At 42.9% G+C, this 68,585-nt stretch overlaps 8 protein-coding genes across 20 annotated transcripts; 6 read left to right on the top strand and 2 right to left on the bottom strand.

Annotated features, from left to right (window-relative positions):
* Nucleotides 1-9,523: 9,523 nt before the first annotated feature.
* On the bottom strand, nucleotides 9,524-15,542 carry LOC120450558 (protein starmaker). Its single transcript, XM_039633666.2, has 8 exons — nucleotides 15,373-15,542; nucleotides 14,798-15,116; nucleotides 13,684-13,731; nucleotides 12,394-12,827; nucleotides 11,217-11,892; nucleotides 10,830-11,153; nucleotides 10,109-10,761; nucleotides 9,524-10,048 (listed from the first exon to the last, which is right to left on the bottom strand). The coding sequence occupies exons 2-8, from the start codon at nucleotides 15,095-15,097 to the stop codon at nucleotides 9,733-9,735; spliced, it is 2,751 nt and encodes a 916-aa protein (XP_039489600.1). The 5' UTR covers nucleotides 15,098-15,116; nucleotides 15,373-15,542; the 3' UTR covers nucleotides 9,524-9,732.
* Nucleotides 15,543-15,886: 344 nt separating this feature from the next.
* On the top strand, nucleotides 15,887-20,117 carry LOC120450559 (85/88 kDa calcium-independent phospholipase A2). 2 transcript variants are annotated; one of them, XM_039633667.2, is made up of 8 exons: nucleotides 15,887-16,043; nucleotides 16,383-16,520; nucleotides 16,677-16,969; nucleotides 17,025-17,324; nucleotides 17,379-18,199; nucleotides 18,259-18,899; nucleotides 18,956-19,291; nucleotides 19,354-20,117. In XM_039633667.2, exons 2-8 carry the CDS (start codon nucleotides 16,481-16,483, stop codon nucleotides 19,584-19,586), a joined length of 2,664 nt encoding a protein of 887 aa, XP_039489601.1. In that variant the 5' UTR covers nucleotides 15,887-16,043; nucleotides 16,383-16,480; the 3' UTR covers nucleotides 19,587-20,117. The 2 variants fall into 2 exon arrangements, with proteins under 2 accessions (XP_039489601.1, XP_039489602.1); XM_039633668.2 differs by lacking the exon at nucleotides 16,383-16,520 and having other exon boundaries at nucleotides 15,892-16,043.
* Nucleotides 20,118-20,387: 270 nt separating this feature from the next.
* Nucleotides 20,388-22,754, top strand: LOC120449374 (BRCA1-associated RING domain protein 1). The gene is made up of 3 exons (XM_039631806.1): nucleotides 20,388-20,488; nucleotides 20,551-21,942; nucleotides 22,288-22,754. Exon 2 carries the CDS (start codon nucleotides 20,777-20,779, stop codon nucleotides 21,863-21,865), a length of 1,089 nt encoding a protein of 362 aa, XP_039487740.1. The 5' UTR covers nucleotides 20,388-20,488; nucleotides 20,551-20,776; the 3' UTR covers nucleotides 21,866-21,942; nucleotides 22,288-22,754.
* A 2,362-nt stretch (nucleotides 22,755-25,116) lies between these two features.
* Nucleotides 25,117-41,402, top strand: LOC120448034 (GTPase-activating protein). Of its 2 annotated transcripts, XM_039629777.2 has the most exons (6): nucleotides 25,117-25,747; nucleotides 35,046-36,931; nucleotides 37,047-37,306; nucleotides 37,695-37,700; nucleotides 37,851-38,046; nucleotides 38,929-41,402. In XM_039629777.2, the coding sequence occupies exons 1-6, from the start codon at nucleotides 25,600-25,602 to the stop codon at nucleotides 39,931-39,933; spliced, it is 3,501 nt and encodes a 1,166-aa protein (XP_039485711.1). In that variant the 5' UTR covers nucleotides 25,117-25,599; the 3' UTR covers nucleotides 39,934-41,402. The 2 variants fall into 2 exon arrangements, with proteins under 2 accessions (XP_039485711.1, XP_039485712.1); XM_039629778.2 differs by lacking the exon at nucleotides 37,695-37,700.
* Nucleotides 41,403-41,710: 308 nt separating this feature from the next.
* LOC120449752 (cyclin-dependent kinase 8) lies at nucleotides 41,711-43,328 on the top strand. Its single transcript, XM_039632386.2, has 2 exons — nucleotides 41,711-41,917; nucleotides 41,988-43,328. Exons 1-2 carry the CDS (start codon nucleotides 41,787-41,789, stop codon nucleotides 43,207-43,209), a joined length of 1,353 nt encoding a protein of 450 aa, XP_039488320.1. The 5' UTR covers nucleotides 41,711-41,786; the 3' UTR covers nucleotides 43,210-43,328.
* Nucleotides 43,329-43,534: 206 nt separating this feature from the next.
* On the top strand, nucleotides 43,535-45,995 carry LOC120450269 (protein phosphatase inhibitor 2). 2 transcript variants are annotated; one of them, XM_039633175.2, is made up of 5 exons: nucleotides 43,535-43,822; nucleotides 44,219-44,316; nucleotides 44,387-44,554; nucleotides 44,937-45,031; nucleotides 45,088-45,995. In XM_039633175.2, the coding sequence occupies exons 2-5, from the start codon at nucleotides 44,237-44,239 to the stop codon at nucleotides 45,360-45,362; spliced, it is 618 nt and encodes a 205-aa protein (XP_039489109.1). In that variant the 5' UTR covers nucleotides 43,535-43,822; nucleotides 44,219-44,236; the 3' UTR covers nucleotides 45,363-45,995. The 2 variants fall into 2 exon arrangements, with proteins under 2 accessions (XP_039489109.1, XP_039489108.1); XM_039633174.2 differs by lacking the exon at nucleotides 43,535-43,822 and adding an exon at nucleotides 43,829-44,156.
* Nucleotides 45,996-46,009: 14 nt separating this feature from the next.
* LOC120450266 (glutenin, high molecular weight subunit DY10) lies at nucleotides 46,010-67,589 on the bottom strand. 10 transcript variants are annotated; one of them, XM_039633162.1, is made up of 9 exons: nucleotides 67,449-67,589; nucleotides 60,820-61,095; nucleotides 56,286-56,380; nucleotides 52,972-56,106; nucleotides 49,918-50,084; nucleotides 49,231-49,671; nucleotides 47,680-48,157; nucleotides 47,493-47,620; nucleotides 46,010-47,431 (listed from the first exon to the last, which is right to left on the bottom strand). In XM_039633162.1, the coding sequence occupies exons 2-9, from the start codon at nucleotides 60,936-60,938 to the stop codon at nucleotides 47,342-47,344; spliced, it is 4,653 nt and encodes a 1,550-aa protein (XP_039489096.1). In that variant the 5' UTR covers nucleotides 60,939-61,095; nucleotides 67,449-67,589; the 3' UTR covers nucleotides 46,010-47,341. The 10 variants fall into 10 exon arrangements, with proteins under 10 accessions (XP_039489096.1, XP_039489095.1, XP_039489100.1 ...); XM_039633161.2 differs by lacking the exon at nucleotides 67,449-67,589 and adding an exon at nucleotides 65,021-65,304 and having other exon boundaries at nucleotides 60,820-61,295; XM_039633166.2 differs by lacking the exons at nucleotides 49,231-49,671; nucleotides 67,449-67,589 and adding an exon at nucleotides 65,021-65,304 and having other exon boundaries at nucleotides 47,680-47,875; nucleotides 60,820-61,295.
* LOC120450267 (probable insulin-like peptide 5) lies at nucleotides 57,007-57,589 on the top strand. Its single transcript, XM_039633172.2, has 2 exons — nucleotides 57,007-57,209; nucleotides 57,284-57,589. Exons 1-2 carry the CDS (start codon nucleotides 57,050-57,052, stop codon nucleotides 57,445-57,447), a joined length of 324 nt encoding a protein of 107 aa, XP_039489106.1. The 5' UTR covers nucleotides 57,007-57,049; the 3' UTR covers nucleotides 57,448-57,589.
* Nucleotides 67,590-68,585: the final 996 nt, after the last annotated feature.

The raw sequence follows: 68,585 nt of genomic DNA, 5'->3' as shown, positions 1-68,585 counted from the left end.
ACCAGCAGACTAGTAATTGAATATCTGAATCTCTGCCTGGCCGCTCGCTACTTTCACAGTCACTTGGGTTATATATATTATTATTCGTTTCCCAGTCGTTTTCGTTTTCGTTTATGTTTTCCTTGTCAGGCGTTTGGGACTACGATGGTCGCATCTGCTGCATCTGCATCAAGCATTGCCGGCTGCAACAAACTGAACCAAAAGAAGCACACAACACGATGCGATTATTACTGCTAGTTATGCAACTGAAGATTCGACACAATCTGAAACCGAATTCGCAAACAGCAAACTGTAAACTGCGAATTGCGAATTGCAAAACCGAAACTAAAACTGAATCAAAGTCTGAGTGGCAATTCGTATTCCGTAATCCTTGGATTGTTTTTGGCGCGAAATTCGTAACGCTACAAATTGGATATGAAAGATGTACTGATTGCTTTACCGTCGTCTGCTTTCCTGTCTTGTGTTTTTAACTTTTTATATTTTTTGTTTTCTTATTTGGTTTTTTTTAAGCCAGGAGCAAGAGCTCCGTTTTGGATGGGTTTTGGGGATCGGATTTAGTAGATCGCGCGCGCTGCTGCACGTTCAGCCAACGAATCTTTGGCGTTGTGCGGCCAACACTTGTATTTATAAATCCGGTGGCCAAAACAGACGAGTCTCGGCCGAGAGCCGAGCTTCGATCCCCGAGTTCCGAGCTGAAGCCAAAGTCACAATGGCTATATCCAAAGACGACCTTTGCGGCTCGTCGTGCCAGCCAGGCACCAACACAAAGAGAAAGGTCTGTCTGCGATCGCCTCTTTGCCTCGATTCTCCAGATGTACCGCCTCTACAGAGGGAAAAAGGTATTCATTAGACCTTATAATGAGAGGTCCTAACTTCACTTTAACATACATTTTTGTATAAATGAATGAACAGAACTTACTAAAAGTTTCGTTTAAATTTTACTGCAAATTGGATGTTGTTTACCTTTTGCTTAAATTCAACCCTTTTATTAAAACATATTTCAAGTGACGATTTCTTTATCATAAATTAATACGATTTTAAAGCTTCTCGGTTATAAAAAGGAAGTGTTTCTGGCAAAATTCATTTGAAATATATGACCAAACGTACATCTATAGAGTGCCACGCGTTTTTTTTTTCTGCTTGCCATCTGATTTTTAAATGCCTATTATTTCTCGGTTAAATCTTCAAACAGCAACAAAATTAAAAATCGCCAACACTGTCATAGAAAATGTTTAAATGCAATACCGAAAATGTCAAATATGTAATTTAATATCTTACAGCTCTTCCTTTTGACGGAATGAAAATAATAGCATACATTTATTTTGGGCACTAGAATTTAAATGAAAACTGCCCCGAAAAAGGCACAGTTTTTTCTCCGTGAACCTTCGCTTCCAGGGGGCCAATTGAACGTTGACGGCCCTGTCGGTGGCTAACCGCTAGTTAAGTTAAGGCTAATGGTACGTCCCGGGCATTTGCCTGCCGCCTGGAAGCGCCCTGAAAATGCTAACGTGACACTAAATTGGCCGTCCGCCCTCGCCGCCGAAGTGGAGACGTGAAAACACTGACTTGGTTCAGGGAGAGGGACATGGATATACTACATACTATATATAACTGGCTGCCGGCCATGGCTATTTGGGCTGGTCGAGGCTAAAGGGCACTTTTGTTTTGGTTTAGTCTCTCTTTTGTCTTTAAACCTTTCTGTCTGCGTTTGTGTTTGTGTCTATGTCTGTGCAAATTGGGCGCATTACTTTTAACAAGCGTTTTCGATTCGGATGCGAGACTCCTCCATTTGCGTTTCCATTTTCATTTGCATTAGCAATGCATATTTAATATGCCCAAGCCCAGTACGAGTACTCACACCAGCTAGCTGAAAACAAAACTCCACCCCTTGCAGCGAGTTCGCTGCTTAAGTCTTTCGTTTGACATTTGCAATTGCCTAGGCACAGTGGGTAGAAAATGAGTTCTTGGTAAAAATGTACCCAAGAATTTAAAATAATGTAACAAATGTGAAGAATCAAATGATGGGGCTCATGTTTCAGTTTTCATTAATTTATAAAATTATTAAATATTTGAGTTTTATTTAAACATAACATAGGATAAAATTATTTCTACATGGCCACTGGATTTCGCACCTCAATATACTTTGTATTTGTGCATATATAATATATTATGATTTATTGTTAGTGAACTTAAACTTAGAGGCTACTCGTAGATACGTCCACTTGGTCAGCTGGAACATAACTTATGCTTCATAAAGCATTAGCTTACTTCAGTAGTGATGCAAATTTCAAGACAAACCCGCTTAAACATGAATCTTAATAATCAGAGATCTATAAAAACTATCCAAAAATACTGTCGGATTTATCAATGAAATGTTAAACTTCCCTGATTTCTAACCGTAAGAGTGAGTACCCGAAAGTGTCGAAATACCATTCAGTTTGGCCAACTGTGCCCTTCTGTTTTTCGACGGATTGGGAATTAACATTTCAGCGCATGCGTGGGCAGCTACAGTTAGGAGTTAGGAGTTAGAGTTAGCCGCTGCTGGCAGCATCACTTATTGCGAACTCCTGACTTCGACTGACGGACGGAGTCAAGTCGGTGGCCAATTTGGGCAATTGCAATTGCCGTGCTGGTTAATTGAGCCCGCTTACCTAATGCTATAATGCTAATGCCGGGCTATGGCCGACGATCGGGCTACGATTTTGGGCCTTTGCGTTGGTGGTGTCAAAGTTAACACGGTAGCTGTGAAATTTGGCGCTGGGGAAATCCGTGGAAATTGCCAACTGATGCAAGCCTGCCATTTCCTCATCCTTAGCAAATTGATTAGGACAGTTTGGCGGCAAAAGCTAACCAAATAAATAAGTTTATAATTAAGTGGAAGATTTGCGATTTTTTTTGTTCTCCCCCCATTTTGCGCAACTCTTGATCGAAGCAGCTCGTAGTTACTTATTATAAATTCTCCTACAGCTCGCTGTTGTTGCTACTTTGTTCACATTGTCATTTGGCTGTCTGCGTGTTGCTTGTGAAATTGTTGCATTGCATGCAGCGGCAGCAGAAGCAGCAGCAGCAGCAGCAGCAGCAGCAACATCACCAGACGACGATGCGATCTGCAGTGGCAACATCTTCTTTTCTTCAACTGCTATTTATTATTGTATTAGTTTCTACGCCACGGCTGTTACTTCAGCTATTTTTTTGTATATTGTTTATTTTTTTCTTTTAATTTCAAGTGCTTTTTGCTGTAGTTTTGTAGACTTTTTTCCGGCTGCTACAACCAGAAATGCAACAGTTTCTGGTCGAGTCCACTTAAATCAATGATGATCATGACGGCGATGACGATGATGATGTTGATGATGAGACTGGCAGTTCACATTTTGGCATTTGCATTCAGCAATTCACATTTGCCGAGTATGCTAGATTTTCTGAGCCATACGACAGTTTTATGCTCCAAATTTTATGTGTATCAATTTATCTGACGAAGACGGCGTCAACCTTAACATTTAGTCTATGCTTTTTGATATACTCGGACTGGAAACATTTACCAAGATCTTAATTGGCAACTTTTGACGGTTTTTTTTTGCCAGCGGTTTTCCACCGGATTGTTAATGAAAAGTGGTTTTACAATGAAATTGCACAATCGTGGCCAGCAATGACCTGCGAAGATAGCAAAACCGAGTCGAAAGAAAAATGTATCGCCGCATTTTGTGGCCACAATGAAACTTCAGCTCCAGCTCCATATGACTGGGTGAATGTTGATGGCAGTATACTGCGGATAAATAATGTGTAATTTACCAACGCCAAGTGACAATTAATGTGCCATTCGGCGAACTACTGTTATGCAGTAGTAACTCACTGACAAATGCCGCAAATGCTTCTCCGCATGGTTAACATTTTCGGTCACTCGGAACCGAGATGGCATTACCAATTATACCGATGTACAAATTAATTGGAGTTGGTCCACAATACGAGTATGTGTGCCAAGTGGTCGAGGTATTCTTGGTATCTTAAGACGGCTGGAATCCTTCTTCTTGTTGTATAGGAAGTATAAACACGCGGTTGAAGTGCAAATAAATATAAATTGTTGTGGTAACGAGCAACAAATAAGAATTGAATGGACTTTGATGGGATTGAGTGCAGAAGAACAGGTACAAAACTCATTGTGATCTAGTCAATCTTAAGTGCATTATTTTAACACAAATTTTAAATACGTTATACAAAAGCTTAATGAGAAGACACGCTATTATTCTTCAAAAATGCCTATTTAGCATCGTGGAGTAGAGTAGAGAAGAGTATGTTAGATTCGTTGAAAAGTATGTAACAGGTAGAAGAAAGCGTTTGTATGTTTTATACTTCTTTGTTTTAATATTAGATACTTTATATTGAAACAAATTTTTTTTTAACTTTCTTCCTACTACTTATCTCTTGATTATATTATGTATATACCATATAACATATAACACATATTACGTACTTACATAGTTTTTTCGTAGACCAAGATTAAACTTAAAAGCTGATCTAGGATTATACCCAACTGGGCTCAAAGACATCAAATCTACAGCTAAGATAGCCTATCGCCATCTGACTAGGCCACATCCGAGATTTCCATCTGCAGCGATCAATTATGTTTACAAACCTGCAAAGCCGACTATAAACGTCACTGGTAGACAATTTATGAATCGTAAAACCCGGCCAAGCTAAAAGCGAAAAAGTGCATTCTAATTCATTTGAATACAATTAAAATGTTCCAAACGGCATGGCAAACGCTCGGGAAATTACTCAAGTGAAGGCCCCACATTTCGTGATCCCAACTGGCGACAATTCGTGTCCGTCTTTTGGCCAGAAAGTCCGGGATTGGCCGCCCAACTCCAATGGAGCGTGGCTGCAGCACAGAAAGAAATCTAGCTTAAGCTAACTTTGTCAAATTATATTTATAAGCATTAACTAATACATAAAGAAATTTTCAAATAAATGTAAAAAATTCTCCTGGAAGTGCAATGACTTAGTAAACAGACCTAATGACAAAATGCAATCAAATCGATCAACGCGAATTTATTTGCATTTCTTGCAATGCACATGCACGACCATCGAAATTGTTTGCTAATGAGCTGCTCCAGGCAAAAGGAGCAGCCATCCGTGGATTACATGCCTCTGGATGTTGGATGGGGGAAACGGAATCTTTGGTTTTTGGCTGACTTTTGACTCGCATTGTTATATGATTTGCGTTGCCTTTTCCTGGTTTTTAATTTTCGGTTTTGCGGCCACAAGTGTTTGCCATAATCGCCGCAAATACCTGGTCTGCGTTTAATGACGGGCCTAAGCACCCATGTAGATTTTCACCGTCATTTGGACCAAAATATATGGACTATGGATCGCACCAAGTCCATGCATCAGCGATAATGCCCGCTGTGCTGGCGATGCAATAACTTAATGCCTTCCATTCACGCCAAGTCGGGCCAGATCCGATAATGAGTCGGGTTGCCTGCACAATTGATAGTATATGTATGTATGTTATGTATGGGCATAATGGCATCCGACAGCCGACCGACCTTGTCGTATTATTTATAGGCAATCTGGATGGTTGCCGGAGAAAGAAATGATTATTACGCACTAATCAGACGCTTTGGGTTATTGTTTATTTTTGATTTCTTTACGCCCCAAAACCATATTGCAGCATAAAATGACGAGTTTTATGGATGAAATCGGGAAAGCGTTGCAGCCATCAGCAAAAACACAAAAAGTCGCGAATGAACAATGAATGAATGAATGAATGAGTGTTGAAAAAAATATATACATATGTCCACCAAAGAAGTGAAAAACAAGAAGCGCCGAGATTTTCCACACTACAAGTCGCAGGCAGCCAGCCGTGTAAACTTGTCGGCATTAGCTAATGCTAAGAGTACCCCTGCCCCAAGATCCCCAAACCCCATGCCCCGATCCCCGAACTCCGATCTCTGATCCGCGATCTGCGATCTCCACAATGACTCCCCTGACACACCCGGATAACTTCATTTACATTTTGGGCGTGAGAAGAATGGCGGTGCAGAAACACAGAAGATCTGCCTCATCGGCTGGCTTAATTAGATTATAACTACCAGTGTTTGGTCCGTGTGGTATCTGCTCCCAGATTTGAATTGCGTGCCAAATACGATGCTATGCTTATGGGTTTTGATGGGTATGGGGCATTGCATAATTGGGGCGGGGCGGGAAACCACCATGCCCATCATCCACAAAGCGCACTCGCCATAAAGTGCATTTGCCTACTGTCCCAATTAGTTGGCTGGCCATGGTTAAGATAACTCTGGTTAACTCCGGCCACAAGCGAAGCAATTAACTTGTCTTGTGGTTTTCACAAACTAAAATTGAAAAAACCGTGTGTGAAAAGTTCACACATTTCAAGGAACTATCAGTGGTTCGGAAAAATCATGGAAAATTCGATGGAAACCTTACAGCATTTAATGAATCTGTATTTAAAAGAAACCAAAGTTTATAAGTCAAACTTCATGTATCGGTCTTAAATTAAATTATAAGGTTGTCCAGATAAGTTAATACATATACATATGCCTTCATTTAAAAAAGGAAAAACCAAGTTCTTATATGTATAAGTTAATACATCAAATTTTTTGAAAAAAAATATAATTTTTTTTTGAAAACACAGTTCGATTGGAAATTTAATTACGAACTCAACGAGGTATGACATTCCATATTTGGAGCTATATTTTTTATGTTCTGATCAAAATAATGATATTTATAATCGCATAAACACAGAAAATCGATGATAAACAATAGGATATTCTTAGACAACCGCAAATGTAGGACAAACACAAGTGCTAAAAATAATTTATATTGTTAAAGTTGGTGAAATAAAATAAAGCGGCTAATATGAGTGAAAACGTAAAGCTCTGTTGACAATATTGTAAATTTGGCTCGCTAATTTTTCACGAAATCCAAAGACAATGACAGATTGTAGATTACAAATGCCCACAATCAAATCATTACCAACATTTTTCTCTAATCTCAGCGCTTTTGTAATCGTATGCAAATTCCAGGCCTTTGAGTGCCAAGGTTTTTTACAAGAAAAAGCCGCCAGCAATAATCCCTTGGGGAATCAAAAAAATCAACAAAAACAAACACACCATATTGTTAACGATGTGAAAACGTGTACAACACAAAGCATCTGTATTTGGCCAAAAAGCGGCAATTAGCCACGCACCCGCACACTGGCCATCCACCAAGATGAGATGGCCCTGGGCACCAAGTAGCTCCAAGTGGTTCCAAAAAGATCTGAAAAAACATCCAGCGGCAATAGCGATCCAACTGACATTTCAATTCCAGTGCCAAACGATTGCATTTAACACAATTTATGAGTGGCGATTCGGCTACCGATTCTTGGAGTGGAGTCCCATCCGTGGAGTATATGTATGTCCGAGCTCCGGTGCTGGCATTAACCGACTTGTGGGTCCCCGGCCCCCCGACGTTGATAACTGAATTCGCTGGAGTCCCAGCGGCAAGCTCACCACCTTGGCATTTAGTCCGCAACATGTGCAAAAAGTGCCCGAGCAACAGGAAGATGGCAGTCGTCGCAGAGAACGAAAATAAATAAATACCCTACACTTGAAAACTATAAAGTATTGTTCAAGGAACAGGGAAATTTAGCACAAATATTAACACGAAGTAGGAATAAATCTCAACCACATTGATCAAAAACCACACTAAACTGCATATTTATCAAATCCTTTCAAACCAGAATTTTAGTCAAGTAAAAGTACCTACATATTTTCCCAATTCAAATCTTATAAAGTATTAAATGTAAATTTACTTTATTTCCAAAGATTCCAGTAAACTGAAGATATTACAGCGCAAACTTGTTTACCAGCAGCCGTTGCTAAAACCCAACTTTTAAACTCTTAAAAGAACATTATTATATTTTTAATAACCAATAAAGTACCCATATTGATCATAAAATTGTTTACACTGCACTGACACCGTTGAAATTTCTTAATAGAAGCGCCGAAACCGACACAACAAAAAAATGGTAACTAAAAAGCAGCAACCGCAGCAGCAGTCGCAGCATGGAGTTGGAATCGCAAATTAAATGTTAATAGTAATACCCGGGCCACAATGGAATGGCGGCGCTTGGGACAAAAACCGGATTTGTGGCAGCCACAGCGGACAGAACAATGTGCGCATAAATCTATCGTCAAAACATGAATGCAATTTAAGCAAACTGAATGAGCGATTGCCGGGGGATTAGCCATCATCTCGGCGACCGGGTGAACAAAACCCGAAAACCTGCTGGCTCAGTGATCAATTCAAAACTTGACATTGTCTGACGGAGCACCCCAACTCAAAAGCTGTGAGGAAAGGAAGCTGGAGTGGATCGTATGGGATCATATCGGATCGTATCGTATCGTATCGGATGGGATGGGATGAGATGGAATCGGCGGAAGGTGAGAAAGGCCTACCGACGATATTAGCCGGCGAACACGCATATCAAGTGACAGATTGCATAACAGTCGAATACGAAGACGCCATCAACCCATCTCCATCTCCATCCACAACTACATCCCCATCCCGATCCCCATCTTATGTGGCGTGTGGTGAAAGTTAATTTGGCAGAAATATGTAGAAAAATTATGAAATGTATTTTCCTTTCGGCTGCCACCGCACCGGCATTGTCTTGTGGCAAAATCAACCGCCGAGTGGCAAGTAGCAAGTGGCAAGTATCAAGCGGAAACAGCAAACAGCACCTCTCATGCAGCCACTTGTGCCGCCCAATAGGTTAATAAATACATTTCGAATGGAGGCAGGAAGAGCTGACAGCAGCACGCCAATTGATACATGCCTATAAACGCGATTATTCCCTATCACTCCAGTGTTATATCAACCTTAATTTGGGATATCAACAATTAAGACATTCGCTTCACAACTTTAGTTAAAGAAAGTTAAGGAAAGATTTAAGGACCAATAAACAGCACTCATAAAGTAAAGAAACAGTTACTAACGATACTATGTTCACTTAAAATTAATAGCTATTATGCCTCGAATTTAACTGGTAACAAATGATTGCAGTCTAATGTTATTAGTCCAAAATTATTGTCTTTAAATAAAACATTTAAATCTCAGTTATTCACAACTTTAAGACTGTGCAAATGCACAAATATACTTGTGAAAGTAAAACTGGACGTAAATACATCTTTGTTTGCTTGTGTGCTTTTCATAACCCCAGCCTTGTGATCCATGTCAGTGCCTTTTAATCTCATTTAACGCCGTTTCTCGTTTGTGTATATCGCGGCTGACAATTACATGCGGGCACCTTGAAGGGGCCAACAAATTGGCGACCAACAGGCAGCATTTCTCTGCCATTGTTTGGGCCAGGTCTGCCAGGTGGCCAGTTGGCCAGGCCGGAGCCTTGGCTGTTTTTAGAAAGGCCCAACTGGAAGCGCTCGATTGGCACGGCGAAAGGTACAAGAAAAAGGTACTCCACATGCGCAAGCGCCGCCATATAAAGATAACACGCTGTTACAGGTTGGTTTTAGTTAGGTCTAGACATTTATTAAGCAGGCTGGGCTCGGTGGCCAGATGGCAAAGCAGCTCTGGTTGGGCATTAGTAAGTGCACGTATTTTGAGCACATTATAATTTAGTTATATATTTGAAATATGTTTGTAGCAACCCAATCACTGGGTTTGGTTATTGCTATTGCTATTACTAACATATTACTGTCGCTCGAGTGTCGCTCACTTGCTGTCGGCTGCCGCATTGTTGGCGGACTTGGTGGCAGCTTTAATGGCGGCCGCCGAAGTGCGCTTCACACTGACCAAGACATTGCGCTTCGTGGAAGCCGGACCAGGTTTGGCGGCTTTGGCAGTCGGTTTGGGCGTTACCTTCTTTACCGGCTGCTTGGCTGCAGCAGTGGTCTTGACCGTTGGTGTGGCTGGAGCGGCAACAGGCTTTTTCTCCGGTGACTTGGCCACCGGCGCGTTTTCCTTCGCAGCTCCCTCATCGGCATCGCCGTTTGTTTCCTCTTTGGCGTCTTTCGCCTTGTTTTTCTCGCTGCAAGTGAATACGTATTACATAACATGCTCATGATTGCATCATCGCTTCATTACATACCTTTCAATGTCAATGTTAAGCACTGACTCGTCCTCTTCATCCTCCTCATCTTCTTCCTGTCCCAATGGCTCTACTTCTGCCAGGAGGTCACCCAGATCCTTGTCCACCTCCTCCCACAACTTTTTATCATGCGTCCCATTACCATCCTCTCCTTCTCCATCACCATCATCATAGTCTTCGTCCTCATCCTCGTTTAACTTGCCATCGATGTCCTCATCGCCATCGGCATCATCATCTCCGGTTTTTTTGTCATCATCGTGGTCTTCCTCATCGCCCTCATCCGTCTTGTTCTTCTTCTCGGTCTCCTCCTTGTTGCGCAGGAAAGCCTTCACATGGGAATGCTGCATGCAGTGCTTTTTGGTGTAGTCCTCTAGCGACACATCATCAGCCTTGCCGGAATAGTGGTTGCACAACTCGCAGTAGAAGGCTTCTATGATCTTGATATAGTCCGGGCCAATCAAAGCGCGTTTGCGGGTCTCCTCATCCTCGCTTTTCAGAGCGGCTTCCGCCTCGGTCACCATGGCATCTACATCAGCGTCGACCATGTCCACATCGATCTCGCCCACCGAGTCTACAGTGTGGAATTTATTCAAATCAATCTCACGCTCATCGACACTATCATCCGATCCGGATTCATCGTTGCGGGCCTTGTTCTGCAATCAAACGCCACAAAATTAATCAAAAGCTTTTACAAATATGATCCTCTATGACTGAAACTCACCCTAATGTGCTCCAGGGAGCAGCGGTGGTTCTCGTAGAGCATGGCATTCTTGAAGGCCAGATGGCAGGAGCCGCAATAGGGCATCAAGAACTTCTTAATGGTCTTGTGGTGCTCGGAGGCCTGATGAAGATTCTTGGGCTGGCGGTAGGCCAAGCGGCAGAGACGGCAGTAGCGCGACTCGTGCTCCTCCTTGCTATTCTCCTCGATCTCGCGCTGAGTGGTGCGCTGGCGAGCACGCATACGCTGCAGGTCAGCTCGCTGATTGAGGGCCACCTGGCGCATGGAGTTCTTGTGGGAGCGGGAGTTCAGATGGTAATTGTACTCCTGCAGATCAATGAGAAAACATTGTTAACTAAATATCTCAAGACTCCTGTTAGAGTAACTTACCTTAAATGTAACACACTTGATGCGGCAATGGACGCAAATGAGTTTGATGAAGCTGCGCTTGCGATTGTTGTGGTCCTCATCCCGATGACGGGAGCTACGTCGCTCCTTGCTGCGATCATCGTCCGAATCTTCCTCGTCTTTGTCCTTGCGCGACGTGCGCTCCTTCTTGGTGGACGATGACTTCTTGGACTTGGAGTCCTTCGACTCGTCTTTGTCCTTCTTCTTACCTGACTTCTCGACCGATGACTTGGCCTTTTCGTCCGATTTGTCACCATCGCCGTCCTCACCTTCGCCCTTCACCTTGACATCCTCGTCATCGGAGGCGTCGTCGGCCTTGGCGCTCTTGGGATCGGACTCATTTAGGTCCTTATCATCATCGTCATCGCCATCACCGTGCTCATCATCATCATCGTTACCTTCGGCATCGCTCTTGTCCTCGTTGTTGGCCGACTTGCTGCGTTTTTTACCCGGCGAAGACTTCTTGCTCTTCTCGTCCTTCTCATCATCGTCTTCTTCATCGTCATCATCGTCGTCATCGTCGGAGTCATCGCCTCCATCGGCGTCCTTGTCCTTGCCTTTCTTCTTCTTGCTTTTCTCAGCATCTCCGCCGTCCTTGTCCTCATTGCCGCTGGAATCGTCGCTGGAATTCCCGCCCTGGCGTTGTCGTCGCAACGAGCTACATTTGGGTGGAATGAATTCGAATGTGAAGTCATGTCAGGGTGGCAGGATGGTTTTTGTTTGTTTGGTGGAAGGCAAGTTCAAAATTTTGTGTTTTTTTTTTTTAAGTACATAAGATCAAGCTGGGTGGCAAACTAACAAAATACGTTCTTGTCTTGAAGTGTAGGGTGTCTTTTTTTTATCGGTACATTTCAATTCGTTCTACTTAGTTACACACAACAATATACACTGGATTGTATTTGAGCTACGAAGAATGGAGTTTCTCTGGAGGCCGCTTGGTTAATCTGGCACCAAGTGCTCTCCTCCTCCGCATTCGCATTCAGATTTTAGATTCCTTGCTGAATCTCACAGTTCACATTATTATCTCAATATCACAGATTACATTCATAGTTCTTTGCATCCTCAATTGGTACAAAATAGCGTAACTCTGATTTTTGTATATTCATTTGGGTTTTGATTTAATTTTTGATTTTTTTTTTTGTATGTTTGGTCTATTTACCTTTTCAGCTGCTGAATCTTGAGCAGGCGTGCCCGGTCTTTCTGCTGCGCATAGAGCAGCTGGCGGCGCATGGTGCGCAGGTCATTCGACTCGTTGACCCTGGTGCGCACAACGCGCATTCCTCCCACCCGCATCCCAGTGCGCATCATGCCGCCCCTCATCGACATTGTGCCGCGGGGTCGGGATATATAGTTGGTGCCGGCCACGCTACGCATCATCCGTTTTGGCGGACCCATCGATCCGTCCCGCTGGTGCCGGCTCCCACTGGTGGAATCATCGCGTGGGCGGTAGGAGCTCGAGCTCCCGCCGTTATTACCACCACCGCCGCCAGTGCTGCTACGCTGATGATAGTTCGAGGACGAGGAGCCAATGTTCTGCGACGAGGACGAGGGTCGATCGCTGCGATCATTCGACGAGGACGTACGACGGTAATCCTATTGACGATTGATGAGTAGGAAGTTGTGTAGGAGCTTTGTTTTGGTTGATTTGGTTTTGATTTTTGTATCAAATATCAAATATAGGTGGTAGATTTATATTTATATAAAACATATATAGACTTGTTGAATGAAAATAATTGCTATATAGCTACAGACTGATATTGATTCTGATACTGATCTGATCGGATTGGTTGTGGGTTATTTAGTTCGCAATTGGCTGTTATTATTCTTATTTTTATTATTATTTCCTGCAGCGTGTTTTGTGTGTGGTAGCATGATGGAGAAAACTTATACGCATATAGCTTAGCTACATAGATTTGAATCGATATTATTATAATGCGTATGCGGATGTACACACTGATAGATTGCTATTTGCTCTGCTCGGATTGCTAACCATTGACCATTGATATTCGACAATCGGTATGGGAAAAAATTTGACAGCTGTTGGTACGGTACAAGGCATACAAGATATACATGAGTTTACAGATCAAAATCGCTTCAATCGCTTCAACAGCTCTCTACAGAAGTTTTTGCTCTCTCATAGTATATGTATATACGTGGATCAGTTCGGGTCGGATCGGATTGGATCATATCGATCGATCGATCGGTCGCTGGCAAAATCATTATCTATATGGTGCCGCGCCGCTGACGATGCTATGGACAATACACAGATTTATATAAACTCAGTAACTCAGTCCCGCGTTTAAGCTTCACAAACAGTGCTATAAATATTTGGAAAGTCATTAACATTACACAGTACATGGCGATTGGCTTAATGCATAATTAATATGTAGACCTTTGGATATATAGCGTGCTTGGAATAGCATTTCAAATGGGGCAAAGTATAACTTACGTCTTGACGCGGGCGTTTGCGATCATCGCTACGGTCGCGAGATGAGTCCTAGAAAAACAAAACATAAAAATAGATTGCATTATGAATATATATATAGATGGATTTGGGTAATACATCACTCATTTACTACAAGTCCGACAGACTTTTCAATAATATAATTCATCATCACGTGTAAGTGTATAATGTCCTACATACGCGCTAAGAAAAGTGGCAGCTGTTGCTATCTTAATTGATTAAAAAGGTAAGAACCTCAAATTAATTTATTACTATTTATTTTCTCTAACATCGTTTAGCATAGAAGAACCATAAAATAAAGATTGCAAAATATATGCCTGTCGCTGGGAAATATTAAATTTACATCAAGTGTATATTTTAAATACTATAATCATCCTTATCTATTTTCTCCGCAAAAATAAGTGTGCCGTTTATAAGAACGCACCTGTTTATAGAATGTATACTTTTAAGGTTGTCTCATATATATATATATTGAAAAGTTTTTCATTTTGTTTTGCATATTGAGAAGACGTTTTTCAATTAGAAAATACGTCAACGAGATTTAATCTTTTTTTCTGTCAGATGTATAATTAGAAAAGCAAAAATTCAGTTGCAAATGATAAGTGGTCATTGAAAGAGCATTTAATTTGAAGCATAGAAACTTCCGTTTCCCAGCATGACCAATCGTTATTATCAACTACAAGAATGGATTGTAAAATGTTCTTATCTCTGATTGCTCGCATGCATTGCCCTTCGCCTTTAGTCGATTTTCACTGTATTTACTCATACATAGTCTGCCAAATATCATTCTATATCACGACGTTACGTTACTTATAGTTTCTTATCTCCTTTGGGAGATAAAAGAGGCTAACTGATCATCATTGCTAAAAACGTACAGCAAGATAAATGCATAGCAATAACTCTTATTTTCGGAATGCCTCCATTATAAGATACACAATGTAGAAAAGCAAAAGTAATGGTCTAACAATTATAGATTAAATTTCTTCCCTATCATATTTATCCGAATCAAGTTCGGTAAATTACAGACTAAAATCTATTTCGAAGCATTTGTAGTAATTATTACACATGATGGTTTCTTATAGGTTAGTTGCTAACTTACGTAGCTGCGCTTGTGGCTCGAGGAACTGGACTCGTAGCGTCCGCTGCTCGAGTTGTGGTGGGTGAACTTGTCCCGACTCCGGTTGTCGTAGTGGCTGTTGCCTCCTCCGCCGCCGCTGTTATTGTGGTTGTTGTTGTAGCGGTTGTTGTTGTTGTGATAGTTATTCTCATACCGCCCATTATTGGGTCGGTAGTTGCCCTGGGTGCGAGTATTAACGTAATTGCTGGAGTTGCGATTATTGTAGTAGCCACCGCGAGTGGTGCCCCCACCACGTGGAATGAATCCTCCGCGTCCGCGCATCTCTATTCCCAATTTGTTCCTGTTTAAAGCACAAGGAAATATTGTAAGATTGCATTGAAAAGATTACAAAATTCGATCCGCATGGTGGAATATATATGTATGTTCGCGAAAAAAAAAAGCCAAACAGACCGTTCAGCGCAGCACCCCGTAAATTTTTTTCAGGGATTATCTTTCCGCCGCCGGTGGCGTCGCTCGCTTTGGGGAAAAAATCGATTTTCTGCCGGCCCGAGCATAATTTTTTGCGGTTTTACTACATCTTGATTTACGCCACTTACCTCTGTTCTAAAACCGTGCACGGAAGAGTAAAAGTTAGCGCTACTTTTGTGTCTGTCTTTCAGCTTTAACTGCACGTTCAATTTCTGATTTTCTACCTTTTCTATCAGCGACCTTTTTCGCTTGAAACAATTTTTATCTAGCAATGGCGAACGATGTGCAGTGTGACCGTGATGTAAGTGATGCCCCGGTATCGATGTCTTAGACTTTTTTATATCGATTGTTTTTCAGTAAGTGCAAAATGTGGCAATGCAACTCAATACGCTAACAGCACTTAAGTATGACCTTGAAAATCAAAGTGCAGACTACCGTTATTAGGAAATGAAACAACTTATATTTATTGTTCAAATAGATTCGTTGAATATTTCCAATTGGATTTCGACTACAGGCTTTCTTTAAGGAAATACAGTCTTATTAGTATGCAGTTTAAATTGTTAACTGTCTACATAGCCAAAACTATTTTAAAAACCGGAACTAGAACGGTTGTGAACCTGGTTAAATAGGCACGACACATCGTTCAGTACGCTACCATCACTGACAAACGGTGACATCGCTAATAAAGCTGCAAAAAATACAGCTCAGTTGTTATTTTCGATAGCTGGAATTCAAAAGTGTATAATACTGGAATTGTGCGATAAGGAAACCTAAAATCAGAGCAGTAAAATGTTCAATGGTTAGCTAATACTGTTACCTATCAAAATAACCACAAACTGTGTGTGGACATATGGCGTTTGCCAAATTACGCATCCATTTATCACGCCATATTTTTAGTAACTGACCCACAGAACAGTAACCCATTTATGACAGTCACTATTGATTACGGTGGGCAGCAGGAAAGTGGGAAAGCACGGAAAATGATGCCGCATTACTGCAATGTCGCGCTATCGGATGATCTGTTCCCTTCCCATTGGCCACAGATGTGTACTATTGATTTCTTGGCAGCCCATCGAACCACTCGCTCATCCTCACCCACACCCGTGTAACTAACAAACTGGCCATTATTTTTTGTCAGGTTCACCGCATTCACATTAGCCAGCTCATCCGTTCTGATTGGCCAAGTTCAAAGTACACATTCAGCATCCGCAGCAGCAAATTCCACACCCCTGAGTCATGGCGTGGATTGGCTTTGGAGCCCTTGCCTCCGGTTTCGGTACTTCCCCCCTTTCAATCACTACAGCTCTTCCTGTTCTTCATGTTCATGTCGTTATGCCTTTCAGTAGACTAGTTGAGAGTGTGTTAATGTGTCTTATGACCAACGCCGTTGCCTTATCTAATGACAGTGCCTTTCTATATTTTACAACTACAGTTCTACAGCGCCTGCTGGGTGGCGATCAGCCGGCCAATAAGGTCTTGGAGATCAAGAGCGAATCTCTGGGAACACTTCAAGTCCTGGCCCGCGATGACGCCATGGTCCTCTTTGCACCGCCCTTCAACAGCAATGACAAGCGAGCCGTCTATGAGATCATTTTGCAGCGACCCACCTCGGACTCCAATACCACATCCTTTAGTCTGTACCGGTCGCTGGTGCAGCAGGAAGCCGAGGAACGCTTCAATGCCTTCCTGCAAAGGCTGCCCGTCTTCGTCAGCATTGTCAAAGAGGTTCTAGAGAGGATTATAAAGCATTGCGACTGTCTTTTAACTCTTTATCTTTCAGTACTATAATGTAAATGGACTGCAGAAGGCCTGCGACGCCTTGGCGGATAATCCTTCCTGGACGCTGTCCCATTTGATTGCCTACTTCAATCTGGTGGACTACATAAGCAATCCAAAGATGCTCCAGTGCGTGGACCAAGCAGATGCCACCACCCTAATGTCACCTTTCCAGTTGGCCATTAAACAGGGTCACATCGAGATGGTGAAGACTCTGCTGCCGTTGAGCAAGCTGGAACACTTGGATATTAATAGCAACTCGGTGTTTCACTACGCCGCCAGCACCACCAAAGAGATAATCAATGTAAGCAAGCAATCCGTATATGGGTTAAACACATTTATAACTTTATTTTCCCAGCTTATCACGGATAAAAGCACGGTAAATCTGAATCATCTAAACTCCGATGGTTACACACCTCTTCATGTCGCTTGCCTCGCCGACAAGCCAGAGAATGTGAAGGCACTGCTGCTGGCTGGGGCCAACGTCAATCTCAATGCCAAGGACATCCGCAAAGTGTACAAGACATCCGCACCCACCACAGTGTCCTCGTTTCTGCGCACCAATGTTAGCAAGCTGTACACACAAGACATGAAATATGGCGGCACTCCTCTGCACTGGTGTTCATCCCGTGAAACCCTGCATGCCCTCATCATGGAGGGTTGTGATGTCAACGCCACGAACTTTGATGGACGAACAGCTCTGCATGTGATGGTGGCCCGGAATCGCTTTGAGTGCGTTGTCACTCTACTGGCCCACGATGCGGAGATCGATGTGCTGGACAAGGACGGAAAAGCAGCTTTGCACATTGCCATTGAAAAGAAACTAGTGCCGATAGTGCAGTGTCTCGTGGTCTTTGGGTGTGACATCAATCTGAAGAACAAGGATGGCAAGACCCCCCGTCACATGGTTGGCAATGATGCTAGTGGCAATAAGGAAGATGAAATCCTCTACATCCTGCACTCTGTGGGGGCGAAACGCTGCAAGGATACTGGCTCAAAGTGCCCGCCAGGCTGCAATGCCAAAGGCAACTACAACGGCATACCGCCAGAGGCACCGGAATCCGTGGAGCAGCGCGAGCATATAGAAAACATGCTGGCCACCACCAGTCGACAAATGATGGGTGGTTTTCTGAACGCAGCGGCCAATGGAATACTGGAAAAGCAGCAGCAGCCGGCACAGTATGAAATTATTTAAATCTTAAATTTCTTATTTCTAAATTAGTAATTTATTTTTCTAGAAAACCAGTCGTGGTCGATACTGAGAAAGAATTAAAAGGCCAGAGTATAATGGATGCCTTGCTTGGCATGTTTACAACCAAAGTGAATGCGGACGAGATGAAGAAGGACAACTCTTCGGATAGTTTGGCCAGTGGCTCAGCAAAATCAGCTGTCTCCAGTCCGGAGCAGCTCCCTTCACCCACCTCGCCGATTGCCGCTGAGATTGGCGATAAACCCTACGGACGCGGACGACTGCTTTGCCTGGATGGTGGTGGCATTCGTGGTCTGGTCCTCGTACAGATGCTACTCGAAATAGAAAAGCTGTCGCGTACTCCTATTATCCACATGTTCGACTGGATCGCCGGCACCAGTACTGGAGGCATACTCGCTTTGGCACTGGGTTGCGGCAAGACGATGCGTCAGTGCATGGGGCTCTACTTGCGCATGAAGGAGCAGTGTTTTGTGGGCTCACGGCCCTACAATAGCGAATTCTTCGAGTCCATTTTGAAGGACAATCTGGGAGAGTTTAACGTCATGACGGATATTAAACACCCGAAGATCATGGTCACCGGTGTGATGGCGGATCGCAAGCCGGTCGATCTACATCTATTCCGCAACTATACGAGTGCCAGTGACATCTTGGGCATTGTGACTTCCATAAGTAAGTGAGATAACCACACTGATCGAGAAAGTTCTCTAATTATTGTATGCTTTTAGACAACCGAAGAATTCCTCCACCGCCGCCACAGGAACAATTGGTTTGGCGTGCTGCTCGGGCTACCGGCGCTGCGCCCTCCTATTTCCGCGCCTTTGGTCGCTTTCTGGACGGCGGCTTGATTGCCAACAACCCGACGCTGGACGCCATGACCGAGATACACGAGTACAATATGGCCCTGCGCAGTGCTGGACGCGAAGCAGAGGCCATTCCAGTATCCGTGGTGATGTCGCTGGGCACGGGACATATTCCGGTGACTGAACTTAAGGACATTGATGTCTTCAGACCGGAGAGCATATGGGACACGGCCAAGCTGGCCTACGGAATCTCCACCATTGGTGAGGCACCTAATCTATATATTTTGTGTGTGCTCTTTAATTCAAATTCGTATGCTTGCTAGGCAATCTGCTGGTGGACCAGGCGACCTGCTCCGATGGAAGAGTGGTGGACAGAGCTCGCGCCTGGTGCAGCACCATTGGCATACCGTACTTCAGGTTCAATCCTCAGCTGAGCGAGGACATCGCCATGGACGAAAAGGACGACCAAAAGTTAATCAACATGCTGTGGCACACTAAAGCGTATATGCACGCCAATCGTAATAAGATCATCGAGATGATCAACTTCCTAAAATAGCATGCAAGACGGATTTAGACCGCAGTTGCTGTAGAGATCTCTTTCTCGAGAGATCCTTTCGATTCATGTCTGTGTACTTTAGACTCGTTTCACCTTCTTCGTTTTTATTAAGCACCTTTTCTGCGGTCTAAATCAGCTCACCCGCTGGGACTTCCACTCTCAATAACACCGAAATCCTCCCACCACCTGGCTTCAAAACAGAATCTGTATATTTCCTAACCCCGATTTTCCTGATTATCCCTGATTTTTCCCACTTCCGAGGCTTTATCTCCAGGATTACCAAACGAAATACGCTTTGTATATTGTGTTATTGGACTTAAGAAGGTACCATATCATCATATTAATTTCGAAAATATTTTATTTTATGTTTTATAATCGGCCATCGATGTATTGTACGTAACCCTCCAGTTGATTTCAGAATTGAATCTTTTAATAATGGATAGCTAACATTCCGTGCCGCTTTGTTAGAAAATGAATATGTGTATGTAGTACGTCGAGCACGAATTTTGAATAAAACTTTTTAAGTGTTTATACCAGTTTTTAATTAATTCCTATTAAAATAGAAGCTGCGGTTGAAGGTTAATCAATTAATTGGGGCTAGAAATGGTTTACGTTAAGAGATCTGGAATTATTAAAGCTGCAGGCAATATTTAAATATTTTTTATTAAATATAAAACTATAAACATAAAACATGCTAAATAATTTATTTATATTAAAAATATATTTTTTAAAACGTTGTCTACCAGGGCTGACTATACGCGATAGTGTCCTCGCAAGAATTTCCGGCCTGCCAATCGATATCTAGCACACTACACATATCGATAGGCCAAAACAAATACAAACAATACAGACGACCCAAGAATTTTTGCTCTTCGCCCCAACTTATAAAAATCCGAAAACAAGTGAGTCAAAGTGTTTCAAAATGATGACTACAAAAGTAATTGATGAAGATAAACATTTGCAGATTAGGATAAATACACTCAGGGACGGCAGGGTCACACCGATAACGGGTGGTCAGAGTGACCAAAGTGGGCAGGAAAAGAAGCAAAAATAAACAAACAATACAGACAGGAAAATAAGCAGCGCGTGCCTGGGAAGAGTTTTTCGCCGCTGGCCCGAACACTGGAACCAGAAACACAGACGCACAGCATCGCGGGCAACGGGGGACACAATCCGATTAAGTGCGAGCAATGGCTGCGGCCACCAACAGCGATTCCTCCGGCGTGGAGGCGGCCAAGGAGGAGGTGGAGATGTCGATGCCGCCATCGCCCATGTCGATGGCCATGGTATTGGCCAAATCGACGCCGATGCCCATGCCCACCAGCGCCTCCAAAGGGATCATGATAACGCCGCCACCGCCGGCAATGCCGCCCACGCCCACTTCGTCGCCCAACACACACGGCGAGTGGCCCCATATGAACATCAACCTCAACCTGAACCTTAACCTGAACATGAGTTCAAACCCCAGCACGAATGCATCATTCCAGCTGAGCAGAGATCGGGGCGAGCACTTTGCCCTGCCGCATCTGCCGCCCCTGCCGCTGAATCCAAATGCCCCCAACGCCGAGTATCTGCCCAGCCTGATTCATCCGAGCACCTTACCCTCGGGCAGCAAAAGCTTCAAGATGCGGCCGCGAATGCAGCGCCTTAAGCACTCCTACAGCTACAACAACATAATCGTCCAGTCAAATGGCCGCAAACTGCGCACCGCCGCCTCCACCTGCAACATCGAGCTGCTCAACCGTATTCTCGAGGGTGGGGCCAATCCGAATGCCGCCGACGAGTACAATCGTAGTCCCCTGCATCTGGCCGCCTGTCGTGGCTACATACCCATTGTCCAGCAGCTTCTGAAGTACGGAGCCAACCCAAATGTAGTCGACTCGCTGGGGAACACCCCACTCCATCTGGCTGTGATATCGGCCAGCTCCAATAACTTCAATGTTGTGGTCGGTGTGCTGCTCCAGGGTGGCGCCAGTGTCCACATGTACGACCGCAGCAACAAGTCACCGCTGGAGCTGGCTGAGGCCAAGCTAAGATTGCTACGCAATCGGTATGATCACCCCACGCCGGAAACGGCCAAAATCCTCGAGGACATGTGCATGCTGACCACGCTCATCTTGCGCTACATGGTGAAGCAGCAGCGCGAGCTGGAGGATCTCTCGGCGCTGGAGAAGCGACTGCAGAACCTGAGCACCAGCGACGACCAAGAACAGGTCGTTTCACAGACCGCCGATGAGCTGCTCGCCAGCGTTGAGCGGCTATCTATCAACAACAAGTAGACAAGGGACGTAAGCTGGACGCCAGGGTAACCCATCCGCAGGCGGGCCCAAATTGCGTTCGATGAGTTGAGAAAAAAGTAAGTATGATAACCAAATGTAAAACACAAAAACAATTTTATACAAATAACGATGTCCAATGTTGTGTTTTCAAAAACGTTATCTATAAAGCATGTGACGTCGTATGTGTCATTCCGCAAAGCATTTGTGATCTTAGTCACTGGCAAGATTTGCCGGTTTTTCTTTTCTATACATGTGTGTAACGCTGCAAGCTTACACTCGATAATGTTTATCTAAATTGTTAAAGAAAAAGTAGCAGCATGAGAACAGAGACTACCTCAAATATATGGCAGATGGCTTAGAATATAGCACTTTATATTTTTTCAGATCCCCAATGCTAATCAATTGTTTTCTTTTTGTTCCAGTTTGTTTATCGTTTCCTAATTTGGCTGCCGTTGAGCTGGAGTTGGCATCGTGACAAGCAGCTGGAGGAGAATGAGGTCCTGCTCCTGATCCTAATCCCACAAAGCTGCCAAATGCGACCAACGCTCTCAAACACACAAGCACACACACACCCACACACACAAAAGAAAACACACATTGTTTTATGCGATCTTTTTATTAAGTATTTCATTTAAGGCTTATTGTTTACGCAAACAATCAACAAACATGATTAAATTTTAAGCTTTACGTTTAGCGCGCCAAAAAAAAAAAGAAATCAAGTTGTGTAATAATGATGCAAATTCAACTCAAGAGGACACCTAACAATTTGCTACATTACATTTAACTAAATGACTACATTACTTGAAAATCGTTAAGTGTCTATTGTATACTATAACAAAAAAAACCATATGCGTGTAAACACTCTCTGAACAATAAACGAAAAACCAAACGGCCATTTGACTTAATCCGCAGATCAAGCCGAAATCTGTAACTAAAAAACTGATAGGACTTCTGAGTAAATCTGGTTGATGGTGGTCACTCGTGGTAAGGTTTTGAAAACTTTTTAAATAAACATCATCATAAACATCATCATGTATAATGTTGGTGTATAGTGATATACTAATTGCCCCTGATTGGTAAACATTTTAAAATCTATAAATTCAAACGCAGCTTAAAAGTCATCTATAAATCTATTTAACAGCTTTTTCGTCTTTGCATTCAAATGTATTTAAGTTGCGATTAGGAAAACCCACGTCAGGTATTTTATGAGTATTTATGTGTAAACTTCACATTAACATGAGGTGGATAAGAAAAACTAAATGTTTAAATACGTTGTCCACGACGAAAATAGTAAGCGAAGTTTACGAACCCATATTGACATCAAAGCAAGTTAATACAAAATAAATGTTGTAAATTAGGGAGATCAAAAAACCCGGTCCAAATGGGTTTTTCATTCATAACGAAATAATAACGGAAGCTAGACAAATGACTAAAACACTTTTCCGGACGTAAATACATGAAAATATGGAAGGGGTGGGGTTTTATAAACAGGCCCGAAAACCTGAAACCGAAACTCGTAAACCCATTCATACGCATGGAACTGCCACAAAATACTATTTTTATAACATCTGCACCTAGCTCCAAATTTCGTGGGAGGAGTAAATGGAGGAGGAGGAGGAGGACGGGGATCGAGTGGACCTGGAATAGGAAAATAGAAGAAAAGCCGTGTCGCCTCTTCTTCCCACGTTGGTTACGTTTCGTTGAGCGAAATGATCAACATATTCAAATTGTCGTTACGCACGCTACACAGAAAATAGCAGTCTGAACATTCTTAACAAATATTATGCTACACTTAGAAAACATCTAGTAAAGGTAAATGTTAATTTTGTTATCTACCCTTGGGTATTACATATTATTTGAAATTAGTTAGAAAATAGAATATAATTCGGGCAAATATATAGTCAATCCTTGTCTTAACACCATTAGTTTGAAATAAATGATTTAGACAGTGCGAAATTTTGTTCAGTGCAGTTGGAGTGACTAGATCAGATGCAGGGCATACGGAAACAATGAAACCTAGCCGAGCAACCCGAAATGTTGACCCGACCACTTCCACTTATTGGCGGCAGTTGTGATAAGATGCACCGCCTCACTTGTTGATCTCCCTCGCCGTTGTTGTTGTTGTTCCTGCTGCTGCTGTTGTTGTGATGCATGTGGTTTCCAAAGCAAGAAGCAGAAGAAGCAGCATATGCGTAAGGAAAAACATGAGCGGCGTTGCTGTCCGGATGCCGTGTGAATTTCACATTTCACTGCCTTTTTTCTGAATTGTTGTGTACTTTAAATGTACATATGTATGTATGTACACATGTGTGTACTATGTGGTTCCTCTGGTTCCTGTGGACTGTCTGCGAGCCAGAACGCCCACGTAATGTGCGCTACGCTATAGTCAATGGGGCATTTGAGTTCTACACACTTACAAACATTGCTTAGCATGATAAACAACTGACACATGCATTTTAATTTAAGTATTAACTAAACAAGTTTGAATCCTAAACTACATCAGTTCTTTTTATAGTGTTTTTATATATTAACATGGAAAGTTTACCACCTTTTTCTATGATTTTATGGCAAGTCACAAATTCCTTCTGTTATAAGTAAATTCAAATCAATAACATGGTTTTGTACAGCCCTTTCTGAGTCGCATATGCCCACTACTTTCTCTGCCGGCGATCTTCGGTTGTTTCCGCTGTTGGTGGCGCCGGTGCAACATGTGTGTGTTTAAGTGTAGGTGACCATTGCTGTGTGTGTGCGTTTTCATTCACAAAATTTGGGTTGTGCATGTGTACACTTGCCGCTTGGAAATTTGAATTCAGTTTCATTTCGGACGCGCTGCAACACGTTGGTTTCTCGGAGTGTGTTTCAAAGTTAAGCAACTAAAAGAAAATCTAGCTTATTAAAAACATCAATTAAACTTAAAATAAAAATCAGAAGCACAAATAAAGTGTTAAATAATCTATCTTAAATTACGAAATATATAACTGTTTGTTGGAGCTAACGATATACGTATATTCGATAGCCAGAACTGGTGAAATATCGAATTGAAACTTAAAAACTATTTATGAACATCGTTGTCTACTCCGAAACCAAATAAGAATTGTTTAAGAGAATTAATGGCACTACATTTTTTTTAAACAGTTTTACTTTAAACCAAAAGTATTTGCTAAATATACTTATCAATTCGGTTTCCCATGGTATTTTCGGTGCACCTCGGTAAGGTCACATTAATTCAATGCTGATATAGCACCGACTCTCCACGGTCACTCTAGTTTTGATTCCGCTTCGAAAGGTTGTTTCGCGGATGCGTGTAAACCCGCAAAGCATATAAACTCGGAGAAATAAGGTTTTTGCGAGTGAAAACAGTTAAGCAACCGAATATTTTCCATACTTCGATAAAATAAGCCCATGTGTGTTAGTGCGTGATAAAAACAGTTTGTAGTAACAACGAAATACTAAAATCAACCGAGCCCTGAAGCAACAGGAAAAGTGCATTTCGTGAGCGGCAAATCGACTCATATTCCCGTCACACCAGCTCAATGCACAATGCAACGCTGCAGCGAGTGCTGAAATACGAAACCTAATAACCGCCTTATAAACCTGTCAAAAACGGACATTTTTCGCGTAATTAAAGTTCTGTGAAGAACGCGTGAAGGAGTTTTTGGAATTTTCCATCGCGTGTTGCAAGTTCCCCAGCGGGTGACCGACAAAAAGCTGGCTGCTTTAAGAACGGGCGCACAATGCTGCTGAAGAAGAAGCGCTATATGTTCGACGAGCGAGACGACGATAATATTAACTCGCCTGTCGCCGTCGAGCCAAGCAGCAACAACAACAAAATGGCCGATACACGCGAAGTGCGCATTGAAGAGCAATTAAAAGTGAAAATTGGTATGTAAATCGAGTGCGAAATCGTTCAAAAACATCACAAATATGTCAAAGAACATGCGTGGCATGAACGTTGAGTGAAATTCGGGCAGCAACGTGGGTTTTTCATGGTGCAAAGTGTGCTGGAATGTTGACAGCGTCGCCGTTTCCCCCGCGGAGTCTCTTGCGAGCAGAAAACAACATAGAATCGGGAGAAAATGTCTAAGAATTGTCCAAAATGTTGTGTAATCTAGTGGCAAACCGAAATTTCTGTGATTATCGGCCACGAAAGTCGATTAATTGAGAAAACAAATGTGTTTTTGTTCTAGAAATGAATTTTGCGTTCAAGTGTATAAGCATGCTGTCTCGCTCTGACTCGCGTGTTGCTGTGTGCGTGTGTGTTTCTCTTGCCTTTTTCCCTAATGTGTGTGTGATTTTTTTTTCGTGCAGCAGCAGTGCAATGCATTTGTTGTTGCTGCCGTTGGAGAAGTAATGGATGACCAGGCTGAATGTTACGGCATTCGCTTCTTCACCCTCCCCTGAACCGCTCTTCATCCACCATCGCCCAACACGCCCCCCCGCCGTTTTGAATGCGCCCCTTTTTGTGAATGAATCGGAAATCAAGCATAAGCATGTGTCTGTGTGACGCTCCAGCGCATGCTCCCACACACACACGCGACACACACAAACACACTCGAGCGAGAGAGAGATCCCAGCAACAATGTGTGGGTTTTTTTATGAATGGAATTTTCGAATTCGGTGTACTTTTCTCAACACGAAGGTGTCCGTTTTATGAATGATTATCAAAAGCAACAAGCGAAAAGAGCATCGATTAATGGCCTACTATATATTGGCAAAAGGTCAAATGAATGAATGACACTCTCTCACTTTTTCTCTCCATTCTGCCATCCACTTCGTTCTGAAGCGAGAGCGAACCAGACTGCAAGAGATAGACAAAAAATGAACTTGCGGTTGTTTTGGGTGGTTTTACATTTCCTGTTAAAGCATAAAAAGTTCAACAGAATTATGAATAACCACTGGCGGGGTGCAGAGGGGGGTACAAAAAGGTTCCCGTGATCTCATTTTCACACCTGCACACGCATTTATTTTTACCTCTTCTGCGCCTCACATTTTCAATCTCGCAACTCATAAGCGGATTTTGCTATGCTTCTTCAACATACATAAATTATATGCAAAGCTGCAACAACATTGTTGCCGCTTTTGATTTCCGTTTCCCAGCGCCCAGAGTTTCCCTTCGTGTGTTGCGGTTTTGTGTTCTTTTTCTCGGGCCATAAAACTCTTGCTTTTTTCAGTTGCCTCTCTTTTTCTTTTTTTGCGTGTTTTCCCCTTTCCAGCTGCTTTTTGCACGCTTCAATTGTTTTCGCATGCGCCTCTGTCTTTTTGTCGGGATCTCCTCTTCGCACCCTACTCTGCTCACGCCACTTCCTTTTGCCCCCGCTTTCTTCTTCCAGTTGCTTTAACCCCTTTCGCCCTTTTTGGGTTCTGCGAAGGAGATGGCACAATATTGGTTAAAAATGAATTAAAACACGTTTCTGCGATGATTGAAGAACGAAAGCTATGCACTTCCTTCGATTATCGGGTTGTTATGGCAAATTAGCTGTCACCTTTTTACCTCCATTTCATTCGTTCGTCTTTGTGGTTCGTATTTATCCTCTTTTTCTTGAATATCGACCGCAACTTCCCAAGATATCTGATCTCATTAAAAATCTTGAGTATAAATATCCATATCACCATGTCTAGAGCGGCATTTGCATCCAAAAATCAGTAATCTTCAGAATAAGTCTTCAAAAATGGTGTAGTATGGATTAGGAATATTTTCCTAGCGAGATTCTCCAGTGAAATGTAGTTATGTATATTGATACATCTATTGGAATTCCCTATTCTTCATAGTTTTCCCTCTTAAAATATTTCTCAACATATCGAAATGCGATTTGCAACGGCACACACACACGTCTTCTGACGATTGAAGAACGAAAGTTATTCATTTCCTATAATCATCATTGATTATCGCATCATTATAGCACATTAGCTGTGTCACCTTTATACCCCCCACCACTTCCAGTGCTTCTCTACCATCCGCTTTATAGCGAGATGTATGTATTTATATATCGTTATAAGCTTTATATATGTATGTACACCCTGCATTCTTCTCCCAAGTTTCATATTTCCACTTCATTATGCTTTGCATGCTTAATAATAATACTTCCACATCGTGCTCAGTTTCAATTACACACAGAGTTTCGCTTTTGTTGCTATTGTTGGTGTGCGCTTTCCATTTTGTTGGTCGTTGCGATTTCTACACGATACCTCGCCTCTCCCTCTCCTCCCTCTCCGTTCGACCGAAATTGGCGTAATACTTTTCCACTTAATTAAAATGTTTAGCGCATAACCTAAATTTCATTATCTACGGAGAGGAAAATAAAATCGAGGGTGTGACTGACTCACTGACTGCCGATGATCTTCCGCTGAATATCAATGACATTTGCTGGGGAATTACTCACCACTCACTATTCGCGGACCACACGCAATTGGGATTTCGTTGAACTTGAAGACCCAGAGCAGAGATATCTAGTTAACATGGACTCCTCGACTTTGTTCAGTTGTGTGCTCTGCTGTTCTGTTCTGTTGTTTAGTTCTGTAACAACAATAAATAGTTTGGCCAAAAAAGGTAATTAATTAAAAGCCGGTTGTGCTGTGCTGTCTTGTTCTCCAGTTGGTTGCCAGGTTTCCATCTCGTTTTCCTCGCCCCTCCAACCAGGCCAAAACTGGTTGCAATTGAACGAGCCAAAGATCGCTTGGAACATTTCTAGATGGTTCGTACTCTGTGGCAGCCAAGGCGATGTTGACAATTAGTTCTCGGGTCGTGTCTTTAAATCATTTTTCTAATACAAGTTTGTACATAGTACAATATATATGGTTTAGCTTGAGCCACAATTAAAGTGGAATATTTTCATTTGAAAATATGGCCGGGGAACAATGTTAATTAGCCCAAAGGCCGGAGGCTCATTGGCCGAGGTTTGTTTGTCCCAGCAACTTTGTTTGCCGCTTCCAAGGAAGCAGCGTTTTCAAGTAATTAGCGCATTCTAAAATACTTTTTATTCAGGTCGAAGTCGGTCTTCTTGAGGTTTTTAGGCACAGCAAGAAACGAGATCGTTTTGGAAATGATATATGATCTATATTCTAATTGAAGATCACATTCCTTTAAATAGTGGAAAATCCCTTTGTTTCAAGCATACCTCATTCCTAAAGACTAGCTAATATTGAATGCAAAGAGATCTTTAAATCAAGCAGAGAGTGTGCTTTTTTTTTCTCTGTGTATCAGTAGGCAAAAGGGGAATCACAATCACAATCGCAATGACAACGATGACGTTGATGACTCTGCTTGCGATGATTAACATTTATCTCTGGCTTTCCACAATGAGGCAGCAGCATGTCATAATGTTATACATACTGGCATTTCCCCATTTTCCCCTACCAATTTTTTTTAGGAGGTCCCTTTTTTTTTATGGCTTAACGCTTGACCTCCTCGCATTTACTTTGATGTTGTTGACTTCATTCAGGGGTCAGAGGCATCTGTGGAACACCGGGTGGGTCAGTTGTCGTCCGGATCGGATCTCCACCTCCCAAGGCTTTGAACTTCACGCTGTTTCTCCGTTTTTCTCTGTTTTTCTGTTTTTAATGTGGCGCTTCTTTGGAGCTAACTTCATCTGAACTGAGCTTAGCTCCTCTGCTCAGTTCCATCAGACAATCAGTCTGTTGTAATTTGTAATTAAAATGAATTCTGTTTTTATTTCACTTTTTCGGGCCGAGCAGTGTTATTAATTTTGAGCCACAATTTGTGCGCTTCGCTGGCTCGTTTCAAGTGTCGTTTATTGTGGTTTTTCAGTGGTGGTTTCTCAAAGGTAACACCACAGCGGAAATGTCAGGGCCCAAGAATTGTCTAAGGCTGGGGACAAGTTTTTAATGGGAAACGTCGAGGGATCGTTTCGCGTCGTTAGATGCGCCTAAACCACTCGAGTTGAAGAGTGTTTGGGAGGGGATACACTCATGACCACGTGGAATGATCACGGGGTTAAGTGCTCTTTATATCTACTCTTATTAATATAACCTTCCATTTGGTCTTTTGGTGTGTTGTCTTATTGCTCTAGGCGGATCCTCGGATTCAATTGTATTTAAGAAGATATTTGAGAAATCATTTGAAAACATGATGGATGCACGTGCTTTTCCTTTGTTGAAACATGTTGCACCATTGTTGGTAACCCTTTTCCTATTAGCCACCTTCCCTTTGATAGCATTTTATGGTTTTATAGTTTTGTTCCCACAAAAATGCGTTGTCAAGCGCTGATCCTTGACTCATATGTTCAACATATCGCCGCATAGAAAACCACTTTTGGCCAAGGCCAATTTGGCTTGGTTGCTTCGCAGCCGCCTGCCAAATTGTGTGGGCGCCATACAAAGTGTATTTATCATTATTAAATTTTTATGGCACAAAGTCAGGCGAGTTTTTGTGTCGTCGGCAGTTGACTTGCCTCTAATGAGCGGCATTTGTAGTTTTATTTTGTTTTGTTGCTGTATTTGTTGTTGCTGTATTTTTGTATTGCAGTAATAGGCGTCTGCCCAATTTGGCCATTTCGAAATGGAAGTCGTGCGTTCGCGTCGCTCACATTGAGTGATGTGTGCAATTGAAGGTTAATAGTGCCAAAAAGGTAAATTGGCAACACGAAAATTTAAGCCGAAGAAAGCAATCACTTGGTATTTAATTTGCACTAGCAAGAGCAATGACAATTCGAATGGAAATTACTCATCTGGATGAATTGATATGTATACAATGCTACAATGCTGTGTGAAGTGTATACAATAAATACTTGCGTATATAAACAAAGTACAGATCGATGAGGTTGATGAAAAGCCTATAAGACATGCACAAAATTTCTGGCCGAAGCCAAACAAAGTTGGCCACAACAGGAGGAGATCGTGAGATGATCATGAGATCATGAGCGTAATCAGACCGGAAATCGATCAGCACGTACAGAGAAAAATTGAGGGTAAATGGGGAGCGGGGAGCATGATGGCAATAAACTGGTTTTTGGTTCTCCTTTTCTCCAAATCAATAAAATGCAGTGCATAATCTATTAATGTAATAAGTAACTTAATAGTGCCACAGATAATATACATACTTAAAACAATGCAAATTCACTTTACAAAACCCCAATTGATATTTAAGTATCAGTTTCGAAACAATCCACTTCTCCTTGTGGTTGAGCAGGGATTGGTTTGGGCCAACTAACCTGTTTTCGTCCGCAATCTGGCTAATTGCGCAACACGTTAGGAGAGCAGAGCCCTTTCTGGTTTCATGGCTTTATGGGCAAAGGAAGTGGCAGCGGAAAAGGAAGTGCACTTAAAGGGTTATAATGCTGCAGAGCCATAGAATCGTGAGCGCTGCGGGAAAAGCGGGGAACTGCAACAGAAGCCAAGGGCTTCTCTCCACCTCACCTTATACCACCTTAACACCACCTTTCCGCCAAAAGTGCAAACAATCATTTTGGCCGCAGGAAGCTGCCGTTTAAACAAACAGCCAGACAGACAGACACACAAAGATCTGTCTGTGTAAATCTCCCTTCCGCTGGCAAAAGCAGCTGGACGAAAAAAAGCAGCAAGAAAAACACAAGAATTTATCTCTATTTCCGTTCCTTTGCATAAATGTCTGCTTCTGAGCTGGCTGGTTTTTGTTTCATTTGCCTTTTTAGAATTTATTACAGCGCTGTCTGCTTGTCTGCTGGTCTGCTTCCTTCTTTATATTTTTCTCTCTTATTTTTGCAGCACTCGGGGAGTAATCGCCTCATTAATTCGCGCGCGTTTCATGCTGCACTGAATCAATTTGCATATTGTGCAGAAGAGCAAAGAGGGAGGGGCAACAAAAAAAAAAAAAGAAAAGGAAAGGAAATCTACTTACAAAGTCTTTAAATTTAATTTTCCGTCTGCGAAGGAAATGCTGAAAACTTCAGCCATTTAATGAGACCCTGTCTCGATATATTCCAATAATGATGGGTGTGTGGAAATGGGATCGTGTTGTAATTTTCCCCCCCACTCGCAGCCTCCAAGGCAAATGTCAATGTTGTCGAGGGCAGAGGAGCCGATTTCCCGAGCGGTGCCGACTTTAGAAGTTTTCGATTTTCATTTTGGGGCTGCGGCAATATAACCATGTGCCACATGGCAGGATGATTCTATTTTTGGGGACCCCGGGGAACGTTGAAAGAAACATGCCGCATGTTTATCATGATGTTTGCTTAGGGATCGTTATATATGTGGATCCCAGCGATCTGGTTAATTGATCAGGTCACCCGCATTTAGCTGGGTAAACAATGTATAACAAATTCTTTAAATTTGAATATTTTTGAATTTATCGATCGATGGGTAGCTTAAACGTGTATATTCCACAAGCAGCCTGTTATCAAAATGATTTTATATGACCCAATGTTGCCTTTTTTTTTATGAGTATACAAGTTAAATCGAAAAAAATTCAACTTGCTGCAAATATTTCTTTAAAAAAAAAGGAAGTCGTACCACTTCCGTTCTCAGGGTAGTGCAAAACATTCCAAAGTGATCCTCGCCGCCCGAAATGAAGAGAAATCGATGAGCCAACTTCCGCTTGACTTTATCCATGCATAAAGCTTCTGGTTTCTCCCAGTTCATCGAGCTCTGGTTCCGTTTATCGTGTTTGGCATATGTAAGATGATATATACATATTTGCACACCCGATCGTGTGATGTGTGTTGGTGTTTCTCAATGCATCTGAAGGTCGGATATCGGACGGTCTACGACCGATGGAACCCGGCGAAAACGAGAACTCATAAATTCCGTATCTAAGCGAAATGGCTAGTTCGTTCGGAATATGGTTTCGCCACTCTCTGTTGGGGGCTCGTTCGATTCCATGGAATATGTTTCGCAATTTTCGCTTTTTCATTCTTTCTTTCTTTTTTTTTTCAGTCGGTGAGTAAGCGAAATCCTAAGAAATTCCGCCGATTATGTCATTAAATTTAGAAAACTTTGATTGTCTGTCTGCCGGTTTTGCATGGCTGTCGACCAAAAATCCAAAGCAAAGAAAGTTTGTCAAGCCGAAGATCAAATACTCTTCGGTTAAATGATTCGCAAACTAATTATAGTTTGATATCAAATACTTAACAAACGTGTGAACAAAGCTCTAATACCCAATGCAAGGGTATTAAAAACGAAAACGAAACGAGCAATAAAAACATTCAGTGGGACAGCCAATCTCAGGCAAAGCCATAAAAAACACACATAAATAAATTATAAACGTCACAGAAACGCAATAATTTCAACACATTTTTTTTGTCTTTTGTTTTGTATTTTGCCGGGTTTCCCCCGTTTGACTTCCTCTTTCTACCACAGATATATACTACCACTATTATTTTATGAATGAAATTTACTGTTTTGCTTTTCACCTCCTGCAAAAAGCAGCCCCAACTCGTGTTTTTCGTCATTTTCCGTTTTGTGTTTGTTTGCCTGGCCGATTCGATTGCTTTGCTTTAATTTACTTTGCGTATGAATTGTGCTACTGTCTGTGGTGTTTTTCATTCATGAAAAGAAATAAAAGCACCCAGGCATGTAGGGAAAAGAAAACGTATGTCTTTGTTATCTCGGTTTGCTTGTTTCTACGACAAAAAGGCGAAGCGAGAGTGTGCGACTATGCGATTGTGATTGTGAAAAGTGGCGTTGTTTTGCCAACACACATACACATACGCAACGTATAACCCCATTGATAGTGCGAGGTGATTGCTACACACACTTGTGTGGAATCGAAGCTATAGCCTCACCTCCCACTCACACACACACACACACGCAGTCCACCGCCCAGCTGTGTCAACATGGGCGGAAAACGGGGCGGGGCCATCCGGTCCTCAGCTGAAAAGGCAACTTTTAGCTACAACTCATATTTCTCTACTCTGCGTAGCTCTCCCCTAAATGTTTCCTAACGTTTATTTGCCAAAAAGTATAAAAGGCAACTCCGTCGCAGCGAGAATGGGTATCTGATAGTCGAGCTATAGGTAAAATTTCCTGTTTACCAACTTACCACAGTCGCACTAGAGTTATTCGCGATCAAAAATGTATAAGCAAGGTGTTTGAACACCTGAGACGATCTGCAATGTGTTTATAGTATACAATTTCCTTGTATTTGCGTAAATAAAACAGCCTCATTCATAAGGTATGATAACCAAGGTGCTAATCATTGAAGTTTGTGAATAGCTGGCGAAACAAAGTTTTGCCACACAGATATGAATACAGATACAGATAAAGATATAGATGCCGGCATAGACACACAGATACGGCACACGCACGTCGGCGTTGGTGTGCGTGCACTTATTATATTTCCGCTCGACTGCCGCTAATTTCTTTCATTGAGCAACTTTATAGTACTTGCCTTGTGGGCAGGCCAGCGCCTTCACCCTTTTGCGCTTATCAAGGCCTCGCCTGCCGTTTATCATTAACGCTTACGGTCGTCGTCCAGTCCAGTCGGTCTAGCCAAGCGCCAGCCACTGCGAATGTGCCACTGTCTATTTTTGTATTTGTTGTGTCCCCCAGGTGGCGGAGCATCCATAACACAATGCCGACCACCAGCCAGCCATCGGTGCACAAACTGAATACATATACTCGTCGAATGTAGGTATCGAAGCACTCGCACAGGAAGTCACGTCCGCTGTCCGTTTTCGGAAATCAAAAGAGCCCGCTGGAATATATGGTGTAATGGATGGAGTGCGATTGATTGTGCCTTTTTACATCCCCAACAACCACAGTTGGCAGGTGTCAAGGCCAAACATCTGCTGATATCCCGATATGGGGGGATAATATTCAATTAATTTATGCTAATGAATAGCTGATAGCCGTTAACAGTCTTTCCGGTTGGGAGAAAGTCATTGATTGGGCCATTAGAAATTCTTGTAATGAGGCTAGTGGCTTTCAATTTCTAGTCTCTTTAGCCATACATATATTAAATGTTATTTAAAGTATTTTATACTTCATTTGTTGCTCTTGGTTCAGTACGTTAAAACCAAAACAAATAAACAGATTTAAATGCTTTAATTCTCCAGGGTAAAGCGAATACTACTTTCTACTTTAAGGCAACTTGTGATTATCACTTAATCTTAGGTGAATAATTTTCACCTTGAACATACAAAACAAATGGATGAGCTTTACTATTTAATCTTTACAAATTGTGATCATAAAATGTAGTGGCCAATATAAATTAGTGTACTAATTTACCTTTTTTTCCGACTAATTCCAGGCGAGGCAAAGAATCTGAGCAGTCGCAATGCGGCCAACACGAGCTGCAGCACACAGGGCACCCGCGATGTCTACTGCACAATAGCATTGGACCAGGAGGAGATCTGCCGCACACCCACCATCGAACGCACACTAATGCCATTCTTCGGCGAGGAGCACCAGTTCAAGATCCCGCGCCAATTCCGCCACCTGTCCATCTATCTGTGGGATCGGGACATGAAGCAGGACAAGCCCATTGGCAAGATAGCGATTAAGCGGGAGGAGCTACACATGTACAATCACAAGGATCACTGGTTCTCACTGAGGCCGGTCGATCAAGACTCCGAGGTCCAGGGCATGGTTAATGTGGAGGTGGCATTTACGGAAGCCCAACAGACCCAGTCCCTCTCAGAGGGCATAGATCTGGGACAGCACACATTGGCGCACCACCAGCACCTGCCACACCACAGCCACCAGCAGCGGGCGCATCTGAACGATTATAAGGAGAACAGTGAACTGAGCAACATCCAGCGGGCGTCAGCAGCGGCAGCGTGTTCTTCATCGGCAGCCATGACACTCAAGACACGAGCGGCCGGCCTATTTGGTCACGTGCATCATCCTCCATCGCAGACGCAACACTTCCCGATCATCAATACCACTTCCACGTCGTCGGATCAGCTGTCCAATTGGAAATCGCATGGGCGGTTCGTTGGCGTGACCATCAAAGTACCAGCCTGCGTGGACCTGGCCAAGAAGCAGGGCACATGCGATCCGTTTGTGGTCTGTACCGCCCACTATAGCAACAAGCATCAGGTGACGCGACGAACTAAACAGCGCAAAAAGACCGTGGATCCGGAGTTTGACGAGGCCATGTACTTTGATCTTCACATCGATGCGGATGCGGGCAGCACGAATACCACTGGCAGTAACAGAAGTACCGGTTCCCTGGAATCCTCTGGCAACAAGGGTTATGCTATATATCCGTTGGGCGGCGCGGATCTGGTGGAGATTGTGGTGAGCATTTGGCACGACGCACATGGAGCCATGTCCGATAAAGTGTTTCTCGGTGAAGTGCGGCTGCCAATGCTCAACAAGCAGGAGCAGCAGGCGATTTCACCATCGGCTTGGTACTATCTGCAACCCCGCTCCATGACGCACAGTTGCCGCTCGCTGAACGCCACTCCCCGCTCATGTGCCACGCCGCCCGGAACGAGATTAAGCGTGGACTCGACCATTGGATCACTGCGTTTAAATCTTAACTACACCGCCGATCATGTCTTCCCGCTGGCCACATACGATGATCTTATGAATCTGCTCCTGGAGTCGGTTGATCAGCGACCCATCACCGTGTCGGCTGTTTCGATCCTAGGCGAGCTGGTCTCGGGCAAGACTGAGGTGGCCCAGCCACTGGTGCGACTCTTCACGCACACGGAGCGCATTGCGCCGATCATCAAGGCGCTGGCTGACCACGAGATCTCCCATCTGACGGATCCCACCACCATCTTCCGGGGTAATACATTGGTCTCCAAGATGATGGATGAGGCAATGCGGTTGTCTGGCCTGCCCTACCTCCATCAGACATTGCGTCCCGTTTTGTCGCAGATCGTTGCCGAAAAGAAACCATGTGAAATCGATCCCAGCAAGATTAAGGATCGCTCTGCGGTGGACACGAATCTGCACAACCTGCAGGACTATGTGGAGCGGGTTTTCGAGGCAATCACCAAGAGCGCTGATCGCTGTCCCAAAGTTCTCTGCCAGATCTTCCACGACCTTCGCGAGTGTGCGGGTGAGCATTTCCCCAGCAACCGAGAAGTGCGCTACTCCGTGGTGTCTGGCTTCATCTTCCTGCGCTTCTTTGCTCCGGCTATCCTGGGGCCGAAGCTCTTCGATCTGACCACCGAGCGACTGGTAAATTGATTATGATAAACGATTTAATCTCAATTTGATCTCTTGCGAAGTGATGATCGCAGTACTTTTTGAAAACTGTACATAATCATTAATATACCTTGTTTGTATTTCACAGGATGCCCAAACGAGTCGCACGCTGACTCTCATCTCCAAGACGATCCAATCGCTGGGTAACCTGGTCAGCTCCCGGTCGTCGCAGCAGACGTGCAAGGAGGAGTTCACCGTCGAGCTGTACAAGAAGTTCTGCACGGAGCAGCACGTGGATGCGGTTAAGCACTTTCTCGAGGTGATCTCGACGCCCAGTCACGCGAGCAGCAGCGTTCATCCGGCGGCGGCGTCGGCAACGCCACTGGAACCAGTATTACTAAAAGAGGGGTAAGTTGAGGGTTTTTAATTTTGCAACTCTTCAGATGCGATCCCCCTGATTGGGTACGGAAAACCCTGGCTTAATCAGCGGGGATTCCCTGTAGCCTCTAGAAAATATCGATTGGTGGACTGTGCAATGCTCCCTCTATATACCCTCTTCTATAGATTTGGCATATCCCACCCAAGGCATTTGGTTGATTACGCTTCGTTTTATTCTAATACCAAAACTTTCTTTGTCTTTCTCTTCTTTTCCGCGCTGCTTTTACCAAAAAAAAAAAAAAAAAAAAAAAAAATACAAATCAAATAATTAATCAAAACCAACCCATCACATATTTACCATCCCATCACACAAAAATCACACTTATTCATCACACATTAAATCTATACTAACGTCTAGCGAGGGGTAAGAGAAATTGCTTGTAATTTGTTAAACATTTACCTCTGTTCTCGTCTCAGTTGCGTATGAGCCTGTAACCAGAACAGAGAACTGACACTGCGAGATCTCGAAGTGCAGATGCTAAAACCCCGATTTCTTTGCTCTCCCTCCCGACAGTTTGATGACCAAGTATCCCACATCCCGGAAGCGCTTTGGCCGGCAGTTCAAACAGCGACACTTCCGCCTCACCACCCACTCGCTCAGCTACGCAAAGTCGAAGGGCAAACAAGCCATCTGTGATATACCGCTCCAGGAGATCGCCAGCGTGGAGCAGCTGAAGGACAAGAGCTTCAAGATGCAGAACTGCTTTAAGGTGAGCATTCGATGTGCTGAGATTTGCATGTGCTGCTCCAGCGTGTTGCAACAAATAATGCACACGAGCAGTGTGCCGGAAACGTGCGATCCACGCCACATCTATAAATAGGCAGCCAAAGCTCACACACCTTCGGGGAGTGATGATAATTTAGCTGCTTTTACATGCTAGATGGTTGATTGCAAACTTCTAGGGCGTAAGAATATTAGAAGTTTTAACTATAAAACAGTCGCTTCTCTAAATCTCGAAGTGTTTCGCTTCTATAGTCAATAGCTAGCCCTATTCTACCTATAATTAGCTTACTTTTGGTTCTCATTCAACTAAAATTAGCCTAAATCTTGCTTTTGAAAAAGCGACATCACTGCCTCCGGCGGCAAACTCATGGCTGAAACATGTGGCTCTGTGTGGGCGTAGAGCAGTGGCTGCTAATCGATGGCGGCAGCAAGCCCATCGTCTGCGACAGTGAAAACCGTAGCTCAGTTGCCCGAGAAACTTTCACTAATCACTCACAGAGTTTTGTGTGGCAAATGACAAGTTGCGGCAATTAAAAATAATTAGTATTATTATGCAGATGAACTGGCGAAGCTCTGCTTTGCGTACGCTATTGTTATTGCCATTTGGAGGGCGGTAGTAAGACAAAAAGGGAAATTTCAAAACCTAGAAACCAATGCAGCCGACGCAGAAGAGAATCGTCATCGTGGGTGCGATTTCTTGGCGTTACGTTTTTTTAGTTTATTTTTTTTTATCACAGCCAAGATGTGGGAATTGTCTCAGCCAGTGATTTCACTTGGGTGCGATTGTTTTGCAATTGCGCCGCGCACAGAATTTATGTTAATTGCACAAAGATGAGACTAAGATTTACTTTCGCCTCTTCTCCCACAGATTGTGCACAACGATCGCTCGCTGATTGTGCAGACAACAAACTGCGTGGAGGAGCGCGAGTGGTTCGACTTGCTGCACAAGATCTGTCTGATGAACTCCATCCGGATGCAGTACTTCCATCCCTCGGCCTTTGTCAGTGGCTTCTACAGTTGTTGTGGCCGCTCGGATGAGAATTCACCGGGCTGCAAGAAGGTGTTGGACAAGACGATGGACTACTTCCAGATGGATTTGGTAACGGCGCTGGATCCAGCGCTCGATCTGCAGCGCATCCACACGCTGATCATGTCCAACATGAGTGTGCTGGAGTCACTGCTTGATCCGCTCACCTATCACCAGCATTTGTCGCAGACGCAACACCAGCAGCACAATCCCCTAGTGCCGCTGGCCACCGATCTGCAGAAGCATTCACCACAGGCCTTCGCTGAGTTCAAGCGAACGATTGAGAAGCTGCAAGAGAAGGCATATGCCATCGATAGAGATCATCGGGACTACAAGCAGGGCATTACGCGGCAACTGAAGTACGGCAGCCGACAGGCGCCCATTGGCGACGATAACTATTGGCACATGCTTCGAGCCGCCGGCCAGTTGAATCAGCAGCATCACCAGCAGCAGCAACACCAGCATCAGCAGCACCAGCACCAGCAACTTCAGCAGTTCCAGCCCCAGCCAGTGCTGCCGCAAATGCAGAATGTTCGGGCGTATCCTTATCAGCCAGCTACGAGCAACATGAACGCTTACTATCTGCACAATTTGCAGCATCAGCAACAGAGATTGCAGTTCCATCATCAGCAGCATCAGCAGCAACAGCACCATCAGCCGCTCCAGCAGCAGCAGTCGCAGTTCCAGCCCCTGCGCAGCCACCAACTGCAGCGCCACAACAACAACTTGAACAACAATAACTGCGGCAATGCATCTTCCTCCAGTCCATCGTCGACCACATCAAGTGTGGTGGCTGCACCGCCCAGCACCACATCGTCATCGCAGCCAGCTCCACCGATTTATTAGCGTTCAAGGCTGTGCGTATTCGCTTTGCCGCGGGCCATTATCACGACCAGGTAAAGAGGGTATACGCATCAACGTGGCCCCAACCAGAGGATGCTGCTGTACAAACAGATTTATTGTGCTAAATTCTAGGCTCTTTTTTTTTTGTATAATTTTTACGAGTTTAACGTTGTAAAGGTCTAGAATTAAGGTTTTTAATTAACAGTTTTTATACACCAGATTTTTACGGTACCGCCTACACCAGCAACTACAACAACAACAACACGAAGAAAAAAAAAAAAGAGGAAACGAAATCTAAATATTTATAAGCCTATTTATTTTTTGTATGTGCTAACATTATTTATACACGAAAACGAAATACCCAATATGGAAAGAGCATTTCTATACTTGTGTGAGCGCAAAGAGGGCAGAGAACCATTGAAAACTGATAACTTTATAAGCCTAAACTACTAAAAACTCAGAAACTGCTAAGATTTTTTAAAGCCTAGCCTAAGTTAAGTATCAGCGCAATGATGAGTAGCGAAATGAAAGGATGTAAATAGCAGATACACGAGTATATATATACCCCTCTATATGTACATGTGTATGATTAACTTCATTATACCAGTTATTTTAGGCGTAGCAAAAATTTCTAAAAACCAACTAAACTAGGCGTGTTGCCCAGTGGCGACACACACGAAAAGCAAATAATTCTAACAAAATCTGAACGCGCTATATACAAGAAACGAAAACTGCGAAAAGCAACAAAAAACAACATACATTTACATGTATATTTACTTTATATAACTGTCATACAGCTAATGTTAAACACACGATATGTATTCGGCAAATTCTAGAATACAAACAAAAAGCATTGTTAAGAACAAATTTACTTCCATTTTTGCATATACACACACATTGATACATACATTAAACACACACACACACACACACACGCACACCTATATTTATTAAATGCATTTAATTTCATATTAAACTTAAACGAAAAACAAGTTAATTGTTAACACAAACACGATTTGGTTAGCTTCGACTTACTTCCACCGATTTGTTTCCAAAGCTCTTCCAATATTAAATACACATGTAATTTACATCTAGAACTAGAATGTTAAATAATCTAATTTTTGCCATATTTAGTTCATTGTTCATCAATCGCATTGAAAAGTGTCTTCCTCCGCCGCGTTAAATCATATTGCCTTTTGTTTATGCATTCCAATAATTTGTGCATTTCTTAATTCTAATATCTGCATAATGTACATAGAGATACGAAACGGAGAAACACGACGAGATGTTGCTATGAATTTAAATCGTTTGGAGTTTCCAACTTGGTTCATATATAATTTCACTTGCATTTTAAGAACACAATTATAGTTTACTTTTACCATGCCTAGCTGATAAGTTGTTGGTACAAAGAATTGAGAAAATAAAAACATAGATATATTTCCAAGGGAAAAATAAAGCGTGTCGCCAATGGATAAAATTTGATTTCGCTTTCTTTTGAGTTTCTTTTTTTATATCCAGTAGGACATCCTATTGTTCTACATAACATTCTTAGGAACATTAAATACATGATTTTGTTTGGGTTTCAAAAATGTTTGGGGATTTTATTTCATTTTTGCATTAAAAATACATTTTTTCTACGAAATGTATGGTATAAAATAATAAAGAAAAAACACAAAAATGGACGCAAAGTTAAAAAAAGAATTTTATAGAAAGATAGTTATAAAAAAAGCTAGATTTGGCTAGAACTTGACGCAATCTCCATCCCTGGTCAACGGCCTGTTATCGTTATCGGCAGACAGCTGATTGGCGGCTTCTTCATTTACAAACAATTGTGGAATTTGCAAACATTTGGAAAAATGGACTACGATTTCAAGATGAAAACTCAGATTGAGCGTACGAAGGTGGAGGACCTATTCAATTATGAGGGCTGCAAGGTGGGACGCGGAACATACGGCCACGTCTACAAGGCGAAGTGGAAGGAGACAAGGTGAGCTGGTCATCGGGTGCTCCCCATACAATACAATATAAATAACTATGATGTTTTTTATGTTCTTTAGCGATGGCAAGGAATATGCCTTGAAGCAGATCGACGGCACAGGCTTGTCCATGTCCGCCTGCCGCGAGATTGCATTGCTGCGCGAACTGAAGCACCAGAACGTAATTACCCTCATCAGAGTGTTCCTGTCGCACAACGACCGCAAGGTGTTCCTGCTGATCGACTATGCGGAGCACGATCTCTGGCACATTATCAAGTTCCATCGGGCGGCCAAGGCCACCAAAAAGCAGGTTGTGGTTCCCCGCGGCATGGTTAAAAGTCTGCTGTACCAGATTCTGGATGGGATTCACTATCTGCACAGTAATTGGGTGCTTCATCGTGATCTGAAGCCGGCCAACATTCTGGTAATGGGCGATGGCAACGAGCGGGGTCGCGTAAAGATCGCCGACATGGGTTTCGCGCGCCTATTCAATGCTCCATTGAAACCGCTGGCAGATCTGGATCCCGTGGTTGTCACCTTTTGGTATCGCGCTCCGGAACTGCTGCTCGGTGCTCGTCACTACACCAAGGCTATCGACATCTGGGCTATTGGCTGTATTTTCGCCGAGCTACTCACTTCGGAGCCCATCTTCCATTGCCGCCAGGAGGACATAAAGACCAGCAATCCGTACCACCACGATCAACTAGACCGCATCTTCAATGTAATGGGCTTTCCGCAGGACAAGGACTGGGAGGACATCAAGAAGATGCCGGAACATCATACGCTGACAAAGGACTTTAAGCGCTCCACATACTCCACCTGCTCGCTGGCCAAATACATGGAAAGGCACAAAATCAAGCCAGACAGCAAGGCCTTCCACCTGCTGCAGAAACTGCTGCTAATGGACCCCAACAAGCGCATCACCTCCGAACAGGCCATGCAGGATCAGTACTTCCAGGAGGAGCCGCAGCCCACGCAGGACGTATTCGCCGGATGTCCCATACCGTATCCCAAGCGTGAGTTCCTCACCGATGACGACCAGGAAGATAAGTCGGATAACAAGCGACAGCAGCAACAGCAACAGCAGCAGCAGCAACAACAGCAGCAACAGCAGCAGCAACAACAGCAGCAGCAGCAAATGAACGCCGAGCCGAATGCAAAGAGAGTTCGGTTGTCCGGAGCTGGTAACCAGCAAGATTTTCACCACCAGCAGCAGCAGGCCCAGCAGCAGCAACAACAGCAGCAGCAGCAGCAACAGATGATGTTCAACCAGCAGCAGAACTTCCAGCAGCGCTTCAACTGAGAGACTGAAACATGCAGCATTTTTTCTAATACTTTCTACTAAACCCTAGCCTTCTAAGTATTTAATGACCTTAGCGCGTAGCAAATTCAAGCAAGTAAAGTGTACAATACATACAATACATACAATACATAACGTTGACTTCTTACCTGCTAATAATGTTTTGTCTCATAAGTTTTAATGAAAACAACGTGTAACTGAAAGTTAAAAAAAATAATTTTTAATTTGGTTCGAGTCCGAGCTAAGTTTTGAAGTATCTAATTTTGAATGTTATTTTTTATCAGCATGCTTCAAGCTACGTAAGTATCGATTACCAAGCGTAATCGAAAGTGCCATCGCTGTTTTGCCAGCTCTAGTGGAATTTGTTAGAATATTTTTACCGGATTTGCCATTTGTTTGCAATAGAAATTAGAAGAGAAACATCAGACAGTGGCCACCAACCCTTCAAGAGTCAAATTCAACGTTTTCCAAATTGCGATCAACCCCGCCCGGCTGGCGACATCGATGAGATTGTGCCCCTCGCCCAAAAACCAGCTGGCTGCCAACTTGAAGATTGTGGCGTAAATTGCCCTCCGAAAACGCAGTTGCATTTGCAGTTAACAGGCGAAACACACAAGTAAGTGGGATTTGGAATGGAGGCGCTGAAGCATGTGGAGGTGAAGGCGGAGGCCACCAAGGCGTCAGATGGCCAATGGGGCGTTGCTGGGGGATTGCTGGCTGCAGTGGCCGCCCAGTGGGTGGCAATGTCAACCCCTCCAAGGGCACGAGGTTTCGGCGCGACCTGTGCCATTATAATCTGGCGAACATCGCGATTTCAGTGCCTGTTGTTCGGCTACTGCCGCCGTGATTCACGATTGACCAGCAGCAGCAGTAGCAACAGTAGCAGCAGCAACAGAAACAACAACATTCAAATCCACGAAATCATCAATGACTCCCCATCACCGCCTGACGTAATTATCCGCGTGCATTGTCCGCAACTAAAGCAAATTCTGGTCTTTGCCCGTTGTTACAGGTAACACAGATACCCAGGATGCAGAACAATCCCAGCCCACAGCTACCCTGCAAGGGTATACTCAAGACTTCGCGCAGCTTCGACAAGTCAGGAGCCAGGTGAGATCATCTCAAGTCGCCCCCAGATTAATAGCCTTTATTAAGTGGTACTTCTTCCTCCATTTAAAAGTTTTCGCAAAAGTGCCAAGTTCGATGAGCTGAACGTGATGCAGACCTTCCATCCGGCCGACAAGGACTACGGACACATGAAAATCGATGAGCCCAAGACGCCGTACAACTACACGGAGGGCTTCGACGAGAACAGGGACGAGCTGGACACGGAGTTGCTAGTGGAGAAGTATGTGGAAGCTTCCTGTTGTTTACATGCTAAATGACTGTCCAAGGTTTGGCACGAGCATAGAGTATCAAATTTCAAACAAAACCGATTTCCAGAAAATGCGTCGTTCTCATTTTTTGTTTACATGCACTATAGAGATTCAGAGATTAAACAATCGTTGATAATTGTAAGATTTACAGAACGATAAGCTAATATTTCAACATAAAGAAATATATACCTATCTGACTGCCTCAGTATTTGTAAAACTTTATAGATAACTAATCCATTATTTTTTTGAAAAGATCTTTGAAATGTAAAGAGCTATTTTAAAGCTATGACAGTCATTTTGTAGTTTACAATATTATTGAATTTACAAATACTAAATCCGCACATTCCTTTGCAGACTCCGCATAGCGGCTAACACACAGCCGTCGATAGAGAGCATCGAGGATGAAGGTTCCTCCGGTGATGACCAGCCCCTTAGCGAAGAGGAGCGACGTAAGTGCCACGAACAAACCAGATTACAAACAGGTCCTAATCTTATTCGCTTGTAGAACGCCGACGCGAGTTTGAGCGACGTCGCAAGGCCCACTATCGCGAGTTTGAGGCCGTTAAGCTGGCAAGGAAGCTGATCCAGGAGGAGGACGACGACGATGACGACGAGGACAAGGGCGCGGATAGCCGGCCCTCGGGCTCGGCACAGGGCGCTTCCAGTTCCGGACGCTTCGCGAGCAGTTCGGCAAAAAAGTCGAGCTCCCAAGCTGACTCCTCCACATCCCCGTCTACCAGCGCCGGCCAGAACATGGACCTGGAGCCATCGAACAACTAGAAGCAATGTCAACCCATCAATCAATCACTAATGTTTACCTAGCGGACAATGGACGATTCTGAGGGCAGCTCATCCAAACAATAAACAAACGAAATTATATCAAATTATCAAGTGCTGTGCGAGCGAGCGCGGCGTGAGAAGTGGATGCTTATTAGCGGAGTGGCGAGGAGCACTCGTGATTAATTGAATTTACCCAACTAAACACGAAACGTCGTCAAGGAGGTTAATCCGAGGCACTTAATTGTTGCAAATTGAGTTTACAGCACAAAGAATGTGCACCTGGTCGGAGAATTAGATTGTACGACCCAAAATATAATTATCGTGTATGCGTCTCAGCCGTAGCGTACTGTTGCAAATGTAGTTAAACAAAAGTCTTTTTAAATTGATATCGATCGATGGAAACCCATTGAGTTTTGGTCCATGTCTCCCGTTCGCAGCTCCGTTTGCATTTAATTTGATTGGATGCCCAGTGCCAGTGCCACAGAATGGATAACTTGTTGTAACTAGCGTTGAAGTTGATTTGGCCTTACTTTTAGTTATTTATTAATACGATACTTATATGATTACTATTAAGTTTTAGCCATTGAATGCGAACGTTTCAATAAAGAGAGTCCAAAACCCAATTGAAAAAAATTGATCCAAAATAGTTCTTCTCGTCGCGAGTATTCAAAACTTGCCGTTTATTTAGTTTCTCATTTTGTATTAGTTATACATTGTAGTGTAGTTGCGTATAGACATTGCTGGTCATAGTAGTAATTGGTAAAGTCTGAGAGTTTTTGGCCCGTTCTCCAGCCTCGACCCGGCCACATTCCCGCTCCATTCGCCAAGATCTGGGCACTGAGTCCGCGGCTGCTCGTCCAGCAGGCAAAGGCATCCTCATATTATTGCCCGGGGTCAGCGGGCGGACTAAAGCACCGACCTCGGGCGGATGGAGGGGGCATTTTGGTGGGGAGGGATGTTCCGAACGAGCTCGTTGAATTTATTGTCCTTGAATGGCCTTCTCGGGAACTCACAGATTGGTTTCGGCGCGTTCGCCTAATCTCTTGTATAACTTACTTATAGCGGGATAATTGACGGTTTTTTTTATAATTTGCAGTTTAACAATGTCAAGGTAAATTCATATATATATATGTGCATATAGTATAGATATAAGCAAAAAGCATGCAAACTCAAACCATAAACATGGAGAATCCCGTGCGAGCGGCTCCAAAGGATGTGCCCTGAAACCGGGCAACTCATCATCTTACAATTTACAATTAGTGAATGTGGTTCCCCCACCGGCGGTTGCCTTGAGCTCATCGCTGCACGGGATCTGCGTTAAATAGAATATGCTCACAATAAATAGTTTAGTAGTGCTCTTAAAACTAAGACAAGGTTCAATCTCATTATCATTTTTCCGTCTTGGGTCGCATCGTGTCCATTTCATTTGCTAGTTAACAATTTTAACAATCATCTTAGAGTCTAACACTATATGGCTTAGCATATAGTTCTGGTCTCCTATCTAGGCCATACTATATGCACATGCTCCAAATATGTGTATATAGTATGGGTACATGGAGAGTTTCGTTATCCATCGCCCCGTTTGGGCATCCGGATTTCATCCAGGCCTCCAAACCCACGAATCATCATCAGTAAGTAATTTAACAGGGTGCCATCTGATTTGGTTGAATCATTAAGCATCTATTATAGAGAAAATATTGAAGATGATTCACGGGTTGGAGTCACACCTGCTGTAGTATTGCATTCACCTATCATGGGTTCGTTTCGTAATATATGTATAGTATATATATGGCGTCGTTAGTGGTCATTTGAGATTAGTATAACAATTGTATATATATCCTATATATAGATTGGTTGCTTCGTTAGTGATTCGTTTTAGTAACATAGACATGATCGTTTTCAGTATTATTATGAAGTGGGTTCCATTGAATTTTTATCGTGCTGTTCTTATTGGCATCTTAAAGTCTCCTTTCCCAAACTTAGCCGAAAATGTGCTGGGTGCCAGGAGGCACCTTGTAGCTGGGATAGCCATTGTTCAACTGGTGCTTGGCAAAGAAGGGTGTGTAGTCCTGTGATTACACATATGCATTAATATCGGCTTGATATTGATCTTGGAAGGATATATCCTACCCGGTTGATTCGCCTGGGACGGCAGACGGGGCCCAACGCCAACTGGCGTCGTTCCTCGTTCTCGCGAGCAGCTGCCTCCTTGTACTCCGGTGGTGGCCACTTCAAATCTCCGCGCAATTTGCTGCCTCCTATTATAATGATATCCAAGTTAACCATAGGTTTACTTACTAAAGGAGATGCAACTTACCCTGATAACTGACGGCGGCAGGCTGCGAAGTGTAGACTGGCGCTGGCTGCTGGCTGACTGGAGCCTCCTTGCGCAGGGTGATGATGCCGGGACTGGCGCCCCGGTAGCTATCCTGTCCAGCGAAGGCTCCCGGATACTGCTGCTGCTGTTGCTGCTGCTGCAGATCAGTCTGATCCTGCGAGTAGGGCAACTGGGGCTGCGAATAAGAATTGTATTGGGGTTGAGCAAAGGTCGAGCCACCGTTTTGCTGTGGGTAATAGGATGGCTGCTGCTGTTGCTGCTGCTGCTGTTGGTACGGTGAAGCCTGGTACGATGGTTGCTGCTGCTGCTGTTGGTTCCACTGTGCTGGCTGATAGGGCGCCTGAGCCTGCGATTGAGGCTGATATTGCTGTTGCGGAACCTGCTGCTGCTGTTGCTGCCACTGTGCTGCAGGTTGCTGCTGGCCATCGTAAGACGGAGCACCGTACTGCTGCTGCTGCTGCTCATATTTAATCGGTGGTGCAGTGGAGCAGTGGTGCATTGGTGCAGTGGTGGTGCATTGAAGTTGGGTGGTGCCAAGATGCATGTTTGACATGGGTTGCGATCACAGGTTATGATTTGAGTGGTGTTTTGTTGGTTGGGAGGTGCATACGACACATTCACATTGCATGTGGACAGACAGATAGAACATGTTGGAGATAGAGATAGACAGAAGACCATAGTTAGAGGGTGGGAGGTTGAGTATGGGGTAAGTTTATGCGCAGTTTACAGCTGAAAGTCGCAGAGAAAGAAGCAAATGCCATTAAAGCCATGGGTTAAGCGAGTAGTTGCCTAAAAACAGGAGTTAGTTTCGAATCCGCCATGCAAAAGTGAGTGAGTACAAAGTTACCAACAATTATTTGAGATTTAAGACTAATATCTAAGGTTGATCTATGCCAAAAAATAAAATTATACAAATTTTCTTCTAAACTTAATCACTTAGAAACTCGCAAAAGGATTAAAGTCTGTCACAATTTAGAACATTATATAAAATATTCTTAAAATATGCACCTTTTACTATCAAGTTGAAGAAAACCCAATTAATAAGAAAGATTTTTAGAGAATTTTGGCCACAGTAAAAAAAGTTTTTAAAAGTTAGATTAATATAGTAATCTGTTACTACCGTATTTTTAAAAATTATTAAATTAAATTCAGCATAATTTGTATTATTTTCTACCAAGCATCTACATTTAAAGAGAACTACTTCTTATTGCAGATTTAGTATTGAATGTTATTATGCTAAATGTACAAGAGGAAATCATGGTTTACTTTAAGGCTTATAGAAAGATAAATAGGTGTTATTTTAATAATAGTAAATAATGTTTAGTAAGTGTTTCAGAAGGGAGCTTAGTAAGTGTTCAAGATAGAAGGTGGAAGGAAAAGCGTCTACGACAGAGGGAGATCAATGGTGGCAGGTGGCAAGTGGCAGGTGGCAGGTGGCATAGACGATTGCAGCCGCAGTGCAAGTGCAATAGGTAGCATCACTTCGCTTAGCCAAAAGTCGGGATCCTGGGACTGGATCCAAGACGGTACCTGCGGCTGCTGCTGGTGGGATCCCTGGAACGGAGGATAGGCTCCTCCGCCGGCGGTGAATTCACTGCGTTCCTTGGGCTGCGGCGCACCAATGTGTTTCCAGCCACCACCCACATTGTTCGCTGCCTGCAGCGGCTCCTGCGGATAGTTGGACTGATAGTTCTGGTACGGATTAGCGGTATAGCTGGGCTCGGATGCGGGCGCTGGAGATGGAGCTGGAACCTGGACAGGTTCCCTCGAGCGCTGCCGACTGAACTGGGCCTGTGTGTACTGCACAGGCTGCTGCTGCTGCTGCTGCTGCTGCTGCTCCTGCTGCGGATAACTATCTGGGTACTGGTTGGTGGAGCTGGAGTAGGTGGGTTGTGGTGCTGTTGGGTGGTGGTGGTAGGCATTTTGTGGTGGCTGGGTGGTGCGTGGCTGGACGTTGTTATAAATGGGACCCTGCAAGTTGTCAGTGTGGTTAGGCTGGGGAATGGGAGTGTGGAGTGCGAAGTGCGGAGTTGGGCCTCCAAATGCTATGTACATGGCCTTTTAATGCCCCACCGGATGAGCAACAATTTGTGGCAGTGGCAGAATACATTTATATTTACATTTCGACGCACACGAAACTATCGACTATATAGTGTGTGTTCTATATACATTGGTACATTGGTTTTTGGCTGGAAAAGCGGGCATTGCATCATTTACCTGAGGTGGCGCGGCAGCCGCTGCTGTGCTGGGGGCGTGGCCCTGGGCCTGGGCCTGGGGATAGTAGCCTCCGGCACCGGGAGCCGGACTCTGGGTCTGCGGCTGGGGGGTGAACTCCCGGATGATCCGCTCCTCGGAGGCCGGTGGCCAGGCCACACGCTTGTAGCCTGAATCGAAAGGAGAGAGGAAAACGATTGAGGTAACGTTTGGATACTCGGAATTCTTGCGATGATGATGTTGTTGATGATGCAGCTGCTCGGTGCAGCTGCCGTGCATTAACATTCAACAAAATGCGGCCAAAACGTGGGCGTCACTATAACCTTGGATGCCGCACTGCAGCCCAGTGCTAGCGAAACAATTTGAAAATGATTTAAGCCAATTAAAATTATAGCCAATGTGAAATAGCAATGTGCGAACACAAAGGAGGCGGAAGGGGGGCGGGGCTGGGGGTCGGTGGGTACGGCGGGTCCAATTCTGCAAATCATACACGGCTGTCATTGCGTCTAAATTTAGACGATGAGAACGAGTCGAAAGCTAAGAATTTGACATTACTCATGGGGGTGATGAGGATGTCGTCGCTGAACGTGCAACATGTTGCTGCTGTTGCTGCTGCTGTTGCTGCTGCTGTTGCTGCTGCTGTTGCATCGGAAATGAGCAACATTGTTTGCTCAAAATCGTAGTGGATCAAGCAGATATATGGTTATATACATGCATACATATGGATGGTGTGAAAATTATGTGTGTTTACCCTCCAGATTCTTGTAGTTCTCGTTGATGATTTTCCACTGAGCGACCATGGTTATCTATATATTGCTCTCTATTCGCGTATCTCTATCTATTTGGCTATCTATCTATATGGCCGATCGGGCCTTTGCGTAAGAATAAAAATATTCTCGTATAGATATCAAAAATAACAAATACACTTATATATGCCAAGATGTATATGTTTGTTTTTTGCGGCTATTTTTTGACTTGTCCGCTCGCCGAAAGTCAAGAAGAGCGTTATATAATCCCGCGGTGCAATCAATTGAATTGAGTTCGATATTTGGAGAGTCTGTTTGCTAGGGGAACACCACGAATTCGACTTTGATATTGATTTTATCTGATTTTATGTGATTTTAAGGCTCTGATTTTAAGGCTTTATATTTTGCAAATCGGCGCGCGTTTCGTTTATCCTTCGGATCGATATCGTTGAAAAATTAGAAAAAAAATTGTATGATTCGGGAAACAGGCGATAGAATTTTGTTTAATTGAATTTCGATTTAGTTCGATTCGTTTCGATTCGCGTGCGTTTGCCCAATTTAATTTCTATTTTCTATTATAGCTATTGGCTATTTCTATTTGCTAATTCGTTGATCGTTCGCGCTGCGATATGTTTGCCTTCGATGTATGCTACTAAGTGAGGAGCCAGAGAAATGCAGAGGAAATTATTGTTAGCCAGCGCGTCGAGATGTATGTAGAAACATTGGCACTCGTGTGGGTTCCAACCCACACATTCGGCACACACTCGACTTTCGTATCTACGTACATATAGCTGTAGCTGTAGCTGTAGGTGAATCTCTATCTGAATCTGAATCTGAATCGGAATCGGAATCCGCGAGATACGCGAAAGTAAAGACTTCTCCGAGAGCAACTCAGAGATATTATAGGCATACCTATGCAGATGGGTATGGGTATTTATCTGCGAGGGTCTGTTAAGTATGCTGATCTTGATCGGGATGGATACCTCACTATACGAAAGGCTGCTGGCATTGTTTACACACCTTCGATTTTTGTGTGATTTGTGGGCCCCACCTTGAAATACTTATCATCATGCCCACTCCCTCACTCGCGGCAGAAGATCTCAAGGTGTTTGCTATCTATATCTATACATATATCTATATATATAGATATAGTGGGATATATTCGCATACTTGCCGCTCTTTGCCCAGTTCTATATAGGATTCCCAAGTAGGTTGGATGACTGTTTATTGTTATGGCGATTTGTTATGCCTGGGCGGCAAATCAAGTGGGCGCACCACACGTCCATCCATCTTGCGGATATAGCCTAATCCCAGCCAACTAACTATCTATCATCTATCTTGTGGCCAGAGCAGATATATAAGTAGTTTGTGACTCAAAAGCCAGCGAGTCGTTGGCTAAATTTAAACTGCTGTCATCTTGGGCGAACTAAAATAAATCGGTTTTTAAACGTATTCACACAGGTGTACGACAAAAGTTGGCTCATTAAAATTATTAGCAAGCTTGTAACTCACATGTCTGCCATATCAACCATAGAAATAATCCCTGCACTCGCCATTATTTGATATAATTGGAAAGGTTTGCTCGTTAGCCACGCAACAAATTCGTTTTGACCGCCAAACGTCACAGATAAATACGACAAATATTATGTTCACAATATCTAGCTGGCCCACAAAAAGACATTTAATTTGGGCAGGCATGACAATTAACATTTGGGTACAAACGAGCCTGTTGCTTACACATGTTTAAACAATACATTTTAAATATTTTGAGTCCTACAAAGCTGTAACTTAGTTCAAGTGACTAAAGAAATGGGCAACCTGTATTGGTCTACAAATTCTTAGTTTGAGTTTATGAATATTTGGACTGAATAGCAAATGTCTGGCAATGTCTGTACATATCTAGTTAACCAAATTATTCATTGGACCCAAATATATATCTGTGATATATGTCTGCTCATAAAGTCAGCAATATAATTCGAAAATAGATCTGTCTGTGGAGCATATAAGATGAAGAAAAATTGAGTATTAAGGCAAAAATTCATAGCGGTGAAATTCAAAGACCTCAAAATATAAAAAAACCTGTTTAAATACGACAATCTAGTAACTGAATTAGAAACAAAAGAGCCAGGCAAATTTATTTCTCAACTCAAAACCTGAGAACTGAATCACTTGGTTTGCTATTCGCCTAATTCCTAAGTGCTCATGGTATCAAATCCACTGAGTCACTCAAAAGAACATAGAATCATGAGTAGAAATCCCTCGAAACACATAGAATGGGATACAAAAATCCGGGGGGATGGATGCCACGCACCTTCAATACCCAAATATGGACGTGGTGATACATTATCGAAGGATCGGTTAACGCCGAAATCTCGCTGCACCTCCTCCATTGAGGCCAGGGATTTGAACTTATGCTGCTCCGCCGACTCCCGACCGAGGTTGGGGAATTCGAAGGGCGAGGGCTGTGCCGCCGAACGGGGCGTGGACGGGGGCGTGGCAGCCAGCAGTGAAGAGGATGCCGACATGCTCTGCTGCAGTGGCTCCGTGGCCGTTTTCACCAGAAGTCCAATATTGTGGCCTTCCAGTTGCGGCACATGCGTGAATTTCGCCGGCAGATTGACGGGCGATGGTGTGGCTTTCGAGCGGACGGAATTGAGGCCATAGGGAGAGCTGGAGCGCTGTGGTGCTTCTATGAGTGGAGCGGGATACTTGCGAGATGGCAGCGGACTGGGCGAGCGACTGCGCTCCCATGCTACTTCCGTTTCCGGTTTCTGCAGGGCCAACTGCTTCGGTGGAGGTGGAGGTGGAGGCGGCGGCGATGGCGGCGGAGATTCAGTCGCTGGTGTGGTCACAATCTCCACAAAACTACGCTGACGTTGCAGTTTCTCGGGCGGCACATTCTCCTTGGCCGACTGCATATCCTCCCAGGAGATCTGCCGCGAGATGTACGGACTACGTATCTCGTAGGTGGCTTTGTAGTTCCTCAAGGGTTCGTTGTGCAGATTGGCAAGCCGCCATTGATCGGCTTTGCTCAGTTTTCCCCAGGTGTTTGGTGAGCAGCGCATTTCATCACAAACTGGGCAGTAGACTGAGGTATCTCCATGGCCGCAGGATCTGTCCTTTTCCTCCACTTCTGCATCCTTTGTGAGATCTTCTTTGGCTTCACTTGCACCCAAATCGTTGCCACTCTCTTTTTGGATAGATACCTTTTCTTCTTCCCGTAAATCTTGTTTGGCTGGTGACACTGCATTGGCATCCTTTTTCACATCCTTTGCAGCATCCTGTTTGGTAAGTGGTTTTTCCTCCCCTTTAAGTACCTTTTTACCTTCCCTCAATCCTTTTTTGGCCAGCTGCTCCTCTATTGCCTTTCTCAACTCGGTTTTGGGCAGGACCTCCTCGCTTTTTACCACCTGCTCCTCCCTCCACTCCTCGTACTCCTTTTTGGCCAACTGCTCATAGTTGGCAATTACATCCGATACGTGTCTGTACTCCATGTCCGCGTCCTGTTCCGCATCCTGTTCCGCATCCTGTTCCGCGTCCTGTTCCTCGTCCTTGATGACTACGTGCTCCGCTTCAGAGACAGCTGGCGCTGTCCGGAGTTCTACGTGCATGAGTTTCGCGGGTTCCGGTTTTTGCTCCAGTGCCACCGCAATCTTGTGCAGATCCTCCAGAGCCCGCTCCACAATGGGCACGTTTTCAGTAAGTGATGCCTCCTCCTCCTCGGCGTCGGCATCCTCCTTAATCTCTTTGGAAAGCCTTTTGGGTAAGCCAGCTGCCCGGGTGTAAATCTGGCGAAGAATCGCCTGCAGTGGACTTTCCACTGCCAAAATGGGTGACTGGCGATGAGCGAACATGTCCCAGGATTCGTTGGACGACGAACTGAGGGGTCTGGCGGGTAGTGCTGCTAGTGGTGGTGGTGGCGGCGGAGGAGGTGGTGGTGGTGGCGTTTGTATCGGGGCCGTAGTGGATACTGGTGTGGTCTGGGCACTCCTCTGCAGCGCCTGTTTGGCATTCTCCATATAGGCATCGATCTGGAGCAGGTGCTCCGCTATGGATTGCTGGATGTGGGCATACTTTGCCTCCAACTGGGCAATTTCAACATGCGCCTCATGCTGCTTCTCCGTAGTGGTCTCCAGGTTGTAGATGCGACCCTGTCTTTTTGTCTGCTTGTCCTTGGCCTGCGAATCCTGGACAGACTTGGATCGCATTACTGGCGGAGGAGGTGGCGGTGGAACTGGTGTGGCTGGCGTACTGCTCGACTGCCGCTGGAGCAACTTAATCCCACCGGTGGCACTCACATAGGTGGGACTGGGGGGTCGCTGCTGGATGTCCTCCATCTCCTGGTGATCCTGCAGATACGAACAGGCGTCGTCGTAGATCTGCTGGGCACTCAGCTTGAGCTGCTCCGTCGATGCCTCCACGCGAATGGGCACAATGCGAGTGTTGGCCGACGGATTCAGATTCAGATTCGGATTCGGACTAACCGGACTGATGCTCCCATTTGTGGCCAAAGCCAAAGCCATCTGCTGCTGCTCCTTAACTGCCAGCTTGTCAATTACCATTCGCCCTGCTGTCTGCGCTTGATTGAGATTCACGGCAGCTGGCTGCACGGGTGTCGGTGGCAGCGGCAAGGTCTCCAAGTCCACATCTTGACCAGAATTGGGCTCATCCTCGCTGTCGCCATCGTGGCCATACGAGATCTTCACCTCGGTGGCCAGTTTTATGCACCGCCGTTGGACTTTCGGCTTTGCGGTTCTCGGCTTGGGTGGCGGCAACTCCGGAGCACCCACAGTCCGCTTCCGGGCACGGCCACGATCCAGGGAATAAGCCTGCCTCTTGTATCTTGGCCTATATGGAGTGACTTGAGCGGGCAGAGTTGGTGTGGTGGATCTTTTGTGGGCCAACTGCTCGTAGTACTCACATCGCGGAGCCACCAAACCCAAGTCCACATCGGCTGCTTTGGTTTCGGGAGCGGAGAAGCCCTTCGATACGGGAGTTTGATGGAACACCTCCGCCAGGTTGCGTTCATCGTTGACCTTTTGTGGAGTTTTGGATCGCTCCTTGGAGCCACCATCCCCATCCCGTCGTCGCTGCTCCCTCACCTCTTTGGCGGTGGGTTCGATAACCAAGGTGGGACTCTGGAACTTCTCCCGCAGAGCCTCAATACTGTGCGAGGGACTGCAGGAGATCTGATGGCTCTGTTCGGCATTGATGGCCGGTTGATCCTGCTCAGCTGGAGGCCAGCTGTGATCCCGCTTGAGCAGATGGCGTTTGGTGGCCAGACGATTGATTTTCAGCACCGTATCCCGATCGATGGTGATGTCCTGCTGGTGACTGAGATAGTCTGTTTTGATCTGGTTGAGCAGCTGCTGGTGCAGCGTGTGATGCAGTGCATCCACCTCGCCTCGCTGACGCGAACGGCTCTGCCTTTCAATGGGGTAAAAATCTTTGAGGGGCAAGAGCACTGAATTTATTTAACTTTATCTGTAAAAAACACTAGTTTTGAACGAGCACTGGGACTGGAGTTGGCTGTTTTGTTGAATGTTTTTACACTGTTTCTTTTTGGTCTCGGCAACATGAAATGAACGCGCACAGACAAAAAACCAATGACATAGTATAGCTTACCACATTTGGCTTGTTGTTCTTCCTCTTCGACGGCGCGCAGAACGGCCGAGTTGGCCAAGTTCAGGGGCTTCGTTATTTGCTCGTCGACTTCAATCCTAAAAAATAACGAGTAACAACAGTGCAATTAGTGTATATCGGCGCACAACGTATAATGTATTAGGTAACATTTCAAATTTGGCGGCATTTACTGCTTGTGTGTGGTACACTGCTTGCACTGCTTGCAAGCAGTTTGCGCCAAATCTGAATTTATTTTTAAACATGCTCGCCTCGCAGGCATGAATTCGATTGCCATTAATTCCTTTGGCATAAGTTTCTTTGTTTTTTACATAATAACAAGCTTGAATAAAGTATGATTTTACTTTCCTATATATACAATATGTTGATAACTTCAACATTTCACTTTTGAATACAAATCATGTAATGGTAACAAGTATTGTAAGCCAATTAAAGTTTTTGAAAATAAAGACCTTTAAACTAGAGAGCATACACAGCGCTATAGAGTTAAGTTACTGCTATTATGTATAGATTCCGCCACCCCCATGGTGCATCCTATTACACGAGAGTTACGCTAATCCATGGGCATAAATTAATGAGAGCATCCTGCGGTGTCCTGACATTGAAAATAAGCAAAGCACGCTCCGGCCCACGCTGACCCAAAAAGACTAATCCAATCTGACAGGTGAAAGTGCTCCGGCGGATATAAAAATGGCTGACGGCGGCGGAAACTGCACCACATCCTACCCAGCTGCAGTTCCAGCAAGGCAATGATGTTCCGCTCCGTTATCCCAGTGCTCCTGCTCCTGATTCCGCTCCTGCTAACCGTAGAGTCCTCCAAATTTCACGCTTGTGGCCCGAAATTGATGGACATGCTGAGGACGGCCTGCCCCAATGGATTCAATTCATTATTCTCCAAGCGTGGCTCCTGTGAGTATCTGCCTCTTTTTTGGGGTTTGGATTCGAAATTCCAAACGGCACAAACTCACTTATTTCACTTGCAGTGGGGCTATTCGATTATGAGGACCATTTGACCGATCTGGATAGCTCCGAGTCTCACCACATGAACTCACTGTCGGGCATTCAGCGCGATTTTCGAGGCGTTGTGGACGACTGTTGCTACCAAGCGTGCTCCTACGCCACGTTGCTTTCATACTGCAAATCATAAATCTGCTACGATACCTGGACCATCAGTATATACATATGCGACATGTTACGTAAAAGTATTAAGTATGAATTATATGCACAGCTTTGAAACAGGCGAATAAAATAAATAAGCGCAATTCGAACCAAGAATTTTTAATTGGGGAAAAGCGGCAGAGTAATAGCTGTATATATATGTATATATAATATATTAAGACAAATTGTTTTATAACATATTTTTGTTTTTATAAAGTGCCTTAAACCTTTAAAAGTGCATTGCATTTATTTTGCAAATAGATACATTTAATGTTTAGAAAACGAAAACAATGAATGGCCCGTAAAACATATTATTTAAAAGTACACTTTGATAAATCCCATTTCTACGAAAACATTGTTTTTTTTTTGCCAAACAAAAATGTGCTTCTTTGAGCGGAAGGAAAAGCGAATTTTGATTTAAATCGCAGCAAGTTGGGTGGAAATTTTGCACAAACAAAACTATGCCTTCGCCTTTTGCTTGTCTGGCGATTTTCTTTAAGCTGCCGAAAAGAGTTTTCAACTTTAATTATAATTTGCTTGAAATGTTTTGCTTTCAACGCATCATCTTAATCTGGCCACAAATCCAAAAATGGATAACAAACGGAAATATTTAGGCTAAGAAAATGTGCCTGCTGAGATAAGACCTTAAAGAATTTATGGACGACAAAGTCCAGAGATAATCGCCAAGCTTTAAGCTTTCTTGGCAATTTAAGCCAAATGACAGCTGTTCTTCATTACGTTTGACATTGACCTTAACGCTGGGACCCTTTGAAAAGAAATCACTCACATCTGTTGGCCTTTACTTTAATTAGTTGATTTATTTGATTTAATTGAAGCATTTGTAAACATTTTGACAGCCTCATTCGCTGCAGGCCAATGTTAGCTCAAAAATAATGGTGTCTCCCATTCAACTCATTGAGTTTTGATAGAGATTTGCTCAAATATTTGCCCAAATATTCACTTAGTGGCGTCGCTTAATCAACAGCACAGATTTTAATTATTTTCTGTTCGAAATTTGATTGGTTAATTTTCCGATTTCCCTGTGATTCACCGATGGGCAGAAAGTCAAGAGATGCCTCACTACTTTTTTGGCTAGACGCCTGCCGCTTGTTTGTTGACATTGTTTTAGTTGTTCTTTTTTCTTTATTTTTTTTGACTCGATTCTGTTGCATTAAATCGCTGCACTAATGATAAACTGCATGACTCATCGACGAGCTGACGTCTTGAATTATTTTTAATCACTCTACACGCGCAGAAATTAATTGGTACTTTCGAATAACTTAATATACGAGTATAGTACATGATCAATTCAAAATTAGTAACGTTAATTCTATGTTAAATGTAATAATAATTTTGGTAACTATCAAGTAATCTATATTCTGGATTCCTAACACAAGATTTGTTACCTCCATGCGTATTTAATTCCCTCAAATAACTTTGTGTACTATTTTCTACTATACTATATAATTTTAGACTTCACTGCTAAATATTCTCACAATAAAAATCCCTTAGAAAGAAAATCCCAATTAACAATAAAAGTCGCTTAAAAAGCTTTGAATATAGTACGAATATTTACTAGATCTGAATAATATTCAACAATATTAGTTGTGTATTTCAGTTTCGCTGCAACATTCTAAGATCAAGCTCTTCTATCCCAAATGCTCCTTTTTCTCGTTCACACTCGACTGGCGTTATATAAAAAGTATCTTTTGGTTTGCTCTCGCTACACGTACATTTTATTTTTGAAGTTTAAACTTGGGCGAAGCCTTGGCTCAGCTGTTTTTGGGAAAAGTTGCTCCCTAATTCGGGAAAACACGTTACGCACACTCACGCTCGCGAATTCGCGATTGAAAGTTTTCAGTTTTCAGTTTTGAGTTTTCAGTTTTGCAGTTGTCAGCTTATAGTTTTTAGTTTTCAGTTTTTGGGCTCTGGTAATTAAATGTTAAAGACTCCGTTGCAGTTGAACACGTTTTGTCGCACGCATAGTCACCGAATAACTGAAAGCCACTTAAAGTTTTTTGCTCACCAGAGCAGATCACCACTATATCTATCTGGCGGATCGTATCAGATCGGTGGGACGAGTTGAGGTGAGATGAGCTGAAGTGAGGTGATGCTGAGGCCGGTTTATTCAAACAACAATGCCAGCGATATCTATGGGGAGGCACTACAACGAGATGGTGTTATTGTTGTGGCGACAACAGCGCCAGCTACAAATGAATCTCGAGTGGGAAAAGCATCGCTGAGATACGCGTCGCCGTGTGTTGCCTGTAAAGCTTTTTGGTAATTACAATTAAACGTCAAAGCACTTAATTGTGGACTGTTGTAGCTGCTTTTGTTGTTGTTGTTGTTGTTGTTGTTTTTGTCGACATCGTGTTTTTGAGTATCTGTGTGCCACAGCAACAAATTGGCAGCAGTTGCAGTTGCAGTCGCAGTCGCTGCCTCAGTCGACGCTGCAGTCGCGCTGCAATGCACAAAGTGAGGGGCATACCCCTCTAAATCCCCCTCCCACCGACGCCACTCCCCCTCACCGCCCCTTGTTGGCCCACTAATTAATGTGTTTTGTGCACCTGTTTTGTGGCAGCGGATTTTGTATCTGTCAAAATAGAACAGCCAGCGAAGGAGGCTTTCGGCGTGGCTTGTGTTTCCAGGGCTAAGTCGAATAAAATATGGTCATTACAGTTTCTGCCATTGTATAGCTCCCTCTAGATACTTATTGATAAAATATTTAAATCTTTAAAAAATCTATTTGAATTGAGCTTATCTGGCGTTCATCATTTTAAATTCAAATTAACAATGCGCAAGTTTGGAAGCTCGTTTAAAAAAATGTTATTTAAATAAAGAAAATATTGCTTAAGATTATCTTAAAAATAATAAAACATAAGTAGCTTAGTATGAAATGTGATATTATAAACTAAATTTAATAAACTCAATTTAAATAAGTTCAAGCCAAATAAAATACTATAAAAATATTCTTTGATAATTACACCTTTTCCAAGTGTTAATTGATATTATCTTCAGAATTGTTTTCAAATTAGAAAAAGGGACTAATTTTAAGCTATGTATATATACCATTAGGGGCTTAAAACGCCCTTTCTTAAAGCGCCTCGATGGCCCTAAAAAGTGACTAGAAATTCCGCTAGGAATGTATGTATTCCGGCTAAGAGGAGAGCAAACGCTGCTACCCCATCGACCATTTTACGAGCATTTTTCCCCCAGCTGGCTGCTTTCATCTATTTTATGAAATTATGCATTTAAATGTATGATAATCATTTCGCTTGGGCAAACAAGCTCTATTTTTCTCTTTCTTTTTCTTTTTATTTTTTTATTTTTAATCATTTTACCCCCGCGCCCGGTTACTTACCCCTCGCCGCCGAAGGCTTTCAGCTCGCGGTTCAAGGTGGCCTTCACGTTCTCCTGGGAATAGAGGCCCATGGGCGAGTTGAACTGCTTGTGCACCAGCTTCCGTTGTAGGGCGGCCATTTTGCAAGGATGTTTGTTTCCTCTGTGGACTGCTTCTTCCTGCGGAATCGAGTTGCTCCTTTGGCAATGTTTAACTTCGCTTGTTGCTTGTTGCCTGCCTTTTGTTTGCCTCGCAGCTCTCAACTGCTATTGCTTCTACTGCTACTGCTTCGAATGTCTTTGGAAGTTTTTCGAAAATATTGTTGATAAGAAATATTTTTTAAAATCTTCCGCTCGACTTAGTTTCGCCTATCGGGTTTTCTTTTGTTGTTCTTCTTTGCTGGCGGTATGTGGGCGATTCGAAAAATAGAATCCTAAGCACTTCCCCTACTTCAGTTGGTCTTAATGTTAATCGTTAAATGTCGGTCGTTGTTCGTTCTGTAATTGAAATGCAAAATACGACTGAGTGAGATAATGAGGTAAGCGAAAACTTCTCCTGAAAAGGAGTTGGCTATAATGTGATTAAGTTTCGATGGCAGCGTTTAATTAATTCTTAAACAAGCAGTCACAAAAGTTAATTAGTTGTGTAGTAGTTCTATATACTTGCACACTTACAAGGACTATTATACCTTTATTAAACTATAAAATAAAACATCCTTTATTTATCATGAAATTTGCTAAAGCAAATGTGTTCAACAAATTGGCCGTCTGTAATAAGAACACACTTACATTTTTTATGCATAATTAATTAATGTGTTAACACTTAATTAAAAACCTGCAATTGTAATGTGCAAATGGCCTATAAAACAATTGCCCTGTATTTAATAACGACTGAAACACTTTTATTTGCCATTTCTGCTAACCTTGTATAACTTATCATTAAATTCCCCTATAAATATATGAAAAAGTCTAATTAAAAACACAAAATAAAAACCAGAAGACTGGTACAAGTATTTTGAACAAGCGTGAAATAATTTGAAAAATATTTCCAGCAACACTTCAATGTCAACGATCTATATATAACACTTTAATGCCACCAAAAACTGTAGATATACGTATATGTAAAGATTTTATAGTTAAAAGTTGCTCAATTGCGAATTGGAATCAATTGCCATTGGCTGCAACAAAATGCACTCTGATTTTACAGCTGCTGCTAACAAATTACAATTGTGGAACTTCCTACGAAATATCAAAAATATGCAAAACGGCACGTATAGTATTTATTTTTCCAATTTCCTGAGACACTCACTCACTACTGTCACATTTAGAAATGTATCTTAAACTAATTTGAGCACTGCCTGGCTGGGCAAAACAAAAAGTATTTTATACTTTTGTGTGTGTTCGTTCATCAGACGATTTTGTTTGTCTTGCTATTTTGTGCGTTGGCCTAAAAATAGAGCCAAAAATATTGAAATGTGCTCAATTTTTTGTGTTCTTTTTTTTTTGCCACACTCATATTTTCCACACACACTCGAATCGTCCACTCTCTCGATGTCTCTATTTTGAAATTGAAATTCCCGCCTTGTGTGTCACCTTAAATAAAATTAGCAGCTGGGTTGAAGAGATACCATTATTGAGATTTGCGTCATTTCGAAGCGAAACGTACGAAAATCTTACAAGGTATGCGGGGTAAAGGGCAATGGACAATGGATATATGGAAAATATGGAAAATGCAATAAAAGATACTTGAAATCGTTGGAATTAAGTATATTTGTGTTTGCAGGCATTTTATGCCGTTTAATTGCTTCTTGTTGCTGCTGTTGCATGCTGCATGTTGCTACTGCTGCTGCTGCCGTTGGTGGTGGTGTTGCAGCTGCCACAGCTGCTGCTGCTGCTGCTTCTGCCCCCGTAAGCACGCAATATTCTGACTGGGCCAACGGAGGCGGACCAAGAATCGCGCAAATTAATCAACATTTAATAAAATATTATGCAAATTACACACAAAAGGCAGGAAAGCAGCGCAATACGGCGAGAGAGAAAAGAGCGCCAGCAGCAACAAGAGCTTGCCACTTGATGTCCCAATTAAAGTTTAACGCAAAACTCATACAAACACACATGCACACTCACATACACTCACAAACACTCACAAATACTCACATACACTCACATACATACCCATACAGAGGCACACGAACAGGTGCGTGCTGCACTCTGTACTTAGCACACGAATTGTAAGGGAATTTGCATAAAAAATTCCTGCAAAAATAATGTTTCAAAAAAAAGAACAAAATGAGCAAGGGTATGAGCAACCATACCATGCCATACAAAAAAAAAAAGAATATAACCCTGTGCCATATACAATGTGCCATATGCCTGCCCACACATTTCTGAGCAACTCTTTGAATACTCTTGCTTCGAAACAAATTAACAGCCGCAGGACATGTGTACATTTAAATTAAACCAGAGTTGCAGTGTCGAGAGTTTTTCACATCATTTGTTTTAAGTTATGAAATTGGTTAGGGCATATAAATTGAATATTTCGCTTTAAAAATAATATTGCCCTGGCAACAGTCAATCAGCCAATATGTCACATGGCATAATGCCTTGAGCCAAATTTTTAAATAATATTTGTCTGCAATTACTCAATGTGTTAGCGGTAGACGAAGCGAATATATATTTCAGCGTGCGATCTGCTTTCGAAATGTATGTAACTAAGCCCGAGGGATTTAGCATTTGAATTTGAATTATAAAAGTTGACTTTTAAATGTTATAAAATCATAAAATACATAGATAATTGATTTTAGTTCATTTGAGTCTTTTACTTTAGCATATATACTTTACATATATGCATTCTTATCTAGTTATGCATTAAAAATGTAAGTAGTTAATGTGAAAATCCTTTAAAAAATCATCAATTAGCTAGTTAGCTGATTTTTGTGTGTCCCGCGTTTTCACGGCAATCCATTAATTACAATAATTAAGCTGGCATTCTTCAGGTGAGAGAGAGGGTATAGAATCTTCCCAACAACCCAATTAACATCCATCCCCTGTTCATTTTTCAGTGTCTTTATTTTGGCATCGACATCATTATCATCGCTGGCATAGCCATCGGTTCGACTCCATGGCATGTGTGGGTGTGTCTGTCATTTTGAGAGTGCTATATAAACTATAATCGTGGCTAAATGTGTGCGTGTGTGCTGAGACACATACACACATATACGTGTGCATTGGAATCAGGTGCAAATATTGTTAGATTTTCACTGAGGCGAGTCGAGGCATCTCGCAAATCTGGCTGTCGACTCATATGTATGTAGGTGGATCTCGAGGATTTCACATCCTCTCGTCTAGTACATATATCCACATGCCAAATCTCGAAACTGGCTGAAAGCTGTTGATTTAGCCTGCTATGTTTTTGCTGATTTCATTATTAAAATAATATGCGAAATAAAATGCGACTGCTCTCGATTTTGTTGAATGGCTTGAATATTGCATGCGGGCGCTACACAAACACAGAAATATTTAGCCGAGCGACTGCAATTTGATCATCCAATATGGAACACCTGAAGAATTTTCTCACTTGTAATTGAGTGACAAAAACACATTTTAATCTAAATATTTGAGGATAAAGGCGGCAAGATTAAATTTGATTTATTACCCTAGTTAAATGGTTATGCTTAATGGCAAGGATGCATATTAAGTTGAAAACAACTAAGGTGACAAATTTATATAGGAAGATAAACCAGGAACAAAAACTAAAGAGAAGTAAACCAGAAATAAAATAGTTTAATAAAGCAATTTATTTTCTAAAACATTCTAAAGCTTTCAGCCTGCAGTTTGGATGTCGTAAGAAAAATGCCATAGATATTATTTATGATTTCTGGCTCATATCTTTTAACAAATAATAAATCAACATTTATGATCGTTTTCATACGTAAATTGCTGAATATTTCAAATTGGATAAAAGACAAATGGCTGTACATTACTGGCTCAAAAACTGAAGCATTATTCAGCTAATTTACTTTCGGTGCGAAACCACTTGTTTTTGGCTTAGAAGTGGGTGGCTGGGCTTCGCACTTAAGCACACTAATGTTCAGCAAATAAACACACGCACATTGGTCGGGCTTAAGTGTAAGCACACATGCACACATGCACACTTGCACACACATACGCACACTGAGGGAAAATTCGTATTTACTCGTATTTGGTTTAATGTGGGTGCTTACCGTTTGTAACAATTTGGCGCTGCTTAATCCAAAAATAACGCCATCCAATTGCTAAAGTTGGCTTTAGAGTGCTGCACGGAATTTCGGCCACTTTCCCGCCCCCTCACCCCGCTGCACTTTCTTATTGCACTTTCACCCTCCCCACCCAACCGCGTGTATTATAAGTGTGTGTGGGTGAGTATCTGTGTGTGCAGGGTTTTGGATTTTCGAGGAGCGCGAAAGCGAAGGCGAACGCGTCCGCCGAAAAACCGGCGTTTTGTAAGCGCACCATCGGCCAACTGAAACTGAAACTGAAAATGAAACAGCAACAGAAGCGAAGCAGCGGCGAGAACGCTCAACTTTACGCAATGATCATCGTCGGCGGCGCTTTGCCTTTCCTTTGCTTTTGGTTTTGGTTTTGGCTTTTCATTTTCATTTTCGTTTTCATTTTTATTTGGATTTTCATTTCGCTTTTGTTGTATTCCGTTTCATCAGTCTACATTTTCACGTCTCTGGCACCGACGGAGAAGAGGAAGCAGCAGCTGCTGCGGATCGTATCTGCCGGAATGTATCTGTATCCACGGGCGAGCAAATGCGTGGACTCAGATACAATCTGGCACACTCGCTGCCGAAATATGGTGCATTGTTGTGAGACTTTAACGTACAAAACAGGGCGATTCTGTTCTTAAAGCGTATATTCTGAGTATATACTCGGTATGCAAACAAATGTTTAAGGCGGAAAGCTAAGCCATTAAAAGCATTATAAAAGATTTACAGTTCTTAGAAATTTTGAAGTTTATTGGTGGACTTTCTATTCAAATTTTAAATGAAGAGTGTTTTACCTTCAAATTTTGCATTATGGCTAAATGTATAATTATATTTACATTTATTACAATTTTCCAAACATAATCACCAAAAATATTTACTAAAATATTTACTATTCGCTAAATACATTTAGTAACACAAATTTTAAATTAGTTGAATGTAAATTGAAATAGCCTAACAAAGGCATTTATAAATATCTACAACCTTTATTTAAAATACATCAATAAAATATTGTTGCCAAAAATTGCAAGAATGTATTTCGACTAAACATATTGATATATCTGCAGCCAGAGAACGAGAGTTCAATTAATTAAAATGATTTATTTTTCAAAAGCCGAACCGCTTACGCATTTGCACATATGGATGAGTGACTTTTATTACCTAATTAACAATGATGATGGCATTAAATTAAAATACATTGAAGCGCATTTGGCAGATATTCAAAACATCGACATCAGAATTACCACCTTGAATTCAAAATTGAAGACTAAGGGGATTACACTGCTAAAAAGCTTAAAAGCTGGGCAATGAGTATGAGAAACGGTCCAAAGCACCCACAAATTTTCCTTGCTGATTCATTCGAGGAACACCTTCTTTTTCCAACCGCCACTGTAAGATGGTCACATATTTAGAACGCTTTTTGCCCACCCGCCAGCAAGAACAACAAATAAACCGAATAGTTAAAAAAAAAGGAGAGCGGCAGAAAAATGAATTATATATGTAAAAAAAATATTCGGTCGCCGTCGATGAGCGACAAGATGGAGACAGTGGCAGCGAAAGATGGATAGATACATTTGTATCTATAGCTATAGATTGTGTATGCAGGCTATATGGCTCGACTATTACAGAATTTTTACTGCCACACCCCTCCCCCCTCCCCTTGCGGCACGTCTGTAATATTCTATTTTTGAGTGTAGTTCTTGGTTTTTCTTTTCTTTTCTTTAATTTTATTTATTTGATTTTCTTTCTGGCTTTCCACGTCCTCGCCAGCGATGTCAACATTTTTACCCTCCGGATTTCTATAATTCTTTTTTTGTATTTTTGGTAAGAGATTTTCCCCCTCCACGAAAATAGCACAAAGAAAGTGTCCATATAGAAATTGGTCGGGAATACGGGAAGAAATGCGCTTAAAATGCCATTTAATTGTTTCACTTGCAGCAAAATGGTTTTTCAGTATTTTTGTGTTTCAGTTTTCAGTTTTTGGTTTTGTGCTTTCTGGCTTTTTGGTTTTACTCGCGGTTGAAGTTGATTTCATTTTACCAGCCTTTACGGCTTCACTTTTTAATTGTGCTTTAAATGCTAATTAGCTTTTGTGTGTGCTGGATGCAAATGCAGTATATATATATATATATGTACATATATATGTGTATAAAATATATATCAGTTGGTTTTCCTTTATTTATTTATTTAATTAATTTTTGATGGCTCATTCGCGGCGGGGAGTTTTTCATATCTTTTGCATTGTTCGCCACTATTTGCAGGTGACATATTTTCTGGCATTTATTTTTGGGTTTTCTGGTGCAGCAGTGCACATACACACACACACACACACACACACGGTTACACACAGACACACACGGGCACCCACAAATTGCACACTGTATGCCCACACACAAAGCTGCACCTGTCGCTGATGCACTGGCGCTTCACTGGCGATTCACTGGCGCACCGGACTCGAAATTTGGACTCGGAATACTCGCTTCTCGGAACTAGGAGCTGGCTGATGTGGTGACCACGTTCGCGACCACGGTGCGAATTATTATTGTTACTCGCCGCTCAACGAAAGTCGCTGCTACCGCTGCCTGCTGTCGACGGAAAAGTTCGCGAAAGCAGCAAAAGTTGCTCTTGCTCTAGTTGCTTTTTAATAATATAGATATATATGTACAATATATATTCATATTCATGGAAAATCGCCGATGATGACACCCCATCGAGTGTATCTCTGTGTGTGTGTGTGTGTGTGTGTGGAGGCACCTAAACCTCCTGCTTCTGGGCAAAAAGCAAAAGACGCCCACTCACACCCGATTATAAATTAGCCACGGACATGGGGCTAATCACATATTCCCCTGTTCCACTCGCTGAAGCCAACAAGAAAATAAGGCAAAGAGCACTTCAAGCCAAGAAGCGATAAATATTCCGCACTAACACACAAACACAAACACACGCATACACACACTGGCATTTGTGCTAAACCACCTAATTAACAAGAAAACAACGATTCGATATATGTAGTACATTTCTCCACCTATTCACACGCACACGATTCCAATTTTATATGCATGTTCCTCTAAATATTGAACATTTATTTTTGGGATTTTTGGAAAGCCATTGAAAACGTTTCGAATGCCCTGCAAACACACACCGGGTTATATCGACTAGATGGATTGTTTGGTTAATTTAAGTTTCATATTTTTTCGTAGCATACTTTTGGCAGCGCCGACAAGCTGGGCTTAAATTGGATTTCTATTTGCAGTTGATTGAAGTGAGACCGCACACAATTGAAATTGCTGCACGGAGGCGAAAATCTTATATTTGTTTTGAAAATATTGTAAGGCAGTGTTCATTTACTTAATACGATTTAATTTGGAAAATAGACAATGATACACATTAATTACACAAGGAAAGTTTTGTTAGACAGAGTCTGTATTTGCAATCGTTTTTTTGATAATTATTATTGTAAATATGACAAACTAAGCACTATTATGTATTGTTTATTGATGCAACCAACAATAAATGCAAAGAACGGAAAGATTATTTTTGA

This window comes from Drosophila santomea, chromosome 3L (genome assembly GCF_016746245.2).
Source record: "Drosophila santomea strain STO CAGO 1482 chromosome 3L, Prin_Dsan_1.1, whole genome shotgun sequence".
NCBI lineage: Eukaryota > Metazoa > Arthropoda > Insecta > Diptera > Drosophilidae > Drosophila > Drosophila santomea.
This window is presented reverse-complemented; position numbering and strand designations above follow the sequence as displayed.

Coding starts and splice junctions, on each gene's coding strand:
- LOC120449752 (XM_039632386.2), top strand. CDS start 41,787: ATGGACTACGATTTCAAGATGAAAACTCAGATTGAGCGTACGAAGGTG. Junction 41,918..41,987: donor GCGAAGTGGAAGGAGACAAG/GTGAGCTGGTCA, acceptor TATGTTCTTTAG/CGATGGCAAGGAATATGCCT.
- LOC120448034 (XM_039629777.2), top strand. CDS start 25,600: ATGCTGCTGAAGAAGAAGCGCTATATGTTCGACGAGCGAGACGACGAT. Junction 25,748..35,045: donor GCAATTAAAAGTGAAAATTG/GTATGTAAATCG, acceptor GACTAATTCCAG/GCGAGGCAAAGAATCTGAGC. Junction 38,047..38,928: donor AGATGCAGAACTGCTTTAAG/GTGAGCATTCGA, acceptor CTTCTCCCACAG/ATTGTGCACAACGATCGCTC.
- LOC120450266 (XM_039633162.1), bottom strand. CDS start 60,938: ATGGCCGCCCTACAACGGAAGCTGGTGCACAAGCAGTTCAACTCGCCC. Junction 56,107..56,285: donor AGAACAACAAGCCAAATGTG/GTAAGCTATACT, acceptor TGCCCCTCAAAG/ATTTTTACCCCATTGAAAGG. Junction 48,158..49,230: donor CCCACCAGCAGCAGCCGCAG/GTACCGTCTTGG, acceptor AAATATGAGCAG/CAGCAGCAGCAGTACGGTGC.
- LOC120449374 (XM_039631806.1), top strand. CDS start 20,777: ATGGCTGCGGCCACCAACAGCGATTCCTCCGGCGTGGAGGCGGCCAAG.
- LOC120450558 (XM_039633666.2), bottom strand. CDS start 15,097: ATGCGCGGACGCGGAGGATTCATTCCACGTGGTGGGGGCACCACTCGC. Junction 13,732..14,797: donor CGAGCCACAAGCGCAGCTAC/GTAAGTTAGCAA, acceptor TTGTTTTTCTAG/GACTCATCTCGCGACCGTAG. Junction 11,893..12,393: donor AAGATTCAGCAGCTGAAAAG/GTAAATAGACCA, acceptor ACCCAAATGTAG/CTCGTTGCGACGACAACGCC.
- LOC120450559 (XM_039633667.2), top strand. CDS start 16,481: ATGGCGTGGATTGGCTTTGGAGCCCTTGCCTCCGGTTTCG. Junction 16,521..16,676: donor AGCCCTTGCCTCCGGTTTCG/GTACTTCCCCCC, acceptor TTACAACTACAG/TTCTACAGCGCCTGCTGGGT. Junction 18,200..18,258: donor AAGCAGCAGCAGCCGGCACA/GTATGAAATTAT, acceptor TTATTTTTCTAG/AAAACCAGTCGTGGTCGATA.
- LOC120450269 (XM_039633174.2), top strand. CDS start 43,839: ATGGAGGCGCTGAAGCATGTGGAGGTGAAGGCGGAGGCCACCAAGGCG. Junction 44,317..44,386: donor TTCGACAAGTCAGGAGCCAG/GTGAGATCATCT, acceptor TCCATTTAAAAG/TTTTCGCAAAAGTGCCAAGT. Junction 44,555..44,936: donor ACGGAGTTGCTAGTGGAGAA/GTATGTGGAAGC, acceptor ATTCCTTTGCAG/ACTCCGCATAGCGGCTAACA.
- LOC120450267 (XM_039633172.2), top strand. CDS start 57,050: ATGATGTTCCGCTCCGTTATCCCAGTGCTCCTGCTCCTGATTCCGCTC. Junction 57,210..57,283: donor ATTCTCCAAGCGTGGCTCCT/GTGAGTATCTGC, acceptor TTTCACTTGCAG/TGGGGCTATTCGATTATGAG.